Source organism: Coptis chinensis, chromosome 8 (assembly GCF_015680905.1).
Source record: "Coptis chinensis isolate HL-2020 chromosome 8, ASM1568090v1, whole genome shotgun sequence".
In the NCBI taxonomy this organism is placed as follows: Eukaryota; Viridiplantae; Streptophyta; class Magnoliopsida; order Ranunculales; family Ranunculaceae; genus Coptis; species Coptis chinensis.
Genome location: NC_141463.1, coordinates 22162078 through 22232920, shown reverse-complemented (window position 1 = coordinate 22232920; position 70843 = coordinate 22162078). Strand labels below are relative to the sequence as shown.

Below are 70843 nucleotides of genomic sequence, written 5' to 3'. Positions count from 1 at the left end.
CCTAGGCTTGCTGATGTTATAAAAGTTAGAAAGCTCTTGTTTTCTTATTTAGATTTTGTACCACTTTTTTTTCCATTAATACGAGTTTCAAATTCTGAATTACTAGCACAACAATGATAATGATAATGTCACTTAAAACAAGAGACCTAAGCATCACCGATGCAGGCCCTCAAAATAGAGGCCACATCAGCCTTTTCAATGTGTGTTTAGAAAAGATAAAGGACATAGAATACCCTTATATTTTGGTTTATACAATAACACGTGCACAAAAGTCTTCAATCATCAATTATCAAGCTTGACATGAGAGCTTGACTTGGGCACAAATTATGAGAACTTGACTTATCAATAATGGAGAACCAAATATTATGGGCCCACGTACTCTAACCAGTGGCAGGTGCGACAGTTGATTTTATACAAAATCTGACATTGAATAGAGCTCGTCGCACTGATCGTTCTGATGGTTCACTTGTTGAATTTGGAGTCCAAGTTCAGAAGTTGTGAGTGTCGGAAGTTTGATGCTTGTTGGCACGCTAAGCATGTTCTGACCTGAAAATGTCATGTTTGAGTCCTCGGGTTTTAGTCAGCCTTTAGCTAAATCAGAATATTTCATACATACACACTATTCCGTGCTTAAATGCTGGCTTTGTCATTATTTTTACGTTAAGTACAAAAACCTATAAAAACACAAAAATACAATTATTTCATAATTATTAAACACATAATTAACCAACATGTTATGTCTCTACGGGGTTTTATATTACAGTTTTTGGTGCTTATCACCCGCCCACCGGTTGCAAACTCATTGGATGTGTGTCCAAATCGAATAGACACCGAATCTTTGGTTATTTTATTGTTTTCACCAACTTTCAATCAAAAATTCTCATAGATTCGATCTCAATAGTGTGTGATCTGTTGTTTGACACAAACAATTGGATCTTGGTTAACATATATCCACACCTTACAAAGATCCTCGTCTTCTTGAATTGAGAAATTGGCGAACTTTCTTGTAGTAGATTTCTTTTATTTTCCTTTTGATGTGGTTACTTATTCATTTGGATTCATTGTTGTAGTTGGAGTTGTGATTTTTGTAGTTGAAGTAGATAAAAATTTTGTGAGAATTGTGAGCAAATGGTGAGAGAGTTGTGTGAAGTAGTTGTGTATAAATATGTAATTTCATAAAAACTAGCTGTTGGAAGTGTTTAGACTATACGGACAACATCTGTTGCAACTTAACATATAGACGGCAGAGTTCTCCCGAAGTTACAGTTGCTAAAAAGTGCCCATTGGAATGGTTTTTCACAGTGTTATCAGACCCAGCTTGGAGGTCAACCCGGTGAAGGGACTGGATCACTGGGTTAGTAGTTCGACTAGTGGGTCACTATTTGAACTATATAGTATATGTATTTATACATATACAATAATTAGTTATAGTTGAGTGATAAATTGGCATATCTTGATGTGTAAGTTGACTGATATATATCCTTAGATATATATTATAGCTATACCCTCACCAATCTATTTTTTGGAGCACTCATAGAGACTCCAGTTTTTTCTAAACTTTATTATTAGTTACGAAAAAAATATGATATAAATAAGGAAACAATCTCATCTAGAGTTTCATAGTCTTTAACTTTTCCTAAACATTATAGCTAATTACGAAAAAATAGGAGACAAAAAACTAAACTGCTAAAAACAATAATTTCCACCGAAAACGATTCTCCTAAAACCCTTTTAATTTGATGCGCCAGCCACTGTAGTATTTAGGCATTTATTCATAGTTAAGGATTTCAAAAACCACAATTCTGACCATAATAATATATATCTAAAGATATAATAATTATGCATAGTTGCAAATATATTTTAAAATAATTAATATCCTTAGATATATAGTATAGCTATACACCATCACCAATCTATTTTTTGGAGCCCGCACTCACAGAAACTCCAGTTTTTTCTAAACTCTATTACTAATTATGAAAAAATAAAATATAAATAAAAAAACAATCTCATCTAGAGTTTCACGGAGTCTCCAACTTTTTCTAAACACTATATTTAATTACAAAAAAAAAAAAAAAAATTGCTAAAAACAATAGTTTCTACTGAAAACGAGTCTCCTAAAATCCTTTCATCCACTGTAGGATTTCGACATTTATTTATTATTAAGGACTTCAAAAACCACAATTTCGGCCACAATAATATATATCTAAGGATATAATAGTTCTGCATAGTTGCAAATATTTTTCAGAATAATTAATATAACAACTCCCGTTCGTATATCATCTTTAAAGATCCCACATAGTGAGTCATGTATAATTTAAAGAATAATTAACGGGAAATCGGAAATTGGATAATCTGTGATGATCCCACATTATAAATCAAGCATAATTTATTTTTATGTAATGTTTGCAAGGACACTACAAATGAATCAGTAGAAGTTGGTATTACACACTACATTGGATAATTAAAAGGAAATCGGAAAATGGATTCAAATGCATAACTGAGCTCAAAGAGTAATTGATTGGAAATTAGAAACTTTATGCAAATGCAATAAACTAAACTCAAAAAGTAATTAACTAGAAATCGGAAATTTGATGTAATTGCATTAAACTAACGTCAGAGAATAACTAATGGAAAATTAGAAATTAGATGCAAATCCTTGAAAATATATATTTAACGAAAAATCGGAAACGGTATGCAAATGCATCAAACAAACCTCAAATAATAATTAACGGAAAATCGAAAACTAGATGCAAATGCATTGAACTAACCTATAAAAATAATTAACAGGAAATAAAAAACCGAAAGCAACTGCATTGAACTAACCTCATAGAATAATTGGCGGGAAATCGAAAACTAGATACAAATACATTGAAACAACCTCAAAGAATAGTTAACGAGAAATCAGAAACCGGATGTAATTGCATCGAACTAACCTCAAAGCATAAATAATCATAAACTAGATGCAGATGTATTGAACTAACCTCAAAGAGTTATTAACGGGAAATCAGTAACTTGATGCAAATGCAATGAACTATTCTAAAATACTAATTAACGAAATATCAAAAATGGATGCAACTGCACTGAACTAACCTCAAAAAATAATTAACGGGAAATCGAAAACTTGATACAAATGCATTGAACTAACCTCAAAGAACAATTAATAGAAAATCGGAAATTGGATGCAACTGCATTGAACTAATCTCAAAGAATAATTAACGGAAAATTGGAAACTGGATGCAACTACATTAAACTAAAATCAAATATTAACTAACGAGAAATTAGAAATTGGATGCAAATGCATTAAAATAACCTCAAAAAGTAGTTAGCTGAAAATCGAAAACCGAATGTAACTGCATTGAACTAACCTCAAATCATAAATAACCGGAAATTGGAAACTAGATACAAATGCATCGAACTAATCTCAAAAAATAATTAACTAGAAATCAGAAACTAGATGTATATAATGTATTGAACTAACCTCAAAGAGTAAGCAAATGCAATAAACTAATCTTAAAGACTAATTAACGAAACAACAATAACTGGATGCAACTGTACTGAATGAATAACTAACGGGAAATCATAAAGTTGATGCAATTGTACTAAACAAACCTCAAAGAATAATTAACGGAAAATCAGAAACTTGATGCAACTGCATTAAACTAACCTCAAAGAATAATTAATGGAAAATTGGAAACTGGATGCAACTACATTGACCTAACCTCAAAGAATAATTAATGGAAAATCAGAAACTTAATGCAAATGCATTGAACTAACCCCGAAACATATTTGTATTATATATAGGAGGAAATATAATGTCTTAACAATTATAGTTTTGCATTTTAAGTAGTGTATATCACAATTCTTTTATTATGATTGGGAATGTCTTGCTATTCAAGTAGCTTCAATATTATTTTCGCCATATTGGGCATGCATTCTCACAAAACTTCAATCAAAACTTCTGTTATTAAACCTAACAATAAAAAGAAGTCGATGGATTTTACCAAGATTTGGTCAGAGCCGGCCCAGACAAAAGCCCAATTTTTCAGACTTTGCATTGGGCCCTTTGAAACATAGGGCTGGCCCTGTTGGGTTTGGTGTTTCCTTTTTATAGAAATTAATATAATTTTTATATCTCATAGTTCTGCATAGTTGCTAATATTTTTTTGAATAATTTAATATGACGGCACCCATTCATAGGACGGGTTCGAAAACTACTTTGGAACCCAAGTTCGAGACTTCCCACAAACAATTTAATTTTGAATTCTAAAATTAACACAGCCAGATTTCTCAACCCACTAGTTAACTGTCGGTTTAGCTGGGTTTAACATAGAACCTTCGGAGTTAACTGGTTCAACACTGGATTAAGTGCTTAAACAATCTAATTATCAACTCAGCGGAAACTGGTCCGCCGGTATACCATGTCAACCCATCGGGCTGGGCTGGGTCTGATAACACTGGTTTTTCATGTTTTGGGCGGCCAAATTTGGCTAGGCTGCTAAAAAGTCTAGAAATCTTGCAGCAGTACTATAGCTGCCCATTACAGCAGCCCCCATTGGACTTTCTTTAGTAATGAGGCGTGTGAGAGCCAGTTGTTAGAACCTATTTTTTTGTTCTTCCCTTTTCAGTCACCACCTTGCCCGTTGAATTGTGAATTAACGGGGAAAGTGCTCAAAGGGAAATGGGCAAGAGACGCACAACTAATTTCAACAGCAAGAAATTAGTTCCAAGTTTAGCGTAAATGTACTCAGAAAAAGCTTCATCCCCAGTCTTCTTTACAATGCAATAGATACTTTTCCTTAAGTTTTATATATATTACACCATATTCTCTTCATATACATCTCTATAATCAGAAGATAATAAATTATCCACAGATACTGAGAAAATACAAAATTTACCAAATTGATTGCTCATCAAAGTATAGCCTACTGTGAACTTAAATACTTCGTCCAGAATACATGCTTACTGGTTCACTATATCATCAAGAAGGTCTCAAAGGAATAGCTGGGAATAGTCGTGACACGTCACGATTCCTTGGACCTCCTCTTGCCTGGCCATTTACGGAAATAACACCTTACTTTGTCGCCTTGGGAAGCTCGTTCACCCCAGCACCACCGTCACTTGTTGATCCTTCCATTCTGTATGAGCAAGAAAATGCAAGGTCATAAATATGACAGAACATTGAGTAATGAAAAAACAGGGTCAAACAATCCACAGCTGGTCTGAAATAGATTGAAGTAAATGTTTTGATCGATCAAAACAAAGTATGTTTCAATTGTGTATAAAGTTGCTTTTTTGGGGAAAATTAAAATCATTTTCATCTTGAATAGAAGAAGCACGGAGCTCCACAATGTTTGCTTTCTTTGCAAAGTGAACGAGGAGAGTGTGGATCATCTCTTTTTATTTGTGCCTTTTTGAAGGATATTTGCGAGATTTTTTTCTCATCCTTCCTTAACCTTACATCAAGGAAGCGCTACATAGTAAACACACACTACCACCGTTTACTAACAAAGCATTATGGATCACTAAACACTTTCCTAGAGCTTGTTGTTGGGCGTCCCTCTTTATGAGGACCCAACTGGTATTAGGTCACTCATAAAGGGCACTTCAGTACTTTCGCATTTAGAATAGAACAAAAGAGAGAAAACTCTGGAATTGTTCGGACTGTTCGTATTCATCTTCCTCTTCTCGCGATAGCTCTCAATTTCTCCAGAGAATTCTTCAATGGCGGTTAGGTGGAGTATAAAAGGAGAGAAGACCAACAACTATGGAGCAAGTCAAGAAGTCTCTCATTCAAGTGTTTTTCACTCACTAGCTCAGTATTTGTGACGATTTATCCGCAAATACAAAGGTCAATTCTCTTGTCTCCATTTTTCATTAGTTTTTCATTGTAATCTACTCTACTTGTTTGAGTAATAAATATTGTGTTGTAGTGTATCCCCATTTAATTGAAACATTGAAATCCCAAATATCTTTTGATATTGGAAGTTCTCTCATTAGAGAAATTGTGTCTCTGTGCTGCTTCTGCATTGAGTTTTTTTTGTGTTGTTGTTGTGTCCTGTGTTTGTGCAAAGTAGTTGTTTAGGGTATTGTTTACCCAACAGTGGTATCAGAGCGGGGTTTAAATTAGTAATCTTGTACAAATCATGGAATCAACTACAACTCGAATGGTGAACCTGAATGGGGCAAACTACACAATTTGGAAAGCAAAATGGAAGACTTATTGTGCTTGCAAGGATCTTGCGGACCCATTGAAAATGAGGGGCAAAACACAGGCGACAAGTGTCACCGATTGGAAGAAATTAGACCATAAAAGCAATTGGCTTTATTCGCCAATGGATAGATGATAGTGTATTTCATCATGTCTCAATGGAGGCGTCGGTGTACTAAACTTTGGAAGAAATTAGAAGGGTTGTATGAGAGAAAGATCACTGGAAACAAAGCTTTCTTGATTAGGAAGCTTGTGAATTTGAAGTATAAAGATGGCACGTCAATGACCGAGCATCTAAACGAGATGCAAAGTATTGTGAACCAGCTCGCCTCCATGAAGATGGTGTTAAAAGACGAATTGCAAGCATTGTTGTTACTTAGCGCTCTGCCAGAGAGTTGGGAAACCTTATTTGTGTCTCTAAGTAATTCTAATCCAGATGGAGTTATTACGATGAGTCAAGCAACAAGCAGCTTATTAAATGAAGAAACAAGGAGAAATAGTACTAGTTCATCTCACTCAGAGGCACTCATTACAGAAAGCCGGGGGAGAATCCAAAATAGAAAACCTCACTACCGTGAAAGGTCAAGAGGCAGATCTAAATCAAGACCACGGAATGAAGTCAGTTGCTACCATTGTGGCAAGCCGGGTCATTACAAGAGCGAGTGTCGAAAGTTGAAGAAGGAACAAATAAAAAAAAAAAGGAGGTCATAAGCATGAGAAGGATGTTACGGCGATTACATCGGATGGGGAGGACATCATATTGTTCTCTAACTGTGAAGATGCATGTCTTAGTGTCACATGTCATGATAAAGATTGGGTGATTGATACTGGTGCATCTTACCATGCTACACCTCGTAAGGAGTTCTTCACATCTTATAAGTCCGGTGATTTTGGTGTTGTGCGAATGGGGAACAACGACGTTTCTAAAATTGTCGGAATTGGGGATGTGTGTATTGAAACTAGTGTTGGTTGCACATTAGTTTTCAAAGATGTGCGTCATGTACCAGATCTTCGCTTGAATCTAATTTCAGCAGGAAAGCTCGACGAGGAAGGCTACATTAACCAATTTGGTAGCGGTGAATGGAAGCTCACTAAGGGGTCTTGTGTGGTGTCACGAGGAAAAAGATGCTGCACTTTGTACAAGACACAAACAAAGCTATGCAAGGGCTCGTTGAATGCAGTTGAGGAGTCCTCAACTGAGCTATGGCATAAAAGGCTTGGTCATATGAGCGAGAAGGGGCTACAGATCCTCGCCAAAAGACAAGCCTTGCCTAACATGAAAGGTGCGCATTTAAGTAGTTGCACACACTATTTAGTTAGTAAGCAACATAGAGTCTCCTTTCATAAGAAGTCTATTACAAAGAAATCTAATGTGTTGGAGCTAGTTTACTCTGATGTTTGCGGCCCTATGAAAGTCAAAACGCTTGGTGGTGCTTCTTATTTCGTCACTTTCATAGATGATGCTTCTAGGAAAGTGTGGGCATATGCCTTGAAGACTAAAAATCAGGTGCTTGATATATTTAAAACTTTCCATAGCATGGTGGAAAGAGAAACGGGAAATCCATTAAAGAGTATCCGCACCGACAATGGCGGAGAGTATATTGGGCCATTTGATAACTATTGTAAAAGTCATGGTATTCGGCATGAGCAGTTTGTTCCCAAAACTCCACAACATAATGGTGTTGCGAAAAGGATGAACCGGACCATTGTCGAAAGAATTAGGTGTATGCTCTCACACGCAAAGCTGCCAAGAAGTTTTTGGGGGGAGGCAATGCGTCGGGCATGTTATTTGATTAACTTATCCCCCCGGCACCTTTGAATGGAGAAGTACCGAAAAAAGTATGGAGCAGCAAAGATGTTCACTATAAACATCTAAAGGTGTTTGGTTGCGGGGCATTAGGTGCATATTCCTAAAGGCGAAAGGTCAAAGCTTCGATAAAAAAAAGCAACCACGGTGCATTTTCTTGGGATATGGTGATGAGAAGTTCGGATACAGGCTATGGGATCCAGCTAATAAGAAGGTGATAAGGAGCCGAGATGTGGTATTTCTTGAAGACCAAACTATTGAGAACTTTGAGAAGCTCGAAAAGCTTGAACCCTTTGACAATGATCTCATTGACTTAGAACCACTTGTTCCTCCTGTGGCAGAAGGAAATAATGGTGCTGGAGCTGTCCAAGGACATGAATTAGAAAATCATGATACAAGTGATAATGAGCAAGAAGTAGAGCAGCAAGTTGAATTGGAAGTTCAGCCCAATGTCGAACAAGAAGTACAACCACCTCAAGAACCGCCAATTGAGGTGAGACAATCAATTAGAGGGCGACAACCATCAAAAAGATATCCTCCAAATGAGTATGTCATGCTCACGGAAGGAGGTGAGCCTGAATCTTATGAAGAAGCTATTAGCGATGTGCACAAGGCAGTGGCTGAAAGCTATGCAAGAAGAAATGGATTCCTTGCATGGGAACAACACTTATGATTTGGTTAAGATGCCTAAAGGAAAGAAAGTACTCGAAACAGGATGGATTTACAAGATAAAATCGAGAAGAGAAAAGCTCGCGACCCGAGGTACAAGGCTAGACTAGTCGTGAAAGGTTTTGGCCAAAAGAAGGGTGTAGATTTTGATGAGATATTCTCGCCCGGTGGTGAAGATGACTTCAATCCGAAGTTGTATTGGGATAGGCAGCAAGCTTGAACCTAGAAATTGAACAACTAGATGTTAAAAGCGCGTTCCTACATGGTGATCTTGAAGAAGATGTGTACATGGAGCAACCAAGAGGATTTGAAGTCAAGGGTAAGGAGAATTTGGTTTGTAAGCTAAGGAAAAGCTTATATGGGCTGAAGCAAGCACCACGACAATGGTATAAAAAGTTTGAATCATTCATGGTAGAGCACGGGTACAAAAAGAACAACCTCGGATCATTGTGTCTTTGTCTAAAAATTTTCTCGATGGTGATTTTATCATCCTATTATTATATGTCGATGACATGTTAATTGTTGGACAAGATACTAACAAAATTACAAGGCTGAAGAAAGAATTAAGTAAGTCATTAAGCCATGAAGGATTTGGGTCCAAATTTCAACAAATACTTGGTATGCATATCTCTCGTGACGAAAAAACTTAGGAAGTTGTGGCTATCACAAGAGTGGTACATTGAGAAAGTACTAAAAGGTTTAATATGGACGACGCTAAACCGGTTAGTTGTCCACTTGCTAGTCACTTCAAGTTGAGTCATGATCAATGCCCTTCAAGCAGCAAAGAGAAGGAAGAAATGGAGAAAGTTCCATATGCATCAGCCGTAGGTAGCTTGATGTGCGCCATGGTATGCACCGCGACCGGATATCGCCTCTGCGCGGTTGGTTGTAGTGAGCGATTTCTTTCCAATCCCGGAAAGAACATTGGGCAGCGGTGAAGTGGATCCTAAAAGTACCTCAAAGGATCCTCTAGTGCTTGCTTATGTTTTGGAAGTGAAAAACCTATGTTAGAAGGCTACACCGATCACGGATATGGTGGTGATGTGGACTCTATGAAGTCTACTTCCCGTGGTATTTGTTTACATATGCGGGGAGCCGTGTCATGGCAATCTAAACTACAAAAGTGTGTGGCTCTATCGACTCTGAAGCGGAGTACATTGTTTATTCTGAGAGTTGCAAGGAAATGTTGTGGATGAAGAAGTTCTTTAAAGAACTTGACGTGAAACAGAGAAGTATGTCGATATTGTGACCGATCAAAGTGCCATCCACCTTAGCAAGAATCCAAGCTTCCACTCCAAGTCAAAACACATCAAGGTGAGATATCATTGGATCCGAGATGTTCTTGAAGAAAAGAAGTTACTACTTGAAAAGGTACACACCGATAAGAATGGATCCGACATGATGACAAAGGCATTACCCAAAGGCAAGCATGAAGTCTGTTGTTCCATTGCAGGTTTGGGTATGGTGGTTACCTCCTCATAAATCGGGAGGGAGTTTGTTGATGCCCCTCTTTATGAGGACCCAACCGGTATTAGGTCACTCATAAAGGGCACTTCAACTTTTCGCATTTAGAATAGAACAAAAAGAGAGAAAACTCGGAATTGTTCTGACCGTTCAGATTCATCTTCCTCTTCTCGCGATAGCTCTCAATTTCTCAAGAGAATTCTTCAATGGCGGTTAGGTGGAGTATAAAAGGAGAAGACCAACAACTATGGAGCAAGTCAAGAAGTCTCTCATTCAAGTGTTTTTCACTCACTAGCTAGCTCGATTTTGTGACGATTTATCCGCAAATACAAAGGTCAATTCTCTTGTCTCCATTTTTCATTAGTTTTTTATTGTAATCTACTCTACTTGTTTGAGTAATAAATATTGTGTTGTAGTGTATCCCCATTTAATTGAAATATTGAAATCCCAAATATCTTTTGATATTGGAAGTTCTCTTATTAGAGAAATTGTGTCTCTGTGCTGCTTCTGCATTGAGTTTTTTTTGTGTTGTTGTTGTGTCCTGTGTTTGTGCAAAGTAGTTGTTTAGGGTATTGTTTACCCAACACTTGTTTGGACCTTGTCAAAGGAGAGGAACCAATATTTGGAATGACATTCAACAGTGTCAAAGGAGAGGAACACAAGCATAGTTTCTATTTATCCGGCATGTACTACTACTACATTGTTTAGGGGTGTAAAGTGTATTTATCAATTGTATGTGCAATTGGAATGGGCGAGTGACGTAACCAGGCTATTTGTAATTTCGGAATTAGGGGAGTTTGACTGAGGTCGGTCGGCTCCTTGCTACTTAAACCATAGAACATTGTAATAGAGAGAGAGAGACTAATGCTTAAATTGATAGAGGATACAAAAGAGGTAATCGCTAGAAACTCCAAAAGAGGTCCTACACAGTTCTGCGAAATTTTATTGAATGCTCTATATAGATGTTGATATAGAAGTTGTCTTCTTGCAACATTAGATCCATACATGCAAGACCAAGCTATCATTATATCATATATGAACAATCTAATCTAACATTGACCTATTACGGTAGTACACAGAATCACTTTCACAAAGTGTAATCGCATAGCTATACAGCTCAATTGCATCAGAATACAACTTCGAATGCATGGCAGTGTTACCTACAGAAAGAAACAGACCGAATTTCAACATATATAACCAAAATATGGATAACTAAGCAAGCTATTATCTTGTTACCTAGTAAATAAAACAACTCCAATGATGAGATCCAAAGCACACCAAAATCAATGCAAGTAAGGGATTTCCACCACAAGTAAAATATTATTATTTTCTGAAAAGTAGATGTAGGACATGATGATATAGTAGTATGAATATTCCCACCTTTATGTGTTTTTTTTTTCATAAAGGAATTATGAAAATTCAAAAAATAGAATACGGTAAAAGTTATTGCTATAAACAACAAATCTTTTTATTATTATTATTTTAATTTCTTTACTGTTTAGACACATTAGGAATTACTGATCGACCAGTTAAGTTTCAGAAAATCTTATAAGAAGTTGTTTTCCTGGAAGACGGATAGTTTCTAATCTGGTTTTATTATAGAGTTTAGGACATAAATCCGTTTTTTTTTTTTTTTTTTATAAACGATACTTTCTTTATTTACTTACTGATTAATCGTTCAGTACAAAGTCCTTGAACATCCGCTCTTATAGAGCTTAATACAAAAGCAGGTGGATGAGACCACGAGCGAAGAGAACTCATTTAACAAGGGTTGAATCACTTCCGGTATATTATCTTGATGAGGGATTGGATTGGTCATCCAATCGATCGGTATTGTGTCGGCGACATGTCGAACAAAAGTATCGGCGACACAGTTAAACTTCTCTATAGTTCAAACCATCCTTGTATGCCCTATCCCTTCAATAGTTGTTTGATGTCTTCTATTAGAGCTATGACGATGAAGGTGATTCTTCTTTCTCACCAATTATTGCTTTATGAAGGAAGGATGAGTCCACTTCAATGATGATGTGATCGAGTTCTAACTTCTTTGCTACCAACAATCCCATTCTAAGTGCATAGCATTCCATCAATATGGCATTAGCTCGCTTAAAAGGTGTTGCAAATCCATAAATAAAACCACCATATTCATTTCAGTAATACTCCACCCGCTCCAAATACCCCTGACAACCTAAAGCGGAGACCCATCGTATTCAATTTCAACCACCCGCTAGGAGGAAATTGCCAAGTTATTGAAATCGCTACTTTGGCTATCTCACTCCGCGGCAGTAGTACTATCTTCATCTTCAAATTTGAGCATAGATTTAACTTTGTACAGAAAATGCATTATGTTCGCATCCTTTGACTGGAATCGAGCTGAATTTCTTGCTAACCAAATACACCAAAAAACTATTGCAAATTTTTTAACCAAATCTTGGTCTACCTGATATTCCTTGCACTTGTAGATGACCTCCTCAATCCATTGTTTGAAAGTTATGAAATTTGTTCCATATATTATGGAGTGTAAGTCAGAACCAAACCATAGAGCTCTTGCAAAAGGGCATCCGATGAACAAATGATGTAATGATTCTTCTTCATGTCGGCATAAAAAGCATTCTTGATCCACATGGAAATGATGCCTTAATAGGAAATCTGAAGTAGGAATTACCTCTTGCGCTCCTTGCCACATACAGTACCTGATTTTGTATGCAACCTTACATTTCCAGATAGAAGCAAAAATCTTTTTATTGTGGTACTTTGAGGGGTCAATCCAACCTTGAAGCATTCGATAAGCAGATTTAACTGTATAGCATCCTTTATGGTGTGGAGCCCAATATCGGGAGTCTTGAGTTGCATGAATCTTCAGCGGGATAGTCAAAATCCGATCTGCATATTCCATCGGCCAGTACTGTCTAACTAATTGAGTATTCCATCGTCGATTGACAGGATCAATGAAATCAGCAACTCTATCTAAAATGCAATTGTAAGATTTTTGAATCAAAGGAAGTTCCAACGGTGTTCCCGTGACCCATGCATCCAACCATGCTCGAACAGATAATCCATCTCCAATGCGCCAAGCAACACCAAAAGATAATAGATTCCTCAGATTATGCATCACTTTCCAAGCTGAAGACGCTGAACTCCGACATCTAGCTCGCCAAAAATCAACATTAGGAAAATATTTGTCTTTCATGTATTTTGCCCAAAGCGAGTTTTGATGCAAAAGATCCTATGCCTTCTTACCAAGGAGTGCAAGGTTCTGAATATCAAGATTTTTTTACCCCAAGCCCTCCCGCATTAATCGGGGTACAAGCTAAATCCCATGAAAAATAATGCATTTTCGGCTCCGTTATATCATGTCCCCATAAAAAGATCTTCTATACTTATCTAACTGCGGATCAATCAGTTCATATGGTAGTTTGATACATGACATAATGTGAGAAGGAAGAAGCGAAAAGAACCGAGTTAATTAGAGTTAACCTTCCTCCTTTACTCGGTAAAATAGTTTTCCACTTGGCGTCTATCTCTACGAACCTTTGCACCAAAGGTTGAAAACTTATCTTGATGAGCCCGATCAAGGGACGAGATGGAACACCAAGATAGCTTGGAAAATGATGAGTTGTTGGAACTTTGAAGATCTTGAACATGAGTTTTGCAAACTTTGGATGTAACTTCTTGTGATGAATGAATTGTGACTTTGACCGATTAATTGACTGACCTGCAACAGCACAATACTCTTCAAGCACCTTGTTTATATCAACAGCTTGCTTCAAATCCGTTTTGCCATATATAATGATATCATCAGCATACATCAAATGTGTGAGAGGTTGACAATTCCTTGCAAGTTTGATACCATCATAATCAGAATTTGATTGAAGCTCCAAAAGTTTTAAAGACAAAACTTCAGCACAGATTATGAACAAATAAGGTGACATTGGGTCACCTTGTCTGATTCCACGAGTAGGGCAGAAATAACCGAACGGTGATCCATTTAATAGAACTGAATAGGAAATAGATTTGACACAAAACATGATTTTTCTGACAAAAGTTTCATCAAAACCAAAAGCTCTCAAGACTTTTTGGAGAAAACCCCATTCAAGTTTGTCATAAGCTTTTTGTAGGTCTAATTTGAGAGCAAAGTAATTCTGTTTCAGATTGTATTTTGATCTAATTGTATGAAAGGCTTCATGAGTGAGGAGGGCATTATCATGGAGTGAACGATTGGGTAGAAATGCAGATTGGTGAGGGCTTATAATTTTCAAGAGAATGGGTCTCATTCGATTAACAAGGATTTTGGAAATGAGTTTGTACACTACATTAGTTAAACTTATCGGTCGGAAATGATCAGGTGAGATGGGATTATTTGTTTTGGGAATAAGGACTATATGAGTGTGGTTGATTTCTTTAGAGAAAGCTCCATTGTTAAACAAGTTTTGAACCAAGTCAAGTACTTTTGGTCCTACCTCATTCCAATAATTTTTGAAAAACAGTGCCTGAAAACCATCTGGGCCGGGAGCTTTTAATGATCCCATATGGTTTAAAGCCTCGAAGACTTCGGAATCTTGAACTGGTCTCAGTAGACATTCATTATCTTCATCAGAAACAAGCTGAGGGATAACATCAAAGTAACTTCCAGGGAGATCATCCACAGTGGAGGAGAAAAGATCAGAAAAGTAGTTCACAAAGCAGTTACCAATGTCCTCCCTTTGCTGGTGTGTCGTGCCGTTCGAGTCTTTAATTTGGGAAATGTTTGCCCGATGTCTTCTCTTGATCACCAAAGTATGAAAATATTTGGTGTTCATTTCTCCCAACTTCCACCAATCCTGTCTTGACTTTTGATGCCAGTGCATTTCTTGGAGTTGCAGCAGATGATCATATTGAATTAAAAGCTCCTGTTCTTTCTGGATACTTGACTCTGTCGGCATAATACACATCGCATTATGTTCTTGCAGTTGCTTGAGTTGATTATTAATCTCCTTCATTTGGGTTTGTAGGTAGCCAAACTCTTTTTGATTCCATTTGAGTAGTTCCCTTCTACAAAGCGTCAGATTTCGACAAAAGGCATAAGAGCTCGAACCATCAAACTTTATTTGCATAGCAGCCTTAATCACCTCCTTACATGTAGGATCCGTTGTCCACATTGATTCAAATCTAAATGGCCTTTTTAACTTTGACTTCTTAGGGTGAAGTTGGACCAGCAAAATCTTATGATCAGAATGGATTGTCGAAATATGTATAACTTGTGCCTCTGCAAAACTTGTCCTCCAAAATGGGTTGCATAAGACTTCGATCCAGTCCTACGGTACATTCTCGCTCGGACCTTCACATCCATTACACCAAGTAAATATATTCCCAACATAGCCCACATCAATGAGGCCGCAGTTATAAACCATCTCACGAACAGCATCTATATGTGATTTTTTTTTGGTCTACCTCCCCATCTTTCCTCATGGCACATAATTGAATTAAAATCTCCCAAACGGACCAAGGCTTTTGAGCATTTGGTTGGAGTTGATTGAGCATACTCCATTGAGTCGCCTTATTCTCATCTTAGTACTAGCATACACACGAGAAAAGTACCACTCCAAACCACTTACTCCATTCGGTTCAAAGATGGATGATCCATGAATCGAGTCTGAGAATATTAACTTTTAGATTAGAATCCCACAATAGCCAAAGCCCACCGAATGCCCAACCGCTGGAATTACAAAATACCTATAGTCACCGCCTAGACTCCTTATAACACCTACGGACTTATTGTAAGAAGCCGAGTTTTGGACAAAGAAAATCAATATAGGTCTCTCCTTTCTAATATGATCCTTAAAGCAGCGCTAACCATCGAACGGCGACCAACACCTCGGCGGTTCGGTGATGATACTCATGCCTCCGAGGCCTCAAGCATTGGGTCGATAAAACTAGCCTCTGTTCTTCTTTTTTTTACCAAAAGTTGATGCTTGAGTCGAGTTTCCTTCTAAAGAGATGTGAAGCACCGTCCTACTAATTCTCTAAATGAGTCTCCAATCTTTGTAAAATGATTCCTTTACTAAACACTCTATTACTCAATTCAGTCCATCCTGTCATTGCAACACACTCAAAACCAACACCGTAAACCAATAATCAAGAATTTAAACCAATCATGCAATATTTAAGCAATTTGCTAATAAATTGTCCAATCGGATGAACGCAACAACCAGAAAAAAACAGGATCTTCGACCGATTTAAGCTACCAATATCATATCAATCAAATCCCAACCTATAACATAGAGTCCTCAAAATAACGACCTCTTTGCCTGCTTTGAAATTTGAAGTAAATGACATCGGATAGCTAGTTAAACTCGCCGGAAATCCATGAAATCACTGTCACCACCGTTCACCAGCAATCGCCACATAGAACTAAAACCACAGTTTGCCCAAACATCCCGTCAGATTGATTCTCACTCTGTAAAAACTGGAGAAGGTGAATTGGAGAAGGTTTTCAGATTTTTTGTTGGGGGAAAAAGGCTTCGGAAGAAATGAATTTGGGTTCACTCTTTCAATTTTGATTAGCTCTGCTAAAAATAAGGTTATAAAGATTTGTAAATCAGGCTTCAGAACACAATGCCCAATTCAGTAGTTTTCAACCAAATTGCTTCTGCTATGTTAAGAATATATCACACAGGAATAACTTCAAGGTCCCAAACGAATCAGTATAAAACCTAATACAACCAACAGGCTGATATAAAATACCTCGTAATCAAAATTTTAAAATACCTCGTAATCTAAATTTCTCAGCAAGGTTCAAGGACGTGTTTGTTTGACATTCAGATCTTTCAAATTTCTGGTATGGTCAATTCTATGTCAAGCAAGTATACAAAATAAAATATATTATAATAAAATACAATGGCAAGACAAAGAATGGTGGGGATTTTTTGGGGATCTGAGTTAGATGCGGAGCAGATGTGCGGTGTGATCATTTTGAATGAATTAAATTTCTTGAATGACTTGAGGGGTTTCACTTATAATTGTCAATATATTTATTTTTTCCGCCTAATCTTAATTGTCATTTATAACTATTATAATTTCTGATAACCAAAAAACGTATTTGGGCTTAGGCTTGGGCAAAGTCAACACTTCAGTTTCTCACTCCATAATTCTCGCACCCGTTACCTTCCTCTCTCAAAGTCTCAAGAATAACAGGCTATTTATTGGGACGTTAAAACACGCAAAGAGAAGAAAATACAACCAATTTCTCTCTAATGCTAAAAAAGTTGTTGTTCTGATTAGCAGTTCTCAGGTAAGTTGTTGTTTACTTCCTTCTCTATTGGTTCTCATCCCTAACTTTTTATCACCTCTTCATCATGATGTTGGCGTGCTTGAACTTTTTGCTGCCATAAAGTGTAATTGAATTCTATAATTTGAGCTTACTATGGCGCATGACCAAATTGTGCCTTTACAATTTCAATTGTTTTCTGGGTTAAATTTGTATAAATCCCAATCATCCTTATTAATCTTTTTTACTAAATGTTAAGAGAAAAATAATAATGGCTCCAAGACCACAGTGTCTACTAATATGGCATAGCTAAAGAATTATTACATTATCAATCGGCCCTTTGCTAGCCAATTTATCAGCAATTGGTTTCCTAAACTTTTCGTTTCTTTTTCTTAATTTTTCGTTTTGATTTCAGTGTTTGTAAGCAGAACTTTGTGCCGGGTCACCTTGGAGCAGGTACTTTTGAAGATTTTCAGCATTATATTCTTTCTCGTGGTGCATGTAATTTTGATTTCTGATACGTTGACACTTCCCATTAGTACAAAGCCACTCTCTAACTATATGCTTGAAAGTTTGGCACTTCAAAGGGGAAAACCCCTTTACTTTCTATTTCTCTCTTAGTATTTGATTTATATTTATCCATCGGATTTTGTCCTCGATCTCCTTTTATCTCTTAAACATTTATCATAAAAACCTTAAGCTTCCATCTAAATCAACCATTTTTCCTCTCCCAAACGATTGACTTTGTAACAGAAAGACCATGGAAGAAGAAAGTCAAAGTATAGCGACCTTGGGTTGGTTGTTTGGTTCAATGCTATGCTTTCTTACATCTTTGTCAGCATCTTTATAGACAAAATTTGTACAAGTTTGTTTCTATAACAATGGTATCCATTGGGTAATGTGTGAAAGGTCTACAAAGCATGCATCGATCAATTTCAATTATATATTTGTTCAACTTAATAATTCACCTTTGCCCTTTCTCTTATTTTTTTTTGTTTTTTCAGGTTTACCATTTTCCATTACTGCCCATTTAACTCCAAGCTGGTAAACTATTTCAATCTTCTTCAATATTTGTAAAACTCAAATCTGTGTACATCGACATTAAAAAAAAGTTATAGTTCATGAATGTGCACTAATAGGGCTTCCCCCATAATGTGAACATTCTGAAAAACATATGGGGTTTAGTTAATTAATTTTTTTAGAGCGCCTAGGTCTAAAGTGGTGGTGTAGGCTTATGAAAACCAAGGATGTGTGTGATTGTACTGCTGTACCTAACAGTTTTGTTAACACCTGCTTTGCTGAAAGCTCTCACACTCGCTATAAGATCTTGGGGACGAAAAGAGATGCCTTCTCATTCTTGCTTAAATTTGCATTCTGCATTGGTTTTACGGTATTTTGTGTAGTTACTTTTCGTTTATGATGATTGTTTTCTTACTTCATTTAAATGTATGTATGATAATGTCAAGTGATGGTATAGATAAATGATAGACATGATTATGTGATGGTCATGCTATAAGCAACAACCTCATGTAATGTAATATAGGGGGTGGTATAGGAAATAGACTTTTATCTGTAGCTAACAAGATTCATTGTTCTTCAGTTGTGAGAGAAAGATGTAGTTTGGGCTTACAAACAACTGCCTATTGGTTGAAACTTAAGAGGAAAATTCTAACTTTGGACAGTGGAGTCTTCGTAATCTTAACTCATAACTGAATGCCAATTCTTTGAATTTTCACAAATGGGTTTTTGAAATCATAATTGAAGATTTGATCTATTGTCGGTATTATTACTTGATGTGTAGTTGCTATGGTCTTGGTTTCATCTTGGTTATAAATTGCTTGGTCACATTTTGCTTCATCATTAGCCTCAGACTATAGCTAGTATGGAATACCTTTCCCCTGCTTGGTTACCACTTGCTAACCTAATTGATTTATGAATGTCACAATTATTGGTCTTTCAAATGATTATTCGTAAGCAACATACATATTATAAAATAAGTGTCTGAAGAAACATTGTGTCAATAAAATACATTCTGTCAGATGAAGGTGGATACTATATACGAGGGGTGGAGTAGGGCTTTCATTGAGTGGATTTATAAGGAAATTGCAAGCAGTTTTGAATTCGTTCGACTGGCCTCAGCTTGGAGAAACATTCAGGGGGTTACGACTACTTGACTCCGCCTCTTACTGGCAAATTCCCTTGAAGTCAGGGATCAGTCGTAGCTAGAACCCTACTACGGTCCTTACAAACATCTCACTTTATATCGGACTTTAGAGATACATAAGAAAAAAATGCAAATGTTGTAATGCGTTACTTCTGGCATGGAGCTTTTAGTCAAGTTCTGTTTCCTTTTGAGATTGATACCGCTACAAGACTGTTGCTTTTGAGATTGAACTATCATAATTCTCTTTGCATTGAATGAACCATATATTGCAAGGTTTTCCTGATTACTATAATTTTCTTTGTGCTTTCAATTGGATTTTTTCCTCAGTTCCTTACATGTCAGTGGTTCCTGGCTCCGCCACTGTGACTTTACCTCAGAATAAGGGTTTCCATTACTTAACATGAGAGTTCCTCCCACAGATCCTCTTCCCTCTCATTTTCTTTGTCTATATTGTTTTCTTTTCTTTCCATGTGTTTCCTTTAGTATCATATTTATCTTATTCCCAAAAAAATGTTCTCTCTCTATGTAATGTTCCTTTGTATGTAACAGGGTCCCAGTCTTTCTATATTTTTGTTTTTCTTTATGTTGATGATACACTTAAAAAGGTGGAAACTAAAGTTGTGGTTACCTAATATTTTCAGGTTCAAAGCGACATGGGCCGAATGACTTTATAGTCAAGGAAATTTTAGGAAGCCAACGACGTTGATGGTTTAAATTGATTTTTACGTGGAGCGGAAGTCTACCCATTGTCTGTAAAAGCTGCGGAATACTAAGCATTTGATTATATTTTGTACTCAAGTGTTTACAAGAATTTGGAATTGTATACCTTTTTTATATCTACTTTTTTTGTGTTGTTATTAAGTTTCCATTTTTACCTGACAGTGGGAACAATACTATTGTAAATAACTATATATCTAATGACATATAACTTCCTTATAAATGTGTCTAAGAGTATTGCACTGCTGGATTGATATGCTCTGTTGAATGGACGATCTTGATGGGATACCTCGTCACTCTTAATTATCCCAAATATATTGCATTGACTAAACATATTGTGTATGTGTGTTCATGGTGTATGGTTGTGTTATATCGTCAATGAACTTTCTCCTCATTATGGAATTATCTTAATTTGATTGGTAGATTGTTTTGTTATAGTATTTTTAACTTTTCCTCTTCTTTTTCGGTTAATGTTGAAGATTGCAGGTTGGTAGTAGTGGAATAAGGAATTTAGGAGGTACTTGATTCAATTGACGACCCAATTTGCACTTGCAATGAAAACCGGGGGATCAATTTCAAATCCAGAGTTGTGGAACATTTTTTCATACTAAACACCTTTATTCACCTAGCACACCACACTTTGCAAGAAAACTTTCCTACAAGTTTATCGGTTGGGTGAAAGTGGCACATGCCAAAAGCTTAGGGATCGCATTACCCCATAAGCCTGTTTTCAATGTCTAAATTTCATACTATAATAGATGCAGTGTGAAGTTATAAATGGTACTTCCTCAGTGTGGTGACGGGAATTAAATTTATAACATCAATTTTTAGCTTTCTTCATCTGCTGTATGTAATTCATTATATGTAAGCACGTTTGGCTTTTCTTCGTGATAGGATCGTAAAGAGTCATGTATATGCCTGTGCAAGACTTAGTCAACTATCTCATATGGAATGCGTAAATACAAGTTGGCAGACTCTGTAACTTTTCTTTTGCATCAGTTACTCAACTAATATATGAGTTGCAATATTTATTTTCTAAGATATTGTAGCAATATGTTTTTTTCATCATTTCAATTTCAGTTTTAATGAATTCATAACTTAAGAACATTCCTCCGAATTTCCTTGGTTAGTCTATTAGAAAGGTACATAGTACTCATATTTTAATATCTTTCATTTCTTACACTGTAATGCATGAGACATAATACTTCTAATGAATTACAATGTCAAAAAAATAAAAAAAATAAAAAAATAAAATAATAATAATAAAATAAATCATACAACCATCCATCCATCCTCAATTCAATTATTATATACAGTGATTGGTTATCAAAAACGTTATATCCATAAATTCATTCACATTCACATTCGATTTTTTTTTTTTTTTTTTTTTTTTTTTTTTTTTTTTTTTGAAAAAAACTTTGGTTAGGATCAAGCTTGTTGTAGTTTACGCCTACAAGAAGTTTATTGAGAAGGGAAATTATTCCTGTCGAAAACGTTATATCCATAAATTCATTCACATTCACATTCACTTTTTTTTTTGTTGCATCCTTAGTGATAGTTTGTTTATATCATTTAAATGCGTTATTTTCTCTAATCGGCATATAAATGTTTATTTGCATAATGAATAATCTTTCCAAAGCACCCGATAGGGTAGGTAATAAAGTTCTGCAAAATGGATAACCTTTCCAAAATACTCAATGTGGCAAACAATAAAGTTCTTACTTTCAGTGAAGACAAACTCTCGATTTATAAACCCATTCGCACCATCGACACCTCAGGCCAACAAGCAGTCTTAACAATATACAACCACATTTACAAAACTCACCTAAAGTCGACTGTTGCGATTGGAAAAAACAACGAAGAACATTTCTCAACATAACCAAAATGCCAGTGTGGTTTTGGCAAACCAAACCAATTTGAGTCTTGTAACAATTCACAATGCATAGAGAGCATCGATTAAGTGCTCTTTGAAATTCAGAAAATTAGTAAAACATTAATAAAATGTGTTGTCGACAATTTATGGCTTAATGTTACACAATAATTATTGACATTAATCTTATTGTCTTTATATTGTTCGTTAAAAAAAAAGATTAAATGTGAACAACTATACATTAACAATAGTACAGTAGATAAAATTGGCGTTCAATTCATGACTTCAAATTGGGTTTTTGTATTAGTTACCACATACTAGCATCCACAAAGCAGGGAAGTATGTCATTAAACCTGTAGTTCCAATTTAAAATAAAATGTCTACAAATTACCACATAGGACACACATAAGAAAATAATTGTGTACCAAAATTAATGTCACTGCACAAACAACTTAATAATAAGCATCTCATAACAAACCATGCGTAGGGGCACGGGAAAATGATTGAAAATTATATCGCATATCTCGACATCAAAAAGATTAAGGCAATCAAAGGGGTATCAATGGAGTATTGAAAGCAAATAATATGTTCTACTTATGAAAAGCAACCAAACAGAAATAGAAAAAGTCTTTTAGGACACAAAATGCACTCTAACAAATAAGTTAATAGTGAGGCCTAATATCTGAATCATAAGATATCAAGATCTATACAGTTAGGTAAGTACAGATCAATTTCATTTCAAACCACAGTGAAGCCCATGATATGAAAAGTATCAACGTATCATCCCATATTACACAACTAGCAATACATATGAGAAAGAGGTCAAGTACTCCTAGGAACCATGATTATCTTTGCTACTTCGCTGTTTCACCATATAGATAAAAGGAATGCTAGCAGGCAACTCAAGTTGGGAGTGGCATAGAAGGTGTGAAGTATATGTTAATATTGAAACATTAAAGACACAGAGTAAGACATAATCAAACCTGATAAATAACCTGGATAAATCATTAACTAGACTGATATATATGTCATTTATGGACTCCATTCAAGAAACTCATAGGGATGAGGTAGGTCATAGGAACTCGAAAGAACTCCAAGTCATAGGAATATCATCACGCTGGGAACTGATTTTAATGATAACATATTTTGTCTTTCATTGCATCAGGTGTTGGATGCTATTCATTACGTTCCAACGGAATCATACCTTAATGCAAGCTGAGTAAAATCAAGGTTAGTTCATTGCTATCGTCATAAGAGATTATAGTCTTTTTAAGCATTCGGTAATCCAATGCTGGTCCCGATTATTACTATACTTTAAACTGTTAGTTTGCGATGTTGTCTCATAATTTTGCTTTTTGTGCAGCTTATCATCAAATTGTATATACGCCAACATTAGTATTTTGTGTACTTATTTACCTAATACCCCAATCTTATCAAACTGTTTATAGAAACCATGGACACCTAAGCATCATCATATATACATAATGAAACTGTACAAGAGTTCATTCAGAACCAACGAGCGCCCAACTTGAGGTTAGATGTCCTTTAAACAATTTTTTCATGTATTGGCTTTCCTACTTATTCCCACGTTATTCGTTTTCTAATCTATACTCATACTTTTAACTTGAATGTATCTGTCAAAGGCCCTACGGATAGCTGTTTCTGGCACTGCTCCACTACACCAACAGCGTGCACTACCCCACACAATGGATTCTTATGTAACTATGGGAGACTCATCAACACAACACTGGTTATCTCATGAGGCTACAGTCCGTAGTGAATCAAATAGCCAGTCAACTGTCAGTCTAGCAGCCCACTCTATGTCCACATGGAACATGCATTCGCTCTTTCAGTTAGGACCCTCTCGGCGTTCAATAGCTCAACGTGCACGTCGAGAGCGGGAGGAAGCCCTAAGAGTTTCAGCAACCCAAAGGGATCGCATATATCCTCCATCCCTAACTCATGGCCTCACAGTGGAAACAGCAGTACATTCTATCGATGCAACAAGTTTCACTACAACCACCCAACAAGCAGATAAAGGAAAGCGTATTGTAATTGCTAATATTATTCCACCCCAGCCGTACATAAACTCAGAACCTCCTGGACCGTCATATGGTGGATGTTCTTCTGGCACAACTCAGCATGACCACTTTCCACTCCCAACACGTAACTTCACCCCCGGTTTTCATCTTGGGTCATCTTCCTTGAGGAGCAACATGTAAGTACTATGTCCAAACTTAAATATTTCCGTAATGAACAATTATAAATTACTAAACTAATTGAATACTAATTGTTTTTTCCCTACCGAAATTAGCTCCACAAACAATTTGCCTCCAAACATTACTGAGCCGGATGTTCCCGCCCAGGGCGCTTTTAGGCCCGAGGAAATTTCTGAAGAAGCATCCGAATATTCTGACGAAGAATACTATGACAATGACGAACTTGAAAATCCAACCGAAACAATGCCTTTTATCCCGGTCGAGTGTCATTACCTTGGGGAACTAGATGTTCAATGTAAGTCTTGCTTCGCATTACATTGGAGCGCAGAGCAACTCTCCAGTTCAACTAAAAAAAATCCTTTATTTGGATCATGCTGTCTCCAAGGAAAAATAAAACTGCCCTCACTTGATCCACTTCCCCCTCCGCTTGAATCACTCTTCGAAGGTAACGATTGGCTTGCACGTGATTTTCGGAAGAACATTCGGGGATATAATGCTTGCAATGCATTCACCAGTTTTGGCGTTAAAGCAAATGACCGAATCTTGAAAGGACGTGGACCAAAGTCGTTCACTATACATGGAGAGCTCTGCCATAAGATTGGATCACTTTTACCTGACGAACATGTCGACCCAAAATACACCCAGTTATACATTTATGATGCTGGCGCGGCTTTGGATTATCGACAACAACGCAATAAGCATTTACTCAGGGAGGTGCTAAGTATTGTACAAGGTGTTTTGGTACAGGCAAACGCGTGGTCAAAGTTTTTCAAAAATACAAATGAGGTCTTAAGTTCAAGTGCATCGGCGGACAACAATATACCAGCCTTCATACAATACACTCCAGGAACGGATCGCCGCCGATATAATCTCCCGGCCACTTCTGAAATCGCTGTGGTATTACCCGGTGATGAGACAAAGTATGATATGTTACGAGACACCGTTATTCACTACAAAGAAGGTGGACTAGAGAGGATAAGTGAATGCCATCCTGCTTATACACCTCTTCATTATGTACTTCTTTTTCCTAGAGGAGACCTTGGTTGGGCACCGGATTTGCGACAATGGGATGTCAAGATCAATTGCCCAAGTGATGCCAGACTAACACAAGCACAGTATTATTCATACCATTAATTTGACCGTCCAACTGAATACTCTTCCATACTAAGGGGAGGCTCCCTCTACCAACAATGGATAGTTGATGCTTGGGCTGCCACTGAACAGAATCGCCTGCGCTATATTCGCTTGAATCAAGACAACATTCGTGCGGAAGTGTACAACGGTTTGATGGACATTGCAGTAGAAGGCCTGCCTTTCGATCAAGTTGGCCAGCGTTACATTCTCCCTTCGTCTCACACGGGTATTCCAAGACATATGTATGAGATCTACCAAGACTCAATGGCCATTACACGATACAACAAACACCCAGATGTATTCCAAATAGCAACAGCAAATCTGAATTGGCCAGAAATCATAAAAGCTCTCAAGCCACACCAAACTGCCTCTGACAGACCTGAGGTGGTTGCCCGTGTATTTGAAATGAAAAGGAAAGCAATAATGGAGGAGATAAAAAATAACGGCGTGTTTGGCGAACAAGCTACATCCGTCTACACTATCGAGTTCCAAAAACGAGGACTGCCACACATGCACGCACTCATCTTCCTTAAGCAACCCGATAAGATCCGTAACACCAATCAAGTCAATAAGATTGTCTCTGCGGAGCTCCCAAACCCTATCTCAGAACCTAATCTTTTCGAGACAGTGAAGCGGTGTATGGTACACGTGCCATGTGGACCTAAAAACCCACAGGCCCCCTGCATGGAGAATTGTCGGTGTACAAAACATTACCCACGCGCTTTTACAGATGAAACTACAATGGATCAAGTTGGATATCCAGTTTACCGACGGCGCAATACTGGGAACGAATATGAGGTGCGCGACTGCAAAGTTAATAACCGAGATGTTGTCCCCTACAACCCCCACTTATCAGAGATGTTCAACTGCCATATAAATGTTGAAGTTTGTGCATCGGTTCGGGTAGTTAAATACATTCACAAATACATTTACAAAGGGCATGATAGGGCAACTATGGTTATTGTTGGTACTGATGATGAAATCAAACAATACATTGATGCACGGTATGTCGGGCCACCCGAAGCGGCATGGCGTCTTCTCGAGTTCCCTCTGCACAAAGAATTACCACACGTTGAAAGGTTTCATTTTGGAAGGGATGCATCGAGTTGTTTACAATGCAAAGGAGTCAAGGGCTACAGTTCTCGCAAGAGCTAGAAATCAGAGATCAACTCTAACGGCTTACTTCAAATGTTGTGCCAAAGATCCGGGTGCCCGTAGATATACTTACCAGGAGTTCCCACAGTATTATGTCTGGAAAAGAGATAAAAAGATTTGGAAACTAAGGGACCACGGTTATGCTATTGGGAGAATGTACTTTGCAAATCCAAATGCCGGAGAGCGCTTCTACCTTCGCTTGCTACTAACTGCTGTTAGAGGACCAACATCATTTGAACATCTTCGTATGGTTGACGGCTTTGAGCATGACACGTTCAAAGCAGCATGCGTTGCACGTGGCCTTCTCGAATCCGACGACGAGTGGAGAGAATGTCTACAAGAGGCATCGGTGATGAAGACCGGCTACCAACTGCGCAGACTGTTCAGCGTAATCCTTTTGGAATGTTCCCCAACTAGTCCTGCAACACTATGGAATGAATTTTCTACGCATATTTGTGATGATCTGGCTCACATGATACGTTCCAAGTTTAACAACCAGAGTCCGACTACAGAGGAAATAGCTAATTATGGTTTGTTCCTAATTAACAAGTTGCTTTTCGAAACATGTAAGACTTTATCTAATTTCCCGGACATGCCAAAACCAAAAAAAGATTGGGACCAGCTAGTTGGGAACAGGCTTATTTGGGAGTAGAGGGAATTGCAGTACGAAGGTCTTGAACAAGAGGCAAATGCAAATGTGGAGCGCCTGAATGCTGAACAACTTCATGCCCACACCGAGATAACAGATTCAGTGCAAAAAAATATGGGAAAGACTTTCTTCCTAAATGGTGCAGCGGGGACGGGAAAAACATTAAATCTACAACATAATTGCTTGCTACTTGCCGCGCCAAAGGCCATATTGTCATCAATGTTGCATCGTCGGGAATAGCATCGCTCCTGGCTGCACGTGGCGGGACCGCGACACTTTTACTTTTGCCTCCCATCGGATATTATGGACAACACCTTCTGTGGGTTTTCAAAAAACTCCATACATGCAGAACTGTTCAAGGAAGTTAGCTTGATTATTTGGGATGAAGTCCCCATGTAGCACAGACACTGCGTCGAAGCCGTTGAAAGATCACTAAGGGATATCTGAGAAAATTCAAAGCCTTTCGGAGGAATTACTATGGTTCTAGGCGGAGATTTCAGGCAAACGTTGCCTATTGTACCAAAAGGCAGCAGAGAGCAATTCGTCGGAGCATCAGTGAGAAGATCCCAGCTATGGACACACGTACAAGTCTTGCACTTGGTACATAACATGAGATTGGAGATGTCAGAGCCTAATAATGCCAGCTTCGCAGATTACTTGATCAAGGTACTTTACAAATCAAAACCATCATAAAAATTAAAGATTAAAAAGGCATGTTATTGACTCAAATTTCTCTGAATTTATTTTAGGTTGGCACGAATCCTTTAGATACTGTTCAGTTGCCAAGAGGGATACGAACCTGTGCTGACATAGGGGATCTTATTTCGTCAATTTATCCAGATTTGAATGTGAGTGGGACGGCAACACCAATTTACTTGACTGAAAGAACCATCCTAGCTGCTCGAAATGACGATGTCAGTGTCATTAACCGAGCTGCCCTGAATTTGTTCCCCGGGTAAGAGATTTCTTACTTAGCTGCAGATAAAGTTGTCGATGATATTACAAGCCCTCAAAACAACGGATCCACATACCCTAGCGAGTTTTTAAATTCACTAGATCCCTCAAGCTTGCCACCGTTTAATCTCCAACTGAAAAAAGGATGCCATATAATGTTGCTTAGGAATATTGCCCCAAGAGATGGGCTTTGCAATGGAACCCGTTTGATTGTATTACGCTGCGAAACTAGAGTCCTTGAAGCAATGATCATAACTGGAGCCAAGGCTGGAAATACTGTATTTATTCCGAGGATATCCCTAACGCCATTAACAATTGAAATGCCGTTTCAAATGTCGAGACGGCAATTTCCCGTTAGACTGGCCTTTGCAATGACAATCAACAAGTCTCAAGGACAGTCAGTCAAGTATGTCGGCATCAACTTAGAAACCCCAGCATTCAATCATGGCCAGCTCTATGTCGCACTATCTCGGTGCACGTCTTCAAAAAGAATTACTGTCTTACTACCACCCGATTCATCCAATTGCACCACCAACATTGTATACCCTGAAGTGCTTTTGTAGCATCGTTAAAGGTAAGCCGACTTATGTCTATGCATTTATTAAATTGCCTATTATTAGATATACATAACTATACCCTCCTCTTGATTGTACTGTACATCTTGGATATTTGGGCGTGGGTTTACAAGACCACTGAGGCATTATCAACAACTTAATACTTTATTAAAACAAATGCCTATAATCGATGACTGTATTGTGGCACATTAATCACTCATGGACAGGTGAGTAAGATCAACTTTTGAACATGATCTTAGTATTATGGGTATTAAGCGGCATGCATTTATTTGTCGTCCTTCTGTTTTTCGTCTTATTCTCTAGGCACTACTCTGTGAAGATGAACTGTAACTGACTATGAACCCCCATTGAAAATTTTCTCATTGATTCTACAGCTTCAAATCACTCAAATGTCCAATGTCAGAATAAACCGTTTACCTATTGAAAAGTTGCACATTAATGAAAGCAAACACCTGGCTAAAGGTTTTCCTTGTGATCAACGATGGGACCTATAGATCTCAGGTGAGATAACCATACAATATTTCTCTGAACCATATATCGTAAAAGTAATAGTTTTACAGAATTAATTATGAATAGCATATACTTACATGATTTTCACACATTACATTAATCATGTTACCCATGCTCTGTACTAAGCTTTGCCAGTGTATGCTTGATGCTTGCTGCTTTGCAACAATGCTCAGATGCATATTTTTTGTCGACCCTCTTATGGATCTCACCCTTGCAGATCTTGGAGCCTGTTAGTAGAGTTTGTAGATTGGTCAAATGTTAAATGTTATCTCTAAATTGTGAGGTCATGCTCAGACAAAGTACTACATGTATGCAAAGGTTCAAGAATGAACCGATCTCTTTCTTCAAACCATCACGTATCATTCCATATATTTTTCTCTACATATGCAGTTATGTGTTGCTTGAACAATAGGGCAGGGCATTTTGCTTCAATTCTCGATTTATCTGATTTGCCTACCATGCCACTATAGCCACTTGAAATCCCCATGCTTGACACCACTGCTGAACAGAGACCCTAAGTTCAGCTCACTGTTAGGTCTCCTTCTTTGGTCTTTCTATACTATCAAAATGGAACTTTGCTTTTTTATTCTAGGTAAAAGAAGCTTACTTGTGCCATTCTAGGGTGTTAGTTCTATTAGGGAGGAAATTTTAAATGCAAATAAAATATGGCACGATTGGAGAATTGTTTTTATTTTGCCTTTTACGAGAGAGTGTTAGTTCATGATTTCTAAAAAATCTGAAGAACACGACTTCCTCATGTTGAATGATTTCTTTAACTTCCACACCCATAATATGTCGTACTTTTTTTGTCTCCCCCCCTCCCCCCCACTCCCTCCCCTTTTTTCATTTGTACCTTTCTTTTTTCCATTGCTTTCTAACCAGGATCCTAATTCTCAAGTGGTGCAGGCCAGTATCGATAGGCTCAATATAGGTGGCAACATCAGCAACCAATTCTACTACTATGCTACCATACCAGTTCAACCTCAGATTTGCTAAATACAACGTGCACGGTGAGCATCAAAACATGACATTCAATTAGTTTGCATCCTATTAATGTGATTCACTTTGAAAGGAAGTCTATGCAGTTCACTGTTTTGCTGCTTCTATGCTATGCGCCTGATGCGTGGTTTAAAAAATACCGTTTCCAATCATAATTTTTTACCCCTTTCAAGAAGTAATCTGATTTAGTCAGCCTGGTCATATAATAAAAAATTAGGTAACAAAATCCAAATAGCATGTCTTCATTTGGTCATATAATTAAAAGTAAGGTAATAGAATCCACTAACAAAGAAATTAGGATCTGCTTCGTGTACAAGTAGTCCATTCTATATTTGAGCATAATAACTTACCATATACATTTTATTTCTTTTCCCCATGGATGGTAGAATTACCAACGACAAATATGGACATACATAATTCACTCCCATAAAGAAATAATCTAAAGAAAAAATACTGACCCAACAAATACTTCAAATCTAGGTAACTTACTATATACATTACTTTTCTTTACATTTATAAACTTGGTAATTGATACAAATGGGGTCATCAAATAAATATATTATGAATATATAGAAACTATACATATACATAACTTTGGTATTTATAGCATTAACCGATCACATTACCAAGTACCTCCTTTATAAAGACTAAGTGATTAGTCTGTACAATGTTATTTTCAATCAACTCCTCCCACTCAAAGGTTTGTTATTTATTTACAACGAATATACTTAGTTAAATAATGCATGCTTTCCTCTAATTGACATATAATGCTGTGTTTTTAGAATGGATAATCTTTGCAAAGTACCCGGTGACTAGCGAAAAAGTTCTTGCTAGGCACGAAGCAACACCTCACAAGGGCTCCTCGGGTGGCCATGCAGCCTTAACAATGTACGACTACAATAACAAAGCACATCTAAAGCTCACTGTCAATATTAGAAATGACAATGAAAATAGTGTCTCGACAGAAGCAGCATGTTTGTGTGGTTTTCCTAACAGTTCACAATGCATGGAGAGTATTGATTAACTAACCCTTTGAAATTTAACAGCTTACAAGGAGCTTAATAAAGGTTTAAACGAAATATATTTATTCACCGTTACATGTGTTAATGTATGTTGATTTCCATTTTTATGTATTGACCATTATAAAAAAAAAACAAAAAACCAAAAAGTTTCCTAATGGGCTTCCACGTGGGCTTAACGCGTTGTCATTTCTCCCTTTTCCTTAAACACCCATTCCGAACCGTTACATAATAACAATCGCAATCAACATAATAGTACACTAAATTCATTCCATTATTTAAAAAATACTAATAATAACTCCATTTTTCAGGCCTTCCTCTTTCTCCAAATTTTCTGCCCAGTAAATTCATAACCATAAAAGTAGTCGGTTACAAAGTAATGGATTAAGTAACGTTCCCGATATGTTCTCTCAACTCTACCAGTATAAAACCCGCGAGTCTGCAACATTTCTCCTCAACACTTTGAACAAAGCTACTTGGTGTAGACATCCACCAGATAACTGAGTGTTTGGCACCATTTTAGTTACAACCTCCTAAACTTCAAGACGACCTCAAGTTTTTTTAGGAGGTGAGTCATGGTTTATTCACTCTTCTCTCTCTTTACTCAACTTTTTGACTTTTTCCTTTATTTTCCTTCCCTTATTATTGTTGTTGTGAAATAAAACTTATGCTTCTGTAATAGCAAAAAGTAAATTGGTTTATTGTATAAATTTTGGGAATTCATGTACCAGTTTTCAATTTAAAAAAAGAAACAACAACCTAACAACCGGAGCTTTTTGGCTTCAGTGGTGTGTTTTAAAATTATTACTCTCTCCCTCTCTCTCAGTGGTGTGTCTTTAGATTGTATTCAACACTCAAAAAGAGATTCACAAAGCAGCAACCACGAATCCACAAGCTTTAAATTATGCTAAAATTTCTATACTAAAATTTTGTCTTCATTTCTATGCTAAAATTCCTTCCCCATCCATTCTGATTGTTTTTTTTTTGGCCGATTCACTTTTCCGGCTATTTCGTTTCTAAATCCCACAAAGGTTTAAACAAAATCTTTGATTTGGTACATCCCTATCATCTGCATACGGCTTTTGTGTCATTGACAAGAAATTGATTAAGCTTGCGTTACTTGAACCTATCTATGTGCACCTCAGAATCGTCTTTTCTTTTATTTTTTTTTTTTGCTATGTTCTTTCTTTTTAGTTCTTTTGTTCTTTTCTCATTTTTTTACATCATACTATCTTCAATGCATTTAATTTCATCACCCATGCATCATTTTATAATTCCACACATCGGTTTATGCTTCCAACTTATAATGGTACTGCAATATAAATTTCATATTAGAACCCTACAATAGCCAAGCTGCACTACAGGCTTGCTGTAATTGTACTGGGTTGTCTATGCGCAAAGTGGTGCAAAACAGTGTAGACCTGAACCTTTTCCTCTATCTTCTTCAATTATACGCTAACAACTTTAATTCATTCTCCTTATGGTTATGAACATGCATATTGTTTATCTTGTTTGGTTGCCCATTGGTAGTATTATTCAATTCCATAGCACAACTAACAGTTTTGACTAATATGTAGGTCATGGAATCGGGTATGTCAGTTTACACCATTTCTTTCAAAACCTTACTCCACCACATGCTCAAGCATTTCAACATGCGCAAAAGTTCCTACGGATACACCCTACACGAAAATTTATATGAGGCATGGGGTAGAAGTTGAAATCTCCAGAATAAAAAAGCAGAAGATATTTTTAGGAATACGTTCACATGACAAAAAAATCATCGGAACAGGATGCTGCAAAGAAAGCAATTGCTTTTTTACAAGAAACCCACGGCTGGGAGATAGAAGACTTCAACTATAAGGACAAAAAAAAGTACTATGTAATAAGCTACCGAAGCGAATAGAATTAGCATTTGACAAACTACTTGAAGAACATCAAGCTATGCGCGGCAAGTTATCGACAATCGATTGAAGAAAATAAAGTTCTGAAAAGAGCGCCTCATAATTGAAAAGAACGAGCATCTTTGAAAGTGAAGAGGAATATTATAGTCAATATGACCCATCGAAGATGAGGATGTCAACCACAGTTCTTGACATTTTTAACCCCTTTGGAGAACAAATAGTACAATTTATCCATTTGTTATGCTTTCAATTACAATTTTTAATAAATATGAAGACAATCATCCGCGATCTGAGAAGAAAGCTAAGGTAACATATTATGAATTACGATTTACTCGGTTTTATATAATTGTTTGGGTTAGGGATTTTTAGCTTGCTTATTAGAGGGGCACGGTTCAAACATTTTCTAACCCCCAATGCACTACTTGATCATCTATTTTAAGTGATTTTTTTACTCTGTTTATGTGTGTTTAGTGATCCAAACATCTGGATTATAATTGTGCACACTGGATTCTAAATTGATCGGTTAGGTTAGTTAGTTTGTCTATGATTTTCAGTGCCGAACATTGGCTAATACTATACTATTTTGGATTTCAGGTTTAATGGGTAAAACAAAATTATATTTTCCCAGCTTTGTTTGATGGTGATTACAAAAGGAATAGAGGTGATACTCCAAATGGTGAGATGACTTTCATGATAAAGTTAGTAAGTTCATAACATACGCTTATTAAAGAATTAACTTATGTAGTTTGCTAAGCCTTGAATTCCTTACGATTTGGTGTTTGTTATCCTCTAATTATAGATGGATACCCTACTTAGGATGCTTAATAATATGTATGCTTCTTTGCTTTTAGGATTTCATCCTTTGATTATTTACGTTGCCTACTACTAAATGATTCGGTTTAAGAGATAAAAAGAAAAATGCTTATTGGGCATAAATTCGTTTGCATGTGACCTTTTGGTCCATTTGTGGTTAATGTGTTTAATAGGTGGATCTATACCTGCATTTCAATGCAACAAACATATTTCAATTAGTCTTTATCTATAAAAGTTGGCTATTGACTAAGGTTAGAAGGCGAGCTAAATGCAAAATATGTGTTTGGTTCTGATTGTTCACTGTTGTAGTTTAAAAAAAAATTCTTAACCAGCTCGAACTTATTGGGTCAATATATTTTATAGATTTTGTAGGATTTCAAATTAGAAAACTACATTTCATGAGCCCTAATATATTTTGCATGATGGCCATTATCATATTCAAATTCATCATATTCAGCCATGCCATAGAATGTGATCGGTAGTGGATAAACTATTGTTCCATTCACAACCTACTCTTTTATACAAAAAATAAAAGCCGCATACTAATTTTTGTTTTCTCACATTGGATAAATAATTTTGCTGATCATCATCTTGACGTCGATACAAGCTATCCAATTGGCTTGACAAGAGTATTCTTTTATATATGTCCCCCACCCAAATCACAAATACCACATATACGAGCGTAATGGCGACGAGGTTTACATATGGTGGCCAGTTAAATTCTACATGGTGGAGTTTCCGTTTACGCCATGCCTATTAGCTCCCCATGCGAGGAATGTTAACAACTTTTTTTTTTTTTATGTATGTCTCGCGCTCTCGCTGATTTTGGTTTTCCTTTGTTCATGCCTTATCTATTCTTTTTTTAGGAACGACTGTTTCTTTTTCCTATAATTTTTTTTGTGTGCATAATGTTTGTGTGTTTGTGTACTGTTTCGACCCCCACCTACGTGGCGAACGTCCATTGGTAGGAATCTCCACTTTATTCGTTTAATCGACAGGGCTAAAGCCCAATTCGCAATACCATGGATCAATGTACAGGCCCATTAACTCATGTGTCTAAGGCTGAACCTTAGCCACATGGCTTGCCACTAATGTACATTGATTTATGTCCAGATTCATTTCTTATCAAAGAGATAATTATCAGTTGAAAGTTATAGTCTATCACAATTGCTCAAGCTACAAGATTACTTGAGCTACAAGGATTCTCTACTCTACCTATATAAATATCAAACTATTTTTCATTCGAACTACGTTCTTGAGACTTGATCCCACCGATAATTTGGGTGCGTAGGCAACCGCAAGGTCTGATCTCATCATTCCCCGATCACCATCATTTTTCTAATTACTTTTCTCGTTCTTAGATCTTTTTCATCAACACTTGGTGTTTTGATCATATTTGGTCGAAACATAATTGGCGCCTCTGCGGTCATTATACTACACCCTCGATCGATCACGTTAAAGTTATGGCGATACTTTCGAAGAGCTCAAGGTCCCGATGTGATTCTTGGCGATCATCACGAACATGATGGTCAAGGACAACTTGGCGCTGCGACAAAGATAATACCTTCAAATACATGGTTCCACCAATCGCCAAATTATTCAGATGGAGGTTATTGCTTCGGACGATTCTCCAAGATTATCGATCGCGGATAATGTAAGTCATATGTCTCGAAAACACTTCTTCAAAAGTTAAAGACCGTCCGCGAAAACGGAAATAATTACTACAGCGTTATCTTAAACGGCCACGCTCCCACTCGTAGATGATGTTGTATCTGTCACACCACAACGCGTCACACGCCAACGACATAATAGTGTGTGGGATCGTTTAAGTGGTGAGGATGAGATTCGCAATATTCGCAACAACCATCAACGAGTTAAGAGTAATGGGCTTATTCCCGACCTCCGCCGAAATCTCCACCCACTTGGTCACGCGTTCTCGGTAGGCAAGGTATGCGCTAATAATCGTCCGATTTGCACCCCCACGATCCTACAACTTATCGGCAAGTCCTGAGGAATTCGAGTGGCGAACAGAATAATGATCGCACTCATGATCGGAACCATCAATATGGTGAAACACTTCAGCAACGAGGTTCTTATCATTCCGAACATTATCGTACTGAAAGCCCAACGTACCATCCACAATCATCTCGACACGGAAACGATGAATCTTTGTCGTTTTCTTCTCGTTCTGTTCGCTCCCATAGGCGTCATCGTGACTATGATCACGATCCAACAGATACGGATCTAATGACTCCTTAACGTGTCAAAGAAATGATTAAAAAAGCTCTTCTGGACAGCGATCCTTTTGAATCGACACTAGAAAATCTGGCAGTTGAAGATGGTATTTTGGACAAATTTTCTCTCGCCCGTCAAAAGGGCTACTCATAACAAAGACTTCAAACAACCAAAGTTGATCAATATGATGATGTCGAGGGTTGCCCTATGCTTCATGTGATTAATTTCACAAACAAACTGGTTTTATCGGGAGGTGATGATGCTTTAAAATGCAAACTTTTCCCTTCTACATTAAAAGGGGAAGCGTTGGTATGGTTTAGCGAATTACCTCCGCGCTCTATTCATCGATTCAAGGACTTAACCGAAAAGTTTTCAAGACGTTTTCATCATAATCTCAAACGTCCAAATGGAGTCCGAGTTCTTTTCAACATCAAGCAACAACGTGAGGAAACTCTCCGTAGTTTTATCGCGCGTTTCCGCCAAGCTGCAGCTGAGATTTCTGAGCAATCCGATCTAATGGTGGTTTACGCTTTTAAAGAAGCTATCTTGTTTGATAAAGATGGGTTATACAACTCTCTTGTTCGGGATATTCCATCTTCCCGACGTGCGTTATACCAACGAGTTCAACAATTTATCAATGTTGAAGACGACACGGCTGCTCGAACTTCTCGTGACAAAGATAATAAAGGAAAGGATTTCAATGATCAGCGAAATAAACAGAAGAATCCGACTTTTGATCAACAACAACCCAGTCAGAAGCCTCCGTATAAGAAAGAAGACTCCACGAGTAGGATTTTGAAAGCCTTTTTCGATTTTGAATTAACTCCGCTTAATACCAAATATCGCGGTAGTTTACGACAAAATCAAGGATAAGAGAATGCGCTCACTCCGCCGTTTCCCTTTACGACACTAAATCAACTCGCGATAAATCGTTATGGTGCAAATTTCATAATGATTATGGTCATGAGACAGAGAATTGTCGATTTTTGCGGGGAAGAATTGAAAAGCTTGTGCGTAATGGGAAACTTGATCAATATGTGCGTAAGAAAGTAACAACTCAAGCTTTAACTATCACCGATCACAATGTCATTAAGGTTGGACATGCCATCATTGATTTATTGTCCAATACTCGAAAAAACCGCTTTCGTCGTTCTAAAGTCAAATATCCGTCTAATTTGTATGCGGTTAATCGGGATCAATTTAAATTGGAAGGTTTTCGCGACGGAGACTATTGAAGATGAACCATTATGTTTCACTAACCAAGATCTAATGGGCGTGCATGTTCCTCATTATGATCTTTGTCGTGATAACTGCATTATATCGGTGTATCGTGTACAACGATATAATGATTGACAGCGGTAGTTCAGCTAAGCGTCATGTTTTCGGGTGTTATCGCGATATTCCTTTTATTGATAACTTGGTCACCCCCGAAAATCGCTATCGTTGGTTTTGATGGTACCGCTACTCATTCGTTGGAAAGGTGTCTCTCCGGTCACTCTTATCATGCGAAGGAAGTCAATATTGATTTCTTATTGATGGATTGTAAATCCTCTTACAATGTCATCCTTGGTAGAGATTGATTCATTATATGGAAGCCGTCGTCTCAACATATCATCAAGCCATCAAGTTCTCATTCAATAAAAAGTATGTAAGGTCTTGCAATGATCAACCGACATCTCTAATTTGCCACGACAATGTTCTCGATGATTATAAGAAGTCCGAAGTTGTTGGATGAACTATTCGAGTTCCAACGCCGTCAAATAACAATTACAACATCCGGGACCTTCGGTTTACTCTGCCCAATAGAAATGTTGAAGGACCCCGACAGTTGATCCACTTTTAGAAGTTCAAATTGGCCAACTCCCCTCAAGAGACTACTTTTATTTCAGCCGAACTTCCGGAAGAGGAGAGACAAGAGCTTATTTTGTTATTGGGAAGAATAATCATGTGTTTGCTTGGCGAATAGAGCAAATGCACGGTATAGATCCTTCGGGTGGCTTGTCATAAACTTCGACATTGATCCAAATGCAAAACCAGTTCGACAAAAGCCCCGAAGGATGGCCCCGATAGAAAGATGAAAGTGAAAGACGAAATCGACCGTCTCTTTGTCCATTAACTTTATAAGGCACTGCGTGACTTATCCAACATGGATGTCAAATGTTGTCGCAGTGCCTAAAAAGAACGGCAAATTACGTGTTTGTATCGATTTCACAAATCTCAATAAGGCTTGTCCGGTTCATCCATATCCATTGCCTCGTATATCTGAAATGGTCGATGCAACATCTGGTTTTCAGCGTTTGTCTTTTTTGGATGCTTATTCTGGTTATCATCAGATTCCGTTATTCATTGAGGACCAAGAGTTCACTGCATTCATTACAGACCAAGGCATTTACTGTTACCAGGTAATGCCTTTCGGTCTGAAAAACGCTGGAGCCACATATCAAAAGCTAGTCAACACTATTTTTTCTGACCTACTTGGAAAGACAGTCGAAGCATACATCGATGACATGGTTGTCAAATCTACAAAAGCACCTGATCATCTTACTGATTTGCAAGCTGTTTTCGACAGACTCTCCAATGTCAACATGCGTTTGAATCCGGCTAAGTGTTCTTTCGGTTTATCATCTGGTAAATTCTTAGGATACATGATGACTAGACGCGGAATTGAAGCAAATCGGATCGATTCGAAATTGTCCTTGAAATGCCTTTTCGGCGTCAAAGAAAGAAATTCAATGACTTACGGGGCGCCTTGGCTGCCCTAAATCGCTTTATCTCTCGGTATTCTGATCGATGCCGTCCTTTTTTCCAAACATTGAAAGACGCATCAATTTGGACGGAGGACTGTGAAGTTGCATTTCGTCATTTGAAAGCATACTTAGTCCAACCTCCAGTTCTTGCCAGTCCAGCAACGGGGCAGCCTATAGGTCTGTATTTAGCCGCCACTGATCATGCCGTAAGTGCCGTCTTATTTGTCAACGGTGGCGATGGGCGTCCTATATTCTTTGTTAGCAAGACTCTTACAACTGCTGAAACAAGATATTCTCGAGTGGAGAAAATTGCATTGGCTTTGGTTCATCTGCCCGACGTCTTAAACCTTATTTCCAGGGACGAGTCGTCAAAGTTTATACGGAATATCCACTGCGAAAGCTTTTTCGTAATGCTTTCGGGAATCAAATTAAGCCTTGCAGAATGGGAAAGTTACCTTAAGCTTATAGCATTGTGTTTGAAACTTCGACATACGGTGAAAAGGACAAGCTTTGGCTTCGCTAATGGCTGATTTTCCAATTGAGGATATTCTTATGTCTGACGCATTACTAGACGAAGAGAATGTCGTCGACAACACGCCATTACCTCTCAGGGACGATGATTTGCCAAACTTATCAGATGTATCTGCTGATTGTTGGATTGTTTACACTGATGGTTCGCATAATAAGTATGGCTCGGTATTGGGTGTGTAATCTTACAACCGAATGGAGAAAAAATTGAGAAGTCAGTGCGTTTGGGTTTTGACGCTTCAAATAATGAGGCCGAAGTCACGAAAGGCTGTCATTTTGCGGCTTATAGATCTTGCTCTTTCACTTGGGGGCGACTAAACTACAATTATTCACAGATTCTAAGTTAGTCGCTAGCCAGTTTGGTGGATCGTATGCAGCTCGTGACGATAGAATGGCAGCTTATGTGGACTTAATTCATCGGATTGCTCGAAATTTTGATTCTATCGGATTGTTAATGCGGCGTCCGCGTCATGACGTGCGACATGCAGATTCTCTTGCTTATTTATCCGCGGCAGTTAAGTCAGATAAGCCTCACCAGATAACCATTGAATTTCAAAAGGAACCGAGTATCGATCTGTCCATCGAGGATGTGCGCGATATGTACATCACTCAGAGTTGTTTTTTCATCAAGACATTTTCTGAGGAATCACGTTATGCCAATTTGATATCTCCTGTGCTGACTCGGAAGCGCAAGCGTGATCTTGATAATCAAGCTATCATTGCAGAGAAAACGCTTGATCCACAACTTATGCTATCAGATGACCACAATGATCCTGTCAATGATATTGTCTCGGTCCATACCGACGACGATCATGAAGCTGACAATGCTTCAGAGGTTCCTGATATAGAGCTAAGTTTTCCACTTACACCTTGTGACGAAGATGATTGGCGTCTTCCTTATATCACATATTTACATGATCACATCTTGCCTCCCGATCATAAAGTGGGTGATCGTGTCAAACGCGATGCTTGGAAATATTGTCTCATATCGACTTGAGCGATTATTTTTGCAACTTTATCGCAAAGGCACAAGTCTTAACCCCTATGTTCGTTGTCTCGCCAGAAAGGTTTGCTCGATCTGGCGGAAATTCATTCAGGCCTATGTGGGAACCACTCCCGGGCTTAAGTCTCGCTCATAGAGTAATGACACAAGGATCTTGGTGGCGTACATGCAAAAGGATGCTAAGCGTTTGTCGAGAAGTGCGTTCCTTGTCGGAAATATGCTAACATGGGGAAATCTTCCAAAGAACGGAACTTCATCCAATCTTGAGCCCTTGGCGTTTGCAAAGTGGGGTATGACATCGACATCGTCGGTCCTCTTCCGAAAAGCTCTGGCGGTGTTAGTTTCTTACTCGTCGCGAACCCGATTATTTTACCAAGTGGGTGAAGCTATGCCCTTAGCCCGGATCCATGCTTCGGATGTTAAAAATTCTTATGGCGAGACATTGTTTGTCGTTTGGTATTCCAACATCATTGACTTCCGACAATGGCAAACAATTTGATCTTTGAAGAAATTCGACAATTTTGTTCGACTTGAAGATTAATCACAATTTCTCGGCACCATACCATCCTCAAGCTAATAGACAAGCTGAAGCTACTAACAAATCCATTCTTGCAATGCTCAAGCGACGACTTCAACAGGCCAAAGGAAATTGGGTTAAGGAACTTCCTGCGGTTATGTGGGCTTATCGAACCACACCTAAGCATTCAACCGATTTTCTCCGTTTAATCTTGCTTACGATGCGGGCGGTCTTGCCTCTGAGTTGATGACACCAACCACCCGCGAACTTCTAATGTGGAATTGGAGTCGAATGATCAAGCACTTGCTCGAGCCAAAGCCTTGATAGATGAGACAAGAGATGTTGGTCTTCAACAATTAATTCGTTATCAAGCTGATATGAAACGAAAATATGATAAGAAAGTTCGACTTAAAGTGTTTGAGAAAGATGACTGGGTACTCTGTCGAAAGACGAGGTTGATAGATTCCGGTAAATTTGGAGAAAACTGGACAGGTCCATACATCATAGATCACCATGCCACCAAAGGATCTTATTTTCTCCGAGATTTAGATGGGAATGTTCTCGATAAGCCGTGGAATGCGTTTCATCTGCGCAAGTTCTATAAGTAGATTTTAGTTGTGTTTTTCCGTTATCCTGGAGAAATAAAATAATACAATATTTAATTTGTTTCAAGTTCAGGCATGTATTTTCCGTTGTTATCTTTGCATTTTTTAAGACTCGGTAATCAATAAAGAAGCAGTTCTTTCACTTCAGTTCCAATGATATAATTTTGGTTTTAGCGAACCTTATAATCGCTACAACAAAATCTGGCGAAATTACCACGTTTAATTTCGTCAGTCTAAGTTGAACGCTTTTACGCTCGCTTAGTCGTTACTAGCGCTATAACAAAAAATGGCGAAATTATCACGTTTAATTTCGTCAATCTAAGTTGAACGCTTTTACGCTCACTTAGTCGTTACTATCGCTACAACAAAATCTGGCGAAATTACCACGTTTAATTTCGTCAGTCTAAGTCGAACGCTTTTACGCTCGCTTAGTCGTTACTATCGCTACGATAAAATCGACCTAAATTGCCACCGCGTAATTTCGTCGGTCTAAAGTTGAACGCTTTTTTACTTTCGTTTAGTCGTTATTATCGCTACGACAAAATCTGATGAAATTACCACGTTTAATTTCGTCAGTCTAAGTTGAACGCTTTTACGCTCGCTTAGTCGTTACTATCGCTACGATAAAATCTGACGAAATTACCACGTTTAATTTCATCAGTCTAAGTTGAACGCTTTTACGCTCGCTTAGTCGTTACTATCGCTACCACAAAATCTGACGAAATTACCGCGTTTAATTTTGTCAGTCTAAGTTGAACGCTTTTACGCTCGCTTAGTCGTTACTATTGCTACGACAAAATCGTGAAATTACCGTTTAATTTAAATGGGTCTAAGTTGAACGCTTTTACGCTCGCTTAGTCGTTATTATCGCTATGACAAAATCTGACGAAATTACCACGTTTAATTTCGTCAGTCTAAGTTGAACGTTTTTACGCTCGCTTAGTCGTATTATCACTACGACAAAATCTGACGAACTTACCACATTTAATTTTGTCAGTCTAAATTGAACGATTTTACGCTCGCTTAGTCGGTTACTCGCGCTATGTCAACATCTGATGAAGTGCCCCGTTTCGTTTCGTCAATTCTGCATCGGAGCATTTTTTCGCTCAATCTAATTTTGCAAGCTTAAAGTTAGCATTGGGGGCGTTTCATTCTATTTCGTGTCATCTATATAATTCAACAACATTGTCAGTTTTCCACAGGTATGTTATCTAACATCACAATGATATTCAATAGGCAACACATACTTTGTTTTATTAAAAAAGAATTTTTAGCTCTATGGTATTACATTCACGTAATCACATAATCATTGGTTTGGGAAAATCTAATGGTTTCTTATCGGTTTTCACCGATACAACTCATACAATTTTCTTCGGTTAAGCTTGATTCAATCTTCGTTTTCTTCTTCGAAATCTGCATTAATTAAGCTTAGCGCGCTTTCGTTAAATTTTTTCGGCGGCTTCATTATTTTTCTTCTAGACATTTAGGTGATCTTTCTCGGCTAAACTTCGTGCTTCTTTTTAATTCTTCAACGGCATTAACCGACACCTTTCTCGCATCGAAACTTTTCTCGTTGACTATTTGTAAATATATTTGACTTGTAAAACCACCGTTTTTACGTGTGGCTTAAACGCGATTACGTCAAATGTCAAATTTTCTGAGCGAAAATTTTCTCCAGCTTCTTTCTTTTTTATAAGGCATTGAGATCTTTCCGCTCGAAATCTTTTCTTTGTCGACTTTTTCCTCGATATTTTTTGCCCGTAATGTCGTCGTTTCTACCTGCGACGACAAGAATAAACTTTTCGTCAGTTTTTTAGACTTAACCAAAATTTTACGATAACTGATAAAAAATACTAACATATCTGTTTCCCACACTGCTTTGTCATATTCTCCGCACTTTTCCCCGTTTCTTCGTCTTCTTCGACAGGCCAAATTTAAGTTTTATCGAAACTCAATAATTTAAGTTTAATATCCTAGCCGATCCAATTTGAAGCTGCTCGATCCTGAGCTAGATTATGCCGTGGCCTCGTGTATGTATTCGTTATATCTGTCACCTTCTTTCCACCTTATCAAATCTACGATCGTCAACGTATCTTCTTCTTCTCGATTATATTTCGCCCATATAGTACGGTTGTTTCTACCTGCAAAAAAAAAAAAAAAAAAAATCGGCTCACTGGGCCATATCGGTGCAACACAGGTATGGTGCCCTTCCTTTGCTGACAAAGCACCGTATCATGTTTTGTTATTTCATTCGGGATACATTTTGGCTATGTTAAAAAGAGCATGTACGGTGCCCTTCATTAACTGGCGACGCACCGTATCATATTTGATAACATAAACTTTGAACATAAAAGCCAGATTTCTTCCTCATCGTCTTCTCCAGTGAAGATCACTACAACAAAGAAATACCGCTCTCATTAATAAAGGAAAAGAAAACGAAGCGCGCAAAATGAAGTGGATAGAGAGATCGAAAGAAGAATAAAGAGGAGGAGCTCATTATGGGAGTTACCGGCGTTCTATATAGATGGTTAGCGGAGAAGTACCCAATGGTAGTTGTTGACGTCATCGAAGAAGAAGCGGTTGAAATTGACGGGACATCAATTTCAAGGGACACAAGTAAACCTAATCCTAATAAATTGGAATATGATAATCTTTATCTCGATATGAATGGTATTATTCATCCTTGTTTTCACCATGAAGACCGCCGCTTCGCCAACTTCGTTTGACGAGGTGTTCCAGTGTATATGTTTGATTACATTGACGGACTTTTTGTCATGGTGAGGCCCCGAAACTCCTATACATGGCTATTGATGGTGTTGCTCCAAGGGCTAACATGAATCAAAGAACGCTCAAGGCGTTTTAAATGCGGCTAAAGATCACGGCAGATCGACAACGGTGAAGAGGAACGGTTGGGCGGGGAGTTTGAGGAGGCGGGCGAAAGCTTCCTCCAAAAAAGGACTCACAAGTTTGTGATTCTAATGTTATCACTCCTGAACTGAAGTTCATGGCCGTTTTGTCAACTGCTTTACAATTATTACGTTCATCTCGGACTTAACTATGACCCCGGTTGGAGATCCATTAAGGTTATCCTTTCTGATGCAAACGCGTTCTGGTGAGGGGAACACGTAGTTATGTCATATATCCGCTCTTCATAAATGCCTTATCCACTGTATGCACAACTTGAAGAATACCATAACAGCCTCTCAGTATTTAAGCTAAAGCGGAGCGATGTACCTCACAAACCGCCAACATCTTCTCTATGTTTTCCGAGTTGGATAAAGCCGCTTGGCAATCGATGCCATCTTCCTCGCTTGAATAAAATCTTTGTTTTCCATCTTCTCCTCCGCCATCTTTTGGGCTCTTCTTGCCTCTTCTTTGTTGCAGTCCATTTGTTTGTCAATCAAGATCCAGTTTTATAGGCCTCAATAGTCCGAATTGTTTGTAATTCCTTCACTTCACACCCAACTTCGAACTTATCTAGTTAGGTATATTTATTTTGGTACACTTCTTTTGTATCCACCTCTCAGTCCAACTCTGGACCTCTGGTTAAGGTTTCGGTCATAGTTCGGAATTTCAACTAATTACGTTCAAATATTATTCCAAGTCCATCCCCATTCTTATCTAATCCAAACTCTTATTTAATCCAAATTCTTATCTAATCTAAATTCTTATCTAATCCAAATTCTTATCTAATCGGAAGTTCCAGTTAGTTGCTAAAGTCTTCACCTTCGAATCCAATTCGTATTTACCCCTTTTCTTCCCATTATTACTAAACTGCCCTTACGTTTGGTTTTTAACGGTATAATCAAAGTATCGCTATTCCAGTGGCACGTGTCGTCAAAATCAATTTTCGTATTGTTACGTAATGTGTTCGGTACAGTTTTCAGCAATCAATTTCGTTCGAAAATTTTTACTGTGCATTTTTCAGCCATTTTTTAACTACAATACATCCCATATATGTTAGTTTGACATTATTTCGTTTCCGATAATTCACGATATATATATTTTTTTTCGACAGTCAATTTTCGAATTATTTCTTTTCGCACGACACTTCGTTATACATTCCGCTCATTTTTCTTTCTTCTTTGCCATATGAACTTTGTTCGCATGCCAAAGAGGGGGCGGTGTTTCGACCCCCACCTACGTGGCGAACGTCCATTGGTAGGAATCTCCACTTTATTCGTTTAATCGACAGGGCTAAAGCCCAATTAATCGCAATACCATGGATCAATGTATGGGCCCCATTAACTCATGTGTCTAAAATATTGAACCTTAGCCACATGGCTTGCCACTAATGTACATTGATTTATGTCCAGATTCATTTCTTATCAAAGAGATAATTATCAGTTGAAAGTTATAGTCTATCACAATTGCTCAAGCTACAAGATTACTTGAGCTACAAGGATTCTCTACTCTACCTATATAAATATCAAACTATTTTTCATTCAGAACTACGTTCTTGAGACTTGATCCCACTGATAATTTGGGTGCGTAGGCAACCGCAAGGTACAATCTCATCATTCCCCCGATCACCATCATTTTTCTAATTACTTTTCTACGTTCTTCGTCTTTTTTCATCAACACTTGGTGTTTTGATCATATTTGGTCGAAACATGTACTGGGTAGTGATGACTCAATTCACTTGCCGACCACATGTTGCATTCATTTATACTTGAGCAACTCATAATTGTGTATTTACAAAATAAATTCTATGAGCACAATTTTTACGTCTAACTTCTTATAAATTGTAATTTTGTATTGGCTTCCTCCAGCTATCCCTCTCAAGGAAAATTCGAGTGTATGGGGCTATTATATTGTCGTCATATTCGAGTGTATGGGGCTGCTATATTTTCCATGTCTAGGAGCTAATATTTGATGTGTTTTTTGCAGGCCAAAATGGGATGGTAGTCATTAGGAAGCTGACGAAACTTCACGACTAGATGCACTTTGTTTAGCAATACAGCTTGGATCAAATTATGTGGACATCGAGATCATGGTATCTATCTGTTTAATTGCCACTGAAAACACATATTCTTAATGGAGTTGATATAAGTGACACGTGTTTTGTTTCTTTTAGTTCTTCGTTTTTCATGAATGTTTTCCAGTTCTACCAGGCAATGCGAAGGAACTTCCTGTTTTCATAGACTAATGTCTCAAATGTTTAAGAATTAACATATTGGACCCATCATAACTAAATTGCATCATGTTTTATAGGTAGTTAGATGGTCTTTGACATTAAAATGCATCTACAAGCTATTTATATCATGAAAAGTGGCATATGCGATTATATTGCCGCTTCCTTCTCTCTTTTTCTGATTGTGGGTGACCTTTCTTTCCCTTAATTAGTTGCTCCCTTACTCCCTTTTAAATTATTTTGTCGAGTACAACTCATTTACGAATTGTCTTTGCAAGATGGATGTCTAATGACCACAAATTTTTCGTCTAACTTCGTTTATATTATAATTTTGTATTGCCTTCCTCCACCAATCCCACTCACGGAAAATCCGGGTGTATAGGGTTGTTATTTGGTAGTCAGTTTCAGCCTTGGCTCACATCTCAGTTTTAAAGCTAAAAAAAATGGGAAAAAAATGAAGCTGGACAAAGGTTTACTGTCTATGTTGTGGTACCAATGTGGCCAGAAGGAATACCAGAGAGTGGATGTGTCCAAGCAATCTTAGACTCGCAACAAGCGGCCAATGGAGATGATGTACAACAACACTATTCACACTCTTGAGGCTAAGGGAAAAAAACCAAACCGTAAGGAATATTCATAGTCATTAGCTCCGTTTTCGTCTCCTCAACTTTTGGCTCAGCACACAGGAACACAAGCCTGTTGAAGCAATTGTAAAAGCAAGGTAGATTTATGGTTTGTCTTGGTTATTATTATTACTATTATTAATTTTTGGCAAACTCATGTCTCTGATGCTTCTTTTTTTGCAGTGAACACCCATTGTCGATTATTTTAGTGGGCGTTGGGGATGGACCTTGGGATATGATGCAGGAATTTGACGACAATATTCCTGCTCGAGCTTTCGATAATTTCCAGGTAATTGCTAGCGGGCGACAATCACACCCCTTACTCTGTTTGATTGTATGCTTGCCGTCACATATTTTATGATCACAACCTTATATATCTCTTTTCGGTTTGTGAATTTTACCAAATTATGTCAACGAATATGCCTATATAAAAAAAAAATACACGGAGTTTTGCTCTTACAACTTTGATGGAATTTATGCCCAAGATAAAGCAACAGTAAACTTTAATATATTAGGGTAACAAGAGATGTCTTTCCTTTAAAGGTTTTGCTTTTAACCATCTGATTTTTTAAAGCATATTCCACATAAACATAACAACAATGCACTTACTCTAGAGCCATTTTTTAAAGCAGTTCTAGGAATGGGAAATTAGTAGAAAGGGTGCCTCTTTCACCACCGCTTTTACAAGATCTTTGCTTCATTTAGCACAAATGAACCGGCCCCGTCCAAATAGTTTCGGCCTGACAAGTGTGCCACCATATAATCCCAACCAACCTCTAGGGGCATAGCTCCACCTGGAAGTTCTACATTCGATAACAAGGTCATACTTTCATATTGCCATCTTATCTCTTATAACTTCTAGAGTAATTTAAGGGCCTGCCATTGTCGGTTGACTTATTATTTTCGTTTGATACATTTTAGATGCAACATATTTTCCCAAACTTTGTGCACCAAACTGTTGTTTATATATATATGAGCCTACAGCCTACTGCTTACCTATCATTAACGGACTTTTAAATGATTAATTCTTAAGAAACAACAATGTAGGCCTTCTATTTAGCCTTTTGTTATTCTTGTGTAGGTTTTAATTATCAAAATCAAAGCATTTATTACAATAATCTAGGAAGCACTAATAGCCTATTTTGCCCCATTGAGAAATCATTTAGGGGGAAGCAGGAGCAATAATATCTTAGATGAAGTTATTAAGGTCTCGTGAATCTTTCTTATGGATGTCCACCGGTATGCCGCATTTGCCTTACCAACTCAAAGGATATGGCTTTTTGCTGTTGACATCAGGTAAAATCTCGAACCCCTTGGTGCTGTTTTTGTCCTTTTTTCATTGTCGGCTTCATTCTGGAGCATCGAAAGGTTTATCATTAATGCGAGTGTTCCTCTTGTAAATTCATCTCTTCTTGATATAGTTGCTTTTATCCAGTCTTTGAGGTTTTGCGTGCATAAATATGTCTCACAAGGACGAGGACACTAATGCTGCACAGAGAGCGCTGGACTTTTCCCTTGGATGGTAACATCTAAGATTGTTACATTTTCTCGAATTATGTATTGTGAGTACTAACGAACAACAACACGGCGAAGAGTATGACAAAAAAAACTACTGCAAAGCGGGTTTCTTGATCCCCTTTTCTTTGGCAAATATCCACTTTCAATGCAAACCCTCATTGGTCAAAGACTACCAGAGGTTACACCAGAGATGTCCTAACGATTGGTGGGGTCAGTAGACTTCATTGGCTTGAATCACTATACAATTTTATATGCCAGGAATGATAGGATTAGAATTAGGAAACCGATGCTGCGGGATGCTTCATCTGATTCTGCTATTATTACAACCTGTAAGATACATGGCCTTCTCCTTCCTCCCCCACTTTGTTAGTTTGATAAAGCTCCATTGTGATACTGATTTCTATGTCTTCCATTATAGCTTTTCTCGCGGTGGTGTTGTGATTGGCAAAAAGGTATGCTCTGTTATCTTCTTAGAGGGATACTATTTACATCATAGTCGAGACAAAGTATAACAGTACAGATAAGTATATCTTTTATTTAGGCATGAATACTATTACTGGTAGTGTTTCCTGGCTCCTAAACATTCCCAACATAGTTGTTCATTCGCCAGTCATGCTCAGACAAAGAATTCCTGTAAGAGAACTCCATCTTCTCCCTGGTATGTATTCTTCATCGACTGATTTTGGATTTCATTTAGGGTTCTAAGAATATACCATTAGTTGCTAATCCCTCAAATATACTCATATTACTTTCTCCAACCGGTTGCTCTCATGTATAGCCCAACAATGTATTGTTTCCTGCTATACCTCCTCACATGTATTGGATGGTGTTACGTATGCAATTGATAAGGATTGTTTACGTTATGGTTCGAATCTGATCGATTAAAGCGGTTGTGATGGCTTCTAACACGACTCTAATAACTTTACTTGGGGTATACAAGACAGATTTGATCTTCTAACCCGGAGAATGGCTATCATTTTGCTAAAACTGCAAGATATAGTTACTCTGGATATGAAAAAGAAACTTTTGTACAAAGACTTCATTTTATAAGCAAATGAAAAGTTCTTGAATTTTGTTGTAACAGATTGATCTAGCTTGCCAGCCTAGGAGGCTTTGCCAATGTAATGTGTTTAATCTTTTCTATTTATTTACATTTATAATCCCTTAATTTAGTTTCATTATTTAATTTGGATTTGCTCTTTATCGATTTTCCAAAGTTGTCCTCAAATGGTTCGCTAGCTCACGATTGATTTCATAAGTTGTTTGTTGGGCATTTCCAAATAACATATGTCGTATATGCTAATGTTTGCAAATCATATTGACACAGGCTATTTCTTTCACGAGAGTAACTTCCCACATAGGCCACACATTTGAAAATACAAGACTAATGCCACAACTAATATAATAAGCACATCCTTTTTTTTGTTCAAGTCTCGGCAAATTAATTTATTTCTTTTTTCTTAATAAGCTAGGTGCATTTGATGCTGAATACATAATCATTGGATTTGCCAACATAAATTAAGGCTATCATAACAACGACATAGCCTTTGTATTGTTCTTCTTTTTTGTTCTTTTTTAATTTTGCAAGATTCTGTTCTGCTTCTTTTGTACCACCGCAATGTGTGTGGCTGTCTTTCTGTATGTTTTTGTATTAGCCTCATATCAATAGTGAGTTAAATGTTAGTGATTCAAATTACTTAATCCAAACCTTTTATCGTCTTTGCCGCTACTTATTCCAAACTTGCCAGCGAAGTACTATCAAACACGAAATTTGATTTTTTTGGTATATGCTCTCACTAATTACTCATTTGATTTCCTTGAATAAATTGAGCGCCAACTTTTAGTAAGTCAATTCTGTTTTCAATTAATACATACTATGCAAATGCATTCAATATAATTAACCCTAAACCCTAAACCCGAATAACAAACCATGCCGTACGGCACGGGTTATAAATTTGATCGACAAACTAGTTTGTACGGCATAGTTTATCATGTAAAGGTCATGGCTAAATCTCCGGGAAAGTCTTGGGCAAGCGTAAGGGAATACCACTACAGTGTGGCTGCCACCAACCACAAGGACTACTCCATTGCAAGATGCATGACCAAGCAACTACAAAAGGCGTTCAAATTGATTACCTTACAAGAGTGTACTTAGCTTTGATAGGCAGTGTTTCTTCTTCGATGTTTGCTATTTTTTGGTTCATCCCTTGATTGCTCTTAACCACTTTGCGAATTTAAAATCCAATAATTCAGCTACGAAGTATTCAGTTATCTTCCTCTGTTCCTTACCAAGGTATCTCATGGTTTCTCCATTTTGTGTGAGACATTATGTACAACTCCTAAATTCGGAGTCCTGCAGTTATCACATTCACTCCCTCTATACAGTAAATTATTCCTTCTGTTTAACTTCAATCTTAATATGCAATCTAGATCCTTCAGGAATACCCAAAGGTGGATCCTGACATGAACAGTTATCAACTATATAAAGCTCCCATTCCTTGATGCCACACTTCTCTAGTGTAGAAATCAACTTCTCTTTCTCTATCTCATCTGGGTACTCTCCATTTGGACTAACAAGTACAAACTCCAAGATAAGACTGCCCTGCAACCTTAGCAGCACCACTATAATGAAACAAACTCCAGCTCAGATCCTCAGAAACATCAACAATTGTCCAAAATTCATTTGACACCACACCATTATCTAAAACACTAAAATAAAATGTCCCTGGAATATTTCCTCTTTTAACTCGATATTGCCGCCTTATCCAAACTAACTTCCCGTCCAAAGTGCTAACTTGAAAAACTGGCTCATACCAAAATGACCATCTTGCCTTCCCTCTATAAAAAAGCTGGTATTGACAAGGAAAATGATCATACGCAGGGTTACCTGTGCCCCTACGGCACGGTCAACAAAGCATAAAAAGAAATACATTTATATCACCTTAGATATTACACTATATTTTATAAAGAATTGTATTGCTTCCTGATCAATTCTACCCATCTTGCCTTTTAAAGTTGTACATATAGAGAAAACAATCAACAAAGGCAGCTAAGAGCATCTCTAGGTGGTGATAGCATACTCTTCATATTTGAAGAATGCGATCACAGAAACTGGTCGCAAATTTCGACCAACTCTAAGTGGTCGCAAATTTCGCCTGCAAATTTGATCGTAGGGCCACCACCCGCGCCATTAGTACTGGCGCGTGCCAGTACTAATGACGCATGCTATCAAGTACAAACTCCGGCATTTTAAGAAATTGCTTCATTCTCACCCAACACTCCAAAACTATCTCCACAACTATGGCTTCTTTTTCATCATTGCAAAAAACTAGCCAACACAACGACGTTGCCGAATCAACTCAACAATCATGTTATTTTGATATACTCGATCAAGAGAGGTGCCAAATTTGCACCTCAAGAAATAAAACACCTTGCGTTATCATGCAAGTATCTGAATAAAAGGTGTCCTGAAGCACCACATTGTCAAGGTTATTTGCTTATACATAGAAGTTGTAACGAAAATGGAGAAGAAGTAAGATTTTTGAAATGTCCAAATGGTATATGTCCTGGTATGGAATATATATGGAGACAGTTTGTTGATATGCACGTGTTGTGGCGAGGATGATCATTGGTATAGGTATTGCCCCTATGCGCAGATAGCATGCCCAAATAGTTGTGATGGTGTTAGAGAGCTGAAAAAGTTTGCAAACCTTAAAGAAAAAGGTTTTGATCTATTGAAGTGTTTGGTGTGTGGAAAATGTGAGTGGTTAAGTGTTGTAATGGAAAAGGTTAAGAGTGGTTAGAATGTTGTAATATGAGTGGTTAATGTTAATCATTTTATTTTATATAACTATGTAAAATAATTTTTTTTAATATGAATAAACTTTAATTTTATATAAATATATATTAGTTTAAATTAAAATAAAATAGAAATTGATTAACATTGTTTATTGATGATTAAAAATAAATATACATATACGAAATTAAATTACAACAATCAATGTTAGTCACCCCTAATGCTCCATTGATGCTTGACAAGGTCGCTTTTAAGTCTATCATGCATAGTCTTTGATTGAACTCGTTGAGTCCTCTCAATGTAGTGTTCCCGAGTAGGTGGGATCTGTGGTTGCCCTTCTGGATCAGGAATGTACCTCCTCATTTCATAATTTTTATTCTTAGCTCCGATAACCATATTGTGCAATATGATACATGCTCTCATAACAGTACCCATAGTCTCCACATGCCATAATTTGCAAGCTTTCTTCAAAATCTCAAATTTAGCTTGCAAAACCCCAAAAACTCTTTCAATATCTTTTCTTGCAGCTTCTTGCATCGTTGGGAACCACTTCGTCTTTAGAGCATTAGGGTTTGAAATTGTTTGTATAAATGTCGCATAGTCAGGATAGATACCATCAGCTAAATAATAACCCATATTATAGCTATGCTGATTTACATTAAAATAAACAGGTGGAGAAGTACCATTGATCACGTACTCAAATATTGGTGAGTTGTCCAACACGTTGATGTCATTGTGTGACCCTGGCATCCCAAAGAAAGAATGCCATATCCACAGGTCTTCGGTTGCAACAGCTTCGAGAATAACATATGGTTTTCCAGAACGACCACTGTAAGCACCTTGCCATCCAGTTGGACAATTATGTCATTCCCAATGCATACAATCAAAGCTTCCCAACATACCCGCCCATCCACGTGTGGTAGAATGTGCAAGCAAGCGTTATGTATCTGCAATATTTGGCCTTCGTAAGTAGACTGAACCGTACAATTTGATAACTGCATCACAGAAATGCCTCAACGCCTAATTTCCACTTTGCTCGGAAATGTATAATTGATCGTCAAGTTGATCAGACACCGTGCCATAACCAAAAATACGCAAAGCTGCAGCCACCCTGACCAGAGGATCTATACCAGGTTTACCAGCATTGTTAACTTTAGGCTGAAAAAACTTAAAATGAGTCCGAATATCGTTGAAGATGTGAAGAAATAAAGATTTTTTCATACGAAAGCGCCGTTTGAAATCCTTTTTCGGAAAGACAGGACGATCGACGAAGTAGTTGTTCTTCAAGATTTCCAAAGTCAGAGCATACTTTCTATGTTTAATTTTTCGACCCTTCTTTGAACCACCATGTGGTGCCTTCGGAGCATGGACTTGTGTTTGTGCAAGTACAGCCAAAGTGTGCTTCATAAGGGACATGGCGTTAACAAATTATTCATCAAGACTATCTACCGAGTCTTCTGCTGGAGGAGATGAAGAAGAAGACGACGATGAAGATGAAGACGAAGATTGAAGGGGAAAAATCGCATACACTTCATTATCCATTTTTTCGCAATGTGTGTATTGTTTGTTAAGGATTGATGTGAAATGGTTGAGTTGTTTGATACAAATATTTGAGTTGAGTGTGTGTAAAATGAAGAAGGAGATGAGTGTGTGTAAAATGAAGAAGGAGATGAGTGTAGATATATGACGTAGAAATCCGGCCGTTTTTTGCCCGTTGGAGCACGCGGCATTAGGAGTGGCGCGCGTGGTGCTGGTCAAAGTCAAAAAAGTTGTGAGGCGACATTTGCAATGTCGCGCCGCATCCGCATCCAAATTGCCAGATTTGCGAACAAGAATGCGAACAAACAGGTGATACGACCACGAATGCGGCCACCTAGAGATGGTATTTTAGGAAATTCCGACACATTCCTTCAAATTTGAAGGATGCGACCATGAATACGTCCACCTAGAGATGCTCTAAGCAACTACACTCCATACATAAATGTTCCAGGTTTTGGACAATAGTATGCCAAATGACATAATATAATGATAGAACCTATCCCCATAGTATCACTGAGTCCAATTCAATCAATGATTTGACTCATCCTTGAACTTCCAATATGTTTAGCATAACTGGCTACACTCGAATTTATCCTCAATCTTTCAGCCATGTTGAGGCATGTTCACTCAAAGAAGTTGTATACTACGACCATTTATGGGGTCCATGACTGGCTAAACTTGAATTCAATCTTTCTGCCATGTTCAATTGGACAAGAGACGTGAAATACTGTAACCATTTGGGGTGATAATGCATTATTTGTATTTTGTACAATAGTAGTACAAACTAGACAACATGATTTCTGTTTAACCAAGACAGTCAAATTCAATTATTAATTAACCAGCCAAAAAAATAACAAGACAGTCAAAAGTATACGTTCATCCCCATTTACCAAATAACATTTAACAAACTCCACTCTTTGTTACAGCTGCTGAAGAGCACTAAAAGGTGTGTGGGTAACTTAATATTAACACGATGACTATTTCTCCTGAGTTTTGAAAATGAAGAATCATATCCTATTTGTTATACGACTGTACCAGTGTTAGTACCACTACCCACTCGAGAATATCTAAGAGTTTGTTACCAATAGAGTGCAACATAAATTTGACCAATCACAATAGACACAAGTGTCATGACCTGTAAGATGGTAGGCAGCCCTCACTTTGTTCATATTATTCATAATTAGAGCAACTTATCAGCCTTAAATGCTACTCAAATGCCAAAAACAAAAGGTATCTAATTGCACGAATTCTAAATAAAAATGCAACGTCTAAAAGCAACTAAAGTAAAATATTGAGATCACAAGAGAAAAAGATGCACAGCTGAAACATAAGCCATTATCAAGAAACAGGGTGGAGAGACTGAGAGAGTGAAGAGGATGTTGCTCTAGGGCATTGAAAACAAAATCCGACATGAATCTCAAAACATGAATTAATGCAGCAAGACAGCAAAGAAGAACCTTTAGTGCAAGGGTTAAATGAAAATAATCACATTGGAGCGGAGGTATGGGTGTTTAGCAAAAACCGGAAACCGAGAAACCGAACCAGACCGAACCGAATTGGCCGGTTTTGTTGGTTCTTTATAGACCTGATTCGGTTCTCGGTTCCTAAAAATAAAAACCGTAGGGGTCGGTGCGGTTTTCGGTTTCATCCTTCGGTTAACCAGTGCCAACCGAACCGAACCAAAATTTATGCTTAACCTAAAACATACGGTTGGATCTTAGAATTCTATCTTGGAATTTATTATGACCATTGATCTTAAAAGAGTATAAAATAGCCAAACCTACTCTCACCAACTCCAATCTTATCTCTCCAGCCGCCATCTCTCTCCCACTTTCTCTCATTATCATCTCTTTTCCCTACTCTCTCTCAAACAATTAAACCAACTACATCTAATCTCTCTAGCAATCTTCTTCTCTCTGTTTTTTTTATCTATTTTCTATGGGTCGTCCTCCTCATTCCACGCTTGAGAAAGAAGAATCACAAAATGGTTTAGATGAAAACAAGTAAAAAAAGCTAGATCTACAATTCTAGCTTACAAAATTGGTTATCTTACCTTTGTTTTTTCCTAATCTAATCTCTTATTCTTTTTTTTTTTTTGAATTAAATGATAAAATCAGGAGTTTAAATCTATTTAGTTGTAAACAATTGATAAAAATTCAAATTTGGATCTCTTTCCTTCCTGATTTTTGGATCTGTTGGTTTGACAAAATTAAGTTTCAATACAAACGTGCAAACCGATAAGGCGAACCGAACCGAACCGTAAAATCGGTTCTATTTAAATTCAGTTTCTCAACTACTACGGTTCGGTTTCGGTTCTAATTGTTGAAAACCGACCATCTCAATTCGGCTCGTAATTTGACCATGAACCGGACCGAACCGGACCGTGAACACCCCTAAGCGGAGGGGGGTCGAAATTGGTGATTTGGAGATGTGGGAGAAAAATCTAAATTGGTCGAAATTCACTAATATAAAAAGAACAAAAATAAAAAAATAAAAAATAGTGACAATAATTACACAACTATTGTATAATCTGCCTCTACATGAACCGCCACATATAGCATGTGTAGAGTACATACATGGTTGACTAATATTTTATCCTACCATGTTAGGAGGTTAATGATTTTGTCTGAACCCTATCTTCTTTCCTCACATTAGCGTCGTTCAATTGATATATATATTTTTCCTTGACTTCCTTTTGTACATATTCTTCACACGGGTTATCAAAGGGGCTACAAGTTCCATAACATTTGATACTATAACTGGAGGTGAAAATGATTTGGTTTCTAGTAGTCTAATCTTTATTCTTCATATTGTCCAATTTCTGAAACGCCAATGCAGCCTCAAGTTCCTCGAAGTACATTCAACGACAACGAATAACGAACAGAAACCAGAACAATGTATATGGACAGCAAATAGGTTCCCAAAAGAACTTTGCTTCCAAAATAATTGTTTGGGTTGTTCTCTGTGTGTGTGTGTGTGAGGGGGAGACAGACAGAGAGATGAAATACCCAAACAAAGAGAGATACATGTGAGCAGAGAAGAAGGGGTTTCACCGGGACGTGAGAGAATACAGAGTTTTACCTCCCAACCAGTGTTCTGAAAAAAAAAGCCAAAGCAATGCCTAACCAACTCGCCTAGGCCTAAAATCGGTTCAAAAAAGGTGGGTTAATTAGTCCATAAAACTGGGGTAAAAACCCTGATTCCAGTCTTTATTAGCTTAAAACCCATTGACTTTTTGAATTACGGCTAAAGCCCACCCCTTTTTTTTAGTTGTGAATTAAAAGTTTCCATAGGTTAAAATTATAGAATAAGAGCATCTCTAGGTGGTGGTAGCATACTCTTCAAATTTGAAGAATAAAAAAACCAATTTCCCAGATTTCAAATTTGATTACCAATAAAATCCCGATAAAATTTCGCGAAACTCTTCATGGGAATGACCATGCATTGAGATGACTTTGCCCTTGATATCACCTGTCGTAGCCCAAAAAAACTCCATTTCCCACCGACACCAAATTTTAGAATTAAAGATCTTCTTGGCGTGGTGGTGGTCAAAGTCAAAAAAAACTTGGGGCTAAAGCCCACCCCCGCATCAAACCTCCAAACTTTTAGTTGTGAAATTAAAATTCCGTTTCTTCAAATTTAAAAATTATAGAATAAGGTCATTGATCCAATTAGATCACCTCCTTTAATTTCTTCTAATACCAAATTTACCCTTTTCTTCTCTATTTAGTTCTTATTGTAGCTTGTTTTCGAAAAATCGCTCTTTTATTGAGTTTGAGATCGTGATATGTGATTTCGTCAATTGAAAATGTTTGGATAACATAAATTTGTTATCCATGTTTGGGTAATGGAGAAAGGAATCACTAGTGGCTTAGCAAGAAAAAGGTTAGATTTTTATGATGTTGGGCTTTTGATTTAATGTGTAAATGAGAATTGGTGTTATTCATTTTTGAGTTTTAAGCTTGGTTTTGTTAAGGTATAGTGTACATTTGGCTTTGTTAAGCTTCAAATACTTAAAGAAATGAAAATTTTCTTGTTTGTTTTGATGTGAAACAGATCTAGATAGAAATGTCAAAGATGCAAGAGCTCTTATTGCAACACAAGATCAATTAGAGATGGTTAGAGTACCTAATCTTATTGATGCAGCACTTGCACTTTCGCCTATATATGAAATAGCATTGGAACTCAATTCTAGAACACTTCTTTCGATTTAAGGAAGTGGCTAATATGCTTCATGAATCGTTATTAGCTTTAAAATGGTGTATGATGAAGAATTTACTTCTTTAGACAATAGTAGTTAACAAGAGATTTGAGAGAAAGAGTGAAGCTTCTTTCTGAAAATTCTTCGTCAACCAATTCATCTGATAGACAGTCTCCACTCAAATGCTTTTTTGTTTTTGATGTGAAGAAAAAGTTATGGTTGGGCTTTGTAAACAATATGATAAATAAGGTCAATGTGGGAAAATTATTCATCTCAATTTCTTTAGTAATTGTGATTTATGTGGATTGATTTGGAGGATTATTGGAATAAATGGTATCTCACTATCCCTATGCAATGCATGTATTTGGTATTGGGTGAAGCTTGTTGCTATCTTGGATTAATAGAAGACACAATGGTTCTCCTACAAATAGTAAGCCGCTACAATTCGAAGAGAAATCATATGATGTTATGAGGATATCTTTACCTTGTCTAATGCCACTTTGTGCAATGACATGAATAACACCATCTTTGCCTCCTCCCTCAGCATCAAGTTTCAAAGGGGTATTATACCGAGACATTGTTTGTATTTGTGATTCTTCTGAGCATTGGACTGTGAGTTGTTGTTGTTCTTTTTTTTTCCGACAAACCGTAGTTTTACAAAGGATCCATAAGCTAAAAATGGAAGAGCACTCATTAAATGAGAGAGTGATGGTTCGAGTCCATCCGATCCATTCTAACACCTTTGCATACATGCTTTGATATTTCTTTCACTTTCGCGATGTTATTCATTCAATTGATTTGATGAATAGAACATGTACTTGTAACTATTAGTATTGATAATTTCCTTTGCATACATGTTATCACTGTATTGGTAGTAAGGGTGATTCCTTTTATGGCTACATTGATGAAGGATATACGGTGATCGTTGAGGCAATGCTACTCACATTCTATCAAGCCGCCCGAATGGTTCTATGCTAAGACGCATGCCTTATTCTCCTCAAGGGTTTATCGGTGTAGTCCAAAGATTGGTCCCGTAGACCCAAGAAGAAAAGAATTGAAAGCACCGGTGTGATTCGTTAGTCTATGATTAGTTTTGATGTTCTCGGCAAACCATATGTTTTAGTTGTCTTAATTGGGATTTTTAAGTTTGGTCTTTTGACATTTATTAATGAGAAATTGATATTCATTGTATACTTTTATGGAATGTTGATACTCATTTGAGATTATTAAGCTAGTCGGTTTGTTTTATTTTTCATTTGTTATAATGAAATTTATAGTCTGAAAATTATTCATGTTGCGGCGTAGTGTGATCTAAACATTCATTCATATTTACATTCATTCTTCGTAATTGAGAGTGCAACATTCATGTTGCAGACGTAATTGACAAAGGCAACATTCATGTTACATTCTGTTCGCGATTGAGAGTGCAACATTCATGTTGAGTGTAATTGATAGTGCAACATTCATGTTGCGATCGTAATTGAGAGTGAAACATTCATGTTGCGGTTGTAATTGAGAGTGCAACATTTATGTTGCGATCTGTTGTAATCGTAATTAAAGAGTGCAACATTCATATTGCAGTTTGTAATTGAGAGTGAAACATTCATATTGCATGCGATCGTAAATGCATGAGACTTCTTGAACCTATCTCTTTTAAATGAGACTTCTCCATTTTACAGTGTCATGCTATGTACTACAACTACATAGTTTGATGTTTCCTTTTAAACTTGGTGTTTTTGTCTTTGGAATCATGTACTCATAATGTAGACAAAGCTAAACCCATTTATTAGAAACTTGGAATTTAGGAAGCAATTGGCTAATGAGGTATTCAACGCCTTCAAATTGTAGGGATTATAGGTCATCCTATATAGGGTCTGAACTTTACTACATATTCATAACAACAATCACAATTCACAAGAATGAACCTAAGCACAAAATGGGATTTATGAAGTACCAAATTCTCAAGAAATGACGAAACGAAGCCTCGATTACAAACCTTTCATCTCTAAGAACCAATGAACCCTAAACATTGGCCCAAACTGAATTCCAGAAAATTTAGGCATAAAAAGTAACCAAACTTTACAATTATGCTAACATTTTCTTAACTGACATCATTCCAATTCAAGATCCACAACCATCATTGTCACAGCCCGATTTTCTAAACAATTAAAAAAAATGAATATTTGAAATATAAATATCTCAAACATCACTATATTCAATTGTCTAAAAACCAGGCTATGACGGGGGATACAACACATGTCAAAACCTAAAACCCACATCACAACAGGATCAACTTAACAACAAAATCTCCAAATTCATCAACTATCACTTTATTAAAAACTTTCTTCCATCCCAATAAAATATCAAACAAAATTTACAAAACAGTTTCCAACATCGTATTCTCATGTCATATGCAAATGTAACCTACGTTATTACATCTTTCCAAAAGATCAGACCTAATCAACTAAACTCCCATTTCAAAGAGAATCTCAATCTGCGCCAACCTATGTTCTCAAGAACACACCCACGCTTAGCAAAACAAAGAAACATGGATTAGGAAATTGAATTTTTGGTATGAGTAGACTAAACACATATAAACATTCTCATACTTTAATTATCCAAACAATCACTTTAACTCTATCATAACCTAATCATTCACAGCTTGGAAGACAGGTAGTTCCGTCATTTCAACCGGCATAGCTTCTTCCCAAGCAAAACTTCTATTATATAACTCATTATAATAACTCGTTTTAATATCTAAACCATTGAATTTAAAACTTACCGATATCCACTGCTGTATAAGGGTAGGACCGTTGTTATTAAGTCCTACCCTCCTCAGAAAAAGAAAGTTAGAACTTCTAACATTTGTCGATATCCTATAGGTATTCAAAAGTAAACCCAAAACACCTTCGCAATCAACTTAATTTCTCTTATTAATTAATCAATTACTTTTCTTATACACATATTTCACAACCTATGTACCTTAGGTCATTCCCGCCACATTTAAGGAATACCCAATCCTACATTCCCGTACACTCAAGGAATACAACTAACCCGCAAGGCGAATACCTTAGTTCCTCTCTAGGGTAGTCCAAACAATCTGGTCATTCATGGCACATTCAATGAATACCCGGGTCATTCATGGCACATTCAATGAATACCCATAGATAACGCTAACGGGCCATTTATGGCACATTCAATAAATGTCCACCTAACCTATGACATCAACAGTCATAAAACTCAATTCCAAAACTTTAGACGTGGAGAGTTCTAAAAGAGTGCGGTAAATTTATTTACGCATTATTGAACTTGATTGCATGTATTATTTCCGAGAACGAATAGTATCTTGATAACTGTATTTTTGGTTTACGCGTTATTAATTAGATTGATGTCTAAGTGTCATAACGTTGTATATCATAAAATACTGCACAATCACATAGTAGTTAATACACATACACACGTATATATAAAGGTCTTAGCCTAAAGTCAAGCATGCTAATAGCCCTAGACCTATCCAAATAGCCCAAATCATAATCCGGGTTAAAAAGTCAAATTGGGTTAACTAGTCAAAGTCAACCCTAGTCAAAAGTCAACTCCGGTCAAAGTCAACTCTTCATGGTCAAAGTCAAAGTTCACATGTCACGGTCAAAATCAACATGTCATGGTCAAAGTCAAACTGTCGTTTCCATATTCGACAGGTTCAGGGTCGTAGTCATGGTTCATGGCTAAGGTCAACGTGCATAGCTCATGGCTCGTGACCCAGGTAATGGTTCTACCAACTGGCCAAACCCAAACCTTAGAACCCGGAAGTCTAAACATTTAAAGACCCAATTAGATCTATTTTAAGTCCAATGGACTGGCCCCAAGCAATATTAGAAATGGCCCAAAAACAGTTAAGTGGTTCGGTCCAAAATTGAACTGAAACCGGCCCTAAAACTATAAACTGAAATTTCAGCCCAACCACTTAAAATATAAACCGGCCCAAAAACTAAAAACTGAAATTTCGGCCCAACAACTTAAAATATAAACCGGGCCCAAACAAAACCAAAAGGTTTTGGCCCAAGGCCCAAAGCCCAAATCGGCTTGGTACTGTTCATCTTCTTCCCTAGCTATCACCACCAGCAGCCACCAAAATTTTCCGGCCACCCACTCCCATTTCGACAAGTCGGTTGGACTCACAAACAAAAACCCTCTAACATTAATTAACGCCAAATCCTCAATTCCTTAAATCCAACTTCACCAAAAACTAGATCTATAAACTGTCGACCTCCATTAAACCTTGTTACAAGCTTAAATCGGCAGCCCCCAACCGTCAACAACCCATAACCAAACAACAAAAACCTCACAACAAAAATCAAAACAAAACAAAGTTAAACACAACAAAAATGAAACGGCTCGGTCCTTGCTTGAACGCCATTAATGCATTAACGGCTGTTCAAGCTTCACGACTTCCCTCATCTTAAATCGACCACCTCTACTTCACCACGCCCCACAACACCCGCAGTTCATCCATCCAACCCAACAATCTAACATTCATAAAACAAACAAAACCAACCATTCGACACAACAAAACCGGGGACAATGCGGTGGCGCCATTAACAACCCGCGTCAAGTCTTCGATAGTTTAAGTTCGTGAGTTCAAAACCAAACAAAGGAGTCTCCACGAAACACAAGCCGAAATCTGGAATATTAACATGATCCGCGGATTCTAATTCGGCGGTTTATATCAAAATTTTATAGTTTTAAGTTTTTACAACACTACATATTTCAACCGAAAAGAAATCGACAGTAACGAGGATTTAATACATAAATCCATAAAATATCTACTCACCTGTAGCGCTCTCCGATTATCAGCCAGCTACCAAGAAAAATCTTCTTTTTCTTCTTTCAGAAAAATCTCCGTTTTTCTGTCTAAAACTCTCGCTGGGTTTTTTTTTCCAAAACTCTACGTGAGAAAACTCACCGAAAGACAAGGACAACCCTTATCTATTATCTACGGGCTTTATTCGTAACTGATAATTATCCTCTATCCATTATCTATTTTTATTTATTATTATTATTATTTATAGGAAAAGCAAATAAAACACGGGGTGTTATAATCATCATTTATAACTATCTCAGATTTGAACTAGGTAAAACGAACAAAGAAATCAACCAAAATAGAGAACACCAGAAACCCTAATTTCATTCACAAAAGATCTAACTCTGATTCATAGGTTCCAAATCAACTATTAATTACATCGACACCACTAACATTGAAACATTCTAATACTAAATACTAAAGACAGAAACATTGAAACATTGAAACAAACCCTAAACAAATATCTTCAAGAACTAGTAAATTTGGTAACCGCCTTGGTGCCTTTAGAAACGACATGCTTAGCCAATTCACCAAGAAGAACAAGACGAAACAAAGATCCCAATCTCTCGAATTTTTTCATAAAATGTGTAGACAAAGGACACTTCGCCATTAACTACGATGCTAGCTAGCTAACAACAAGACCAAAATAACTATGAGTTAACAAAGGCAATATTCATGTTGTATTAAGGTTTCTAACCCAACAATATCTTTTCTTTGCCTTTCGTTTTGGGTTTTGCTCGTTGAGGTGGTAGTTGCATCTTTAGTTTGTTTCGAAGGTTCGGTTTAGATTTAGCGGCCTTCCCTTGTCAAGTTAACCCTGAAAAGAAAACTAATGAATTAGTAGCTTGTTTCAACCAATTACGACCGAACATGAATGTTAAGCAACATTCATGAATGTTGCAAGTGCTTTTATACAAACATAGATGTTTTAGTGGAAAACATGCCTCAAAATTCAAACAAACATCACCAATTTAAACCTCAAACAACACTCATGTTGCATTCGACCCAAAATACTCATGTTAAAAGTGGGATTCGACAATGCAACATCCATGTTGCATTAGGATTTGATGAGGCAACATCCATATTGCGATGGTCGAAAAAAATCCAAGTATATTCGATGCAACACTCATGTTGTAGGGAATACATTCAACACACTTTAACCAATTTTTCATAAAATGAAAATCCTAATATATCAAAATTGTGAAACTATCAATGAAATTTGGTATCTAACCTTTTTGCCCTCTTGTTCTCTTTTTTTTTTTAGTAGATCTTGTGTTTGCTTGCACATTATCGTTTGAATATTTTCTTTTTTCTTCATTAGGGTTATTCATTTCGAAATTTGGGTTTAATTTGAGGAACTAGGGTTTTGAAATTTAGGTTTAATTTGGAGAACTAGGGTTTTAAAATTTGGGTTTAATTTGGGGAACTAGGGTTAGGGTTTCGAAATTTGGGTTTAATTTGGAGAACTAGGGTTTCAAAATTTACATATGTTGTTGATTGCAACATGAATGTTGCATAATTGTCTAGTTTTGATTTTTGTTTAAGGGACAATTGTGTAATATTGCCAACAAATGGACCTGATGGGCTTTTGATATAATTAGAAAAAGTTGTGTCTTTTTTACGTAATTAAATTGGAACACTGGGCTTTAAGCCCATTCTCTGTAATTAGTCAGGTCTAGACGGTTTAGTCAGGCTCAAAATTATTTTTTGCAAAATAGTAACCTGTCCCAAAAAGGCAAAAATTGTCCAAAAAGACTTAAGATTTGAATATGGATTTAAAAGACTAGAGCCCAATACAAATTAAGTAGACAAAGGCCTGTCAAAGCATAGTGTGCTTCACTTCAAATATCTCACACATATACCATATCAGTCTTTCTATCTCCATCTCTTTGTTCAACTTGAGCAGTTCGCTTACCATTTTTTATTATTTTATTATTTTTTTTATTATTATTATTTTTTTGGCAAGTCTGTTTTAAACGAGATCAGTAACTCTTTCGTACTAGCAGGATTCGAGCCCCAAACTTCTATTATCATCACCCAAAAATTTTACCAACTTTACTAGTTGGCACCTGCCTTACCATCTTCTTCAATTCTTTACTCCTTTTTTCTAATACATTTGTTTGTTTTTAATATTTGAATGATGGTAAATATTTGGTAAAATCACTCATATGCCTTTTTGACAAGTATGTTAACTTTGAATTCTTAATTTCTTGTAGTGTAGATGTGTGTTGTTTATGTAGCTTTTCACACTCATTCAAACACAATACTCACCCAGAATTCACGGCTTTTCACCAATATACCCATAGCAAAACCCACACCCATCTCCCAAGTTTTCCTCTCGCTCATTATTAGGGCAGAGAATTGAGTCAGGCATACCAAAACCCGACCCGACTGCATACCGAATAGGTCGGGTTCAGTTATATTTTCATACCCGGTTATTCGTGTCGGATTTGGTTTAACTTTACTAACCCTGTTGGGTTCAGATAGATAGCTTAAAACCTGCAAACCCCAAAATACATCCGATTAATTGCATTATAGAAGTACCCAGCTAAACAATAGTAAAACTTTATCTTATTAATTAAATCTCAAACATTTTCTTTGACTTCTTGAATAAAACTAGGTCTAAAACAACATCTCTATTCTCTATTCTCATAATCTTTTGTTGGAAATCGGGTTTTCGAATTCGGGTTCGGACATTCTGTTTTGAATTTGGATTCGGTATCATTTAGCCCGATTCAGGTTTGGATACGGTTTTATCTCAACCCGCCCCGAACCCGTTCCCTGTCCTACTCGTTATGCTCTTTCTTTCTCTACTTGCAAACCTTCATTTTTCACAAAAACACAAACAACACTTTCTAAATCGCCTCTTCCAAGCGACTTAAAAAGTTTTTTTTTCCCTTCACCTCTCCCCAAAGACCACAGAGCTCTTTCAATTCTTTACCAAACGATCTCGCTACCCGAGGTTTAAAATCCTCTCCAATAAGATATATTTGACCTTCTCATCAAGCATTTTTCTTCCACTTCCAATGCCATTACACCTATCAGCAGTGTGTACAGAACCACTTTTAGCGCACTGAGATGGAAGAGTAATCCAAGACCCTAAAAACTAGATCTTTCCACTTATATTCATTTTCAAAAGACAAAACAACATCAGAAGTCGGTCATTTTTACAAATGGTATATAGATACAGTAAATATGAAAGACCAAATATAAGAGCAGAAAAAGTAGTGTACCTTAATAAGATCAGCATGTCCAGATGTGTCAGGCTGATCGGGGCGTCTGAATTTGTTTTTAACGTAAAAAAACAAAAAAATCCAAAACCCTCCACTGACACCGTATTTGAGTAGATTACTAGGAGTTGGTTGTGGTTTGTCTGTTCTATCAACAATCTTCAAGGATAAACAACGAAGACGTTTCTTTCCTTGTGGAGAAGGTGGTTGTTCAACAAATTTCTAAGACAAAACGTTTCTCTTCGAAAAAACTCTTCATCGCAAACAAAAGTACGCGTTCCTTTACGCATTGTAATATTTTCTTGTACAATCTGATGAACATCGCGGCGGAGTCTAATCAAATAAATAACGAATTCGGATTATTGAGAAAAGGAATGAGGGCTGCTGTCGTTATTGAATTTTGGTTTTCACAGAAGTTAGCACTTTGACCAGTTGACCCACCGCCCAAGTAATCATCGATCACTATTTTTCTTCAACTTTGCAAACAACTTTTCTGTTTTCACACTATTGTTCCCTATAGCATCTATATCTATACTAAATTCTCATTCTCTCTCGACTCATCTTAGTTGTTAAACATCTTGTCTCTTTTTTCCTATGACGTTGTCTATGATTTTGACTTCGTTACTATCGCCCAAGTGACGTTACTGAATTCAGAATCTTCAAAATAATTGGAAAACAATGTAATATTTTTAGTGAGATGGTGGTGCAGGGTGTAATAGAACTAACAGAAGCAAGTGTAAAGAAGATTAACTTGAGCAGGGTCTATATTTGCACGAATTGAAGAATAAAACTTGCCATATATAAGCTTTAAATCAATGCTTACAATTAGCATACGCGTCTTCTATACAGTATTCCAGTCACATATGTTAATTTACTTCAAATCAAAACAAACAGTTTTAACAAAAGAAGGCATGAGTAAGCAATTTCAGTGCGGAAAACCACATAACATAATACTTGTTAGAAATGAAGAAAGTCAGAAACCCCTGCCACGTTTGATAGAATATACAGAAAACCACAGAACACGAGAAAGAAGGAAAGAAAAGAAAGTGGCGATGCAGAGGGATTTTCTTCAAAAATATCCATGTAAACATAATGAGAAGATGGGGATTTTCTCCCATTCCATGTATTGTATTAAAGGTTCTGTTTGGGCAGCCATGTGAAATTCAGTAGTACTCGACCATATTTAGGTTATGGAAAACAAGTGGTGGATACTCAAAAAGTAGTTACTCTAGAAACTATTTAGTCCCTTTTTCTTTAGAGACATTGTCTCGTGCTGTCTTTTATTGTTCTTTTTCAACTCCCCCAATGGAATAAAAATCCAAAAAAAAAAAAAAAAAAAAAACAAATCGACCAAAGACAAAAAGAAAAACCAAACTTCAATTCAATATAATTTCATTGAAGAATCAAAATGATGGTCGGTCGATTGGAATGGAGACGGTGAAGAAGAATAAACCATAGACCATTTATGTTTGTTTTGTTGCTTCCTCTTCCTGTTTATGATCTCTAATTTTAATTTGGAAAGGTGAAGGGAGAAATTTGTGAGAAAATAAAATAAGTGGGTGAAAAAGAAGGCTCAATTTTTTGAGTGTATAACTTGAATGAATAATAAAATGATGTTTTCTCTTTCCTGTATTTCTCTCGTGTATTACGTTATCTTACCTAAACCCAAAGATCCACTATACACATTTTTTCTGGTTTCACAATCTACCTGGTTTATACCCTACTTATTAGTTGTCGCCCCAATTCATAAAATGGACGGACCAAACACTAAGACCTGGTATATAGGGTCTTATTCCTTCTACAGGTTGGGCAATTCATGTTGCCAAACAGGGCCTATATGAGTATTTAGTTGTGTACCGAGTATAACTGTATAAGGTCTTTTTCCCTAAAAAAAAGGGTTCCCAGTACTAATTGCATTTGACTGAAGATATATGTCTCCTTTTTTCTGGTCAGTTAAGTGTTTTCCTTAATCACATTCACCACCAAATTCCCTGGTGACCACCTCTAGTACACGCCATTCACCAACTCTGTAAAAGAACAATTAAGAACTAGCATATTAATACTAAATTACCAACAAGTTTACTGTAGTGGTAGAATCTGTGATATAAGGGATTGGGGTAATATTGGCCCGAGGTAAGCAGTGATAGGGGAAATCGGGGAGTAGTGGATCATCGAAAGGATGGGCCCGAGGTAATATATGTGGAGGGTTCACAAGAACCGGATCAGTCCGCGGACTCTCGGATGCACGGTAGAAACCCTACACGTGGGAGAAGAGTGAGCGTGGGATGAGGGGACAGGTGGATGGCTATGATAGAGGGTCAGGGGTATAAAAAGAACAGTGTGAGAGAGAGAGAGGGACTTTTTCCGAAGAATTAAGGGGGCGAGACATTAGGAAAAAAGAGAGAAAAGTGGGAGATAGTAAAATGTATACAACATTTGGCGCCGTCTGTGGGGACAGATCAAAGCAACTCAAAGATGGCAACAAGAGCAAAGAGAGGGGTGGGTAGGCCAAAAAGGGCAGTAGTGTAGGAGCCGGCGCCGGAGGTGATGAGTGAGGAAGAGGGAGAGCGAGTAGAGGAGACAACAGCGAGGTCAGCAACAGAAGAGACATGACTTATGCAAGAAGAAATTATGAGATTGAGAGAGGAGAACGACGAGCTGAGAAGAGAGAAAGAAATGGTGGGGGAAGAAGCAGGGGTGGAAATAAGTGAGGAGTCTGGCAATGAGGAGGGTGTGCCGGAGCTTGTGGAAAACCCGGTGACCGGCTTGATGATGGAGCAAATTCAAGAGATGATAAACAATGATAGGGAGGCAAATCTTCAGCAGACTAAAGGTCGCAGGAGTGGCTAGCCAGGTGGTGGTTGGTCTGAACCGTAATCCGTTAGCGGATGCCATCTGGGCTTCCGAGGTTCCGAAACGTTTCAACCAGCCTAGGTTTGAGAGATATGATGGAAAAGGAGACCCGGCCGATCACATTCACCATTTTCGGCAGCAGATGCCTCTTTGGCAAGAGAGGCTCGGTATGATGGGTTGCGGTGCATGATGTTCTCGGCTAGTCTCAAGGAAGGGGCGTCGGACTGGTACTACAGATTACCAGCGGGAAGCATAAAGAATTTTCAGGAGTTGGAGCAGACATTCATATACCATTTCATACATCAGAAAACATGAGTGGTGGACATCGCAGCTTTATTCAATGTTAAACAACGGTCCGCGGAGTTAGTGAGGGACTATCTTTTTGCAGATTCAAAGCTGAGACGTTGAATGTGGAAAACATGGATGAGAGGACTACGGTAATAGTCTGCGACCGGGGACAGGAGTACATCAGTCCGTGGCTAAGAATGAGATTGCGACCTTGCACGAGCTGTATCCTCGAGTGGAGAAATATATTAGGTATGAGGACACTATGCAGAAAGATTCCAGGAGGTCAGGGAGGGCAGTGCTATCTTTTTAGAAAGACGGGGAACACCGGAGAACAGAGACGTCTGAAAAAGGGGCTGGAGGGTATCGCGGATATTCCTCACGGCCTGAAAGAAACCGAGAGGGGATCAGGAGAGAGAATAGGGAGAGAAAGCCATACCACGAGATGGAGCAGACACCGCTGAATAGGCCACTGAGTGAGATCCTGCCCTTGATTAAGAATCTTCAGGGATATGAAAGATCGCGGAGCACACCGACAGAAATATTAGATAAGGCATACTGCACATATCACCAGGTACGAAATCATGAGACTAATGATTGTTACGCATTAAAATCGTTGGTTCAAAGGTTGGTAGAGAAAAGGATGATGAGAGAGTTTGTGAGGGGAGCGCAGAATGAGGAGCAAGTGCCTCCCTATATCAGAATACTAAGGACCATTAATGTGATTTTTAGCGAGGAGATGTTGAGTCACAATGCTCATAGAGAAAAGATAAGGAGGACCGTGAGCATCCAGCAGATCGTAGCAGACAATCCGCGACCTAAGTCATGGTCAGCGAGGGAGGAGATAGGATTGTGTTCAGCAGTGCGGATCTCCGAGCTGTCGATTCTCCCCATGAAGATGCATTAATCATTACGGTAGCGATAGGCAATTACATGGTTAAGAGGGTGTTAATTGATTGCGGAAATGTCGTGGACTTGTTGTTCGGAGGAGCTTTGGAGGAAATGAGAATTGATCCGAAGTAGTTGAGACCTCCGCGATCCAACTTATATAGATTCAATGGGAGTATGACGGAGCCCATGGGAGAACTCTTGTTA

At 37.6% G+C, this 70843-nt stretch overlaps 3 protein-coding genes and 1 long non-coding RNA gene across 4 annotated transcripts; 2 read left to right on the top strand and 2 right to left on the bottom strand.

Annotated features, from left to right (window-relative positions):
- The first annotated feature begins 23773 nt into the window (after positions 1-23773).
- On the top strand, positions 23774-26653 carry LOC147480515 (uncharacterized). The gene is made up of 3 exons (XM_086578684.1): positions 23774-24363; positions 24460-25479; positions 25534-26653. Exons 1-3 carry the CDS (start codon positions 23774-23776, stop codon positions 26651-26653), a joined length of 2730 nt encoding a protein of 909 aa, XP_086434810.1.
- Positions 26654-27779: 1126 nt separating this feature from the next.
- On the top strand, positions 27780-28819 carry LOC147480514 (uncharacterized). The gene is made up of 3 exons (XM_086578683.1): positions 27780-27968; positions 28052-28257; positions 28423-28819. Exons 1-3 carry the CDS (start codon positions 27780-27782, stop codon positions 28817-28819), a joined length of 792 nt encoding a protein of 263 aa, XP_086434809.1.
- Positions 28820-52986: 24167 nt separating this feature from the next.
- Positions 52987-53316, bottom strand: LOC147480513 (uncharacterized). The gene has a single exon (XM_086578681.1). It carries the CDS (start codon positions 53314-53316, stop codon positions 52987-52989), a length of 330 nt encoding a protein of 109 aa, XP_086434807.1.
- Positions 53317-64774: 11458 nt separating this feature from the next.
- LOC147480512 (uncharacterized) lies at positions 64775-67741 on the bottom strand. Its single transcript, XR_015205022.1, has 2 exons — positions 66614-67741; positions 64775-66499 (listed from the first exon to the last, which is right to left on the bottom strand). It is a non-coding gene; the product is annotated as an uncharacterized LOC147480512 (long non-coding RNA).
- Between the last annotated feature and the right edge of the window lie 3102 nt (positions 67742-70843).

What these genes read in the sequence shown, in the direction of transcription:
- LOC147480515 (XM_086578684.1), top strand. Translation starts at nt 23,774, where the DNA reads ATGTATCTGTCAAAGGCCCTACGGATAGCTGTTTCTGGCACTGCTCCA. An exon ending in TCTTCCTTGAGGAGCAACAT is followed by an intron (nt 24,364 to 24,459) that starts GTAAGTACTATG and finishes TACCGAAATTAG; the next exon opens with CTCCACAAACAATTTGCCTC. An exon ending in GCCAGACTAACACAAGCACA is followed by an intron (nt 25,480 to 25,533) that starts GTATTATTCATA and finishes TTCCATACTAAG; the next exon opens with GGGAGGCTCCCTCTACCAAC.
- LOC147480514 (XM_086578683.1), top strand. Translation starts at nt 27,780, where the DNA reads ATGGTTCTAGGCGGAGATTTCAGGCAAACGTTGCCTATTGTACCAAAA. An exon ending in TCGCAGATTACTTGATCAAG is followed by an intron (nt 27,969 to 28,051) that starts GTACTTTACAAA and finishes AATTTATTTTAG; the next exon opens with GTTGGCACGAATCCTTTAGA. An exon ending in GCCCTGAATTTGTTCCCCGG is followed by an intron (nt 28,258 to 28,422) that starts GTAAGAGATTTC and finishes AATGTTGCTTAG; the next exon opens with GAATATTGCCCCAAGAGATG.
- LOC147480513 (XM_086578681.1), bottom strand. Translation starts at nt 53,316, where the DNA reads ATGCAAGAAGCTGCAAGAAAAGATATTGAAAGAGTTTTTGGGGTTTTG.